Source organism: Primulina tabacum, chromosome 4 (genome assembly GCF_025594145.1).
Source record: "Primulina tabacum isolate GXHZ01 chromosome 4, ASM2559414v2, whole genome shotgun sequence".
Lineage (NCBI taxonomy): Eukaryota > Viridiplantae > Streptophyta > Magnoliopsida > Lamiales > Gesneriaceae > Primulina > Primulina tabacum.
The window spans coordinates 10,840,294-10,912,382 of NC_134553.1; the positions used below are offsets into that span (position 1 = coordinate 10,840,294).

At 34.1% G+C, this 72,089-nt stretch overlaps 3 protein-coding genes across 5 annotated transcripts in view; 1 reads left to right on the forward strand and 2 right to left on the reverse strand.

Moving 5' to 3' along the window:
• Window positions 1-1,579, reverse strand: part of LOC142543069 (dirigent protein 10-like) — a 2,104-nt gene extending 525 nt beyond the window's left edge. Inside the window, exons 1-2 of one of the 3 annotated variants that reach the window (XM_075650073.1) lie at window positions 515-1,578; window positions 87-484 (exon numbers count right to left, since the gene is read on the reverse strand). In XM_075650073.1, coding sequence (XP_075506188.1) covers window positions 87-484; window positions 515-749 — 633 coding nt within the window. In that variant the 5' untranslated portion in view covers window positions 750-1,578. Of the gene's footprint in view, window positions 1-86 lie in introns of all 3 variants that reach the window. The other 2 variants (XM_075650072.1, XM_075650071.1) reach the window with 2 other exon arrangements.
• A 22,942-nt stretch (window positions 1,580-24,521) lies between these two features.
• On the forward strand, window positions 24,522-26,421 carry LOC142543070 (aquaporin TIP1-2-like). The gene is made up of 3 exons (XM_075650074.1): window positions 24,522-24,742; window positions 24,961-25,211; window positions 25,874-26,421. The coding sequence occupies exons 1-3, from the start codon at window positions 24,610-24,612 to the stop codon at window positions 26,246-26,248; spliced, it is 759 nt and encodes a 252-aa protein (XP_075506189.1). The 5' UTR covers window positions 24,522-24,609; the 3' UTR covers window positions 26,249-26,421.
• Window positions 26,422-28,001: 1,580 nt separating this feature from the next.
• Window positions 28,002-33,062, reverse strand: LOC142543071 (ruvB-like protein 1). Its single transcript, XM_075650075.1, has 12 exons — window positions 32,790-33,062; window positions 32,163-32,351; window positions 31,908-32,039; window positions 31,650-31,799; window positions 31,224-31,379; window positions 29,217-29,351; window positions 28,994-29,059; window positions 28,805-28,911; window positions 28,617-28,716; window positions 28,414-28,505; window positions 28,254-28,323; window positions 28,002-28,174 (listed from the first exon to the last, which is right to left on the reverse strand). The coding sequence occupies exons 1-12, from the start codon at window positions 32,868-32,870 to the stop codon at window positions 28,085-28,087; spliced, it is 1,368 nt and encodes a 455-aa protein (XP_075506190.1). The 5' UTR covers window positions 32,871-33,062; the 3' UTR covers window positions 28,002-28,084.
• Window positions 33,063-72,089: the final 39,027 nt, after the last annotated feature.

Below are 72,089 nucleotides of genomic sequence, written 5' to 3' on the forward strand. Positions count from 1 at the left end.
AGTAATGAAGAGATATGTAAGAGGATATTGATTGTAACTGTTTGTTAAAATGCGTGTGACTGTGTGATTTTGGAATGTAATCTTACGTTGCTCAAGATGTTCGATGAAAATCCGCTAAGACCAGTCAGAAACGGGACGTTGTTGTTGCTGACTATCCCGGCATTGTTGTTATTGGTTGGGATGCCGTTGCTAACCGGGAGGACTGCACCGTTCGGTTTGGCGAAGGGAACCTGCCCACCGACGGCTGGATTTGCCACAATGCCGGTCACCGCTAAGGCTGAGGGATGAGTACCGCCCAAAATGTCATGCATATAGAATGTAAACGCATGATCGTCCGAGTTTATTGGTACAGCGGCTGGGCTGGCAGAAACTGCAGCACCACCGGGAATTGAGGTTCCAGTGGTGGCACCAACTGGTGTTGAAACTTCAGCGCCACCGGGAATCGAGGTTCCAGCTGGCACGGAACTTCCAGTGGTGGCGCCAACTGGCACAGAGGTCCCAGTGGTGGTGGCACCAACTGGTGTTGAAACTTCAGCGCCACCGGGAATTGAGGTGCCTGCTGGCACGGAACTTCCAGTGGTGGCGCCAACTGGTACAGAGGTCCCAGTGATGGTGGTGCTAGGAGACACACTGGAACCTACAACAGGAGCGGCCACGTCTCCTTCATCGAGGAGTCGAGCCGAGGTGGCACAAGATATTGATAGTGCCAAAATGAATAGGGAAATCATGGGCTTGAGATCAAATGCCATATGATTGCTATTGATGCTATCAGAATTTTGATGAATTTGTGTTGAAAATGTATTCTTGGGCTTGGGTTATATATTAGTCGAACTTAGTGGAGAAAATAGATAGCAAATGGCATTGGTGTTGAGTTGATGAAATGGATTAGGTGCACTGCTTTCGAGTATGGTTTGGTTGTGTGTTGGTGTGAAGGTAATTACACAACTAATGCAATTAATTTGAATAAAGTACTATTTCATTCTTATATATTATTAGCTTAGAAATATGATCTTTTAATCCAGCGCCATCATATATGAAGTCTCGCAAGTCACAAGAAGATCCGCAGATTCTTAGGATTCTAAATGGCGAGGGAAGATAATCCACAGATTCTTAATAATGTCATTTACAATAAATATTGATGAGCGGTGGAGACAGACAAGGATAGTAATAATTAAGAAATCATATGAATTATTATTATGTGATTAAATAGTGTCAACTCATGTGAATCTTAGATGGGAATCAATGTGTCTCCTCGAAATCTCTATCATGCAATGACAAGTGAACTTCACGTCTCGGCGACCATCGAGAGTAACTCATCCCCTTGGCCACAGGCACCTCATCCTAAAAATAGGGGCAGCTGAGGTCGATGCAGACGAGCCGTTGCTGACTCCGGGCATCCATAGCTGGGTTCAGGCTGCCACAAAGATTCGAATGTAGTGCTCGATTTCTGTTTTCTAAGGAAATACATCGGGGCTTCTCAATTCCGATATTCTATCACATTTTTGTTATATGCGATAGTCTGATCATCCATTATTCGGTGTAATAAAGAAATATAGTTGAAAAATGCAACTGCAACACAAGTTGAAAGGGTGTTTTAACCAGCGGTCTCTTCGTCAATTCTATGTGAAGAATTCAGTAGTATCTGAGACCTGATAACCTGGTACCGCTCCAATCTTTCTCGATGAAAATCTTCCCGGTCAAGCATCGAAATGGAGTACTCTTCCAAAGTATTAAAATTCAACACAGATGATCTACAAAGAGGGCAGCTTGAATGGGTTTGAAACCAAGTGTCTATACAAGAAACATGGAAGAAATGAGAGCAATTCGGCAGATGTTTCACCCATTCATCTTCTTCGAATTCACCTAAACAAACTGCACATTCGCCTTCTGTTAGAATTGTTTTGTCTTTGGTTTTATTGATCTGATTAATGGGAAGTGAATGCATGATGCAGGAGTCAAGCCCTCGGCTCTGAAACTGGGAAGAGAACTCTTCAAGCTGTTCGTTTATACGTCTCCTTTGGGTCGAACTTCGTGTCATACTTATCACCCGAAATGCGCGGCAGTTTCGGTGTAAAATCTTGTAATAACTGAACAAAACGAAGATGCTGCAGATCATGCCAATTAAACCTATAATTTGAGGATCCCAGCGTGCAGGATCAAGGTCAGGAGATGATGTTGGGGGTGAAACCATGATTTGTAATACGATATTTAGCAGAAAATCGACGTGGTTTGCGAGAACCCGTTCAAATATTCAAACCCGCGTATGGGAGGAGAACTCGTTTGACCCTTCTTGATTATGTCTGGTTTCTTGGTTCTGCAGATAGTTACCATGCTTGAGTCAAAAAAACGATAAATGTGGCGATGAATACGAAAAGGGGAATCTTGCATAAGCTTTAAAAAAGGCAAAAATTTGTCATCATAGTTCCTGTTCATTTTCAGGATCATGTCAATACCTTCCTGTATGATTACCTTGCAAATTACAAAAATGCTCTTTTTATTTGGTAAAAAATATCATGAAAACTTATTTTAATAAAATAGACATTTCTTATGGTTCGGTTTAATGCGTGGGAGGATTCGAAATTTATGGAAAAAATTTGTGATGTGGATTATTTTATTGACGGCTGAAAAGTTTAACTGATTACAGGTTTTGGATTAAGGTATTTGGGTCGGGTGCATATATCAACTTTGATATTCCATGGATGGGCCCACTACCCCTAGCTCATTCCTAGCCCAAATAGAAAGACATGCCCATCAAGGGTCCATGTATTCTCCTATAAATATCAGGTTTGAGTGTTCAGTTGATGGATTCAATATATTATTTTTCAGCAGCACCTTTAGCTGCTCCTCCTTATATCTTCAGTCTCTGACTTGAGCGTCGGAGGGGCTACACCAGGACACCCTCCTGACCCCTTTCTAACGGTCTTATTCGTGATTTCAGGATCGGGACAATTTTGAAATCTGTGTCTGGACTAGTGACACTTACTGGAATCAGACCTTAAATTTCTCGTGAGTATCAAACTTGAATACATAAATAGTTTGCCAAACGATTATGAATGTAGACTGATGAGACATGATCGAACCACTTTCAATATTTATTTTTCATGTTGCATGCAATCCTTGTTATTTAAATTATTTTAATAATGGAGTACGTTTATTAAATTTGAGAATGTGTGAATGCATGTCAATATATATATATATATATTATTTGTTATTTACGAGACAACTTTTTGAGTCTTTAGATTTATTAGTATTGATTAGTGTAGGTCATGAGGACCGAGCCGATGGAGCTGATCGAGGGAATTTGCTTCCAGTGCGAGCACTTACTCGAGTCTTTCTGTTTCCACACAAGTTTATGATATTTTCATCGAGTTCAAAATTTGATAAACTAGTTGCTAAATTTTGATATGATGGTTTGACCAAACTTCTCTTGGGTAATCGGTATTCTTGTATCCAAAATGCAGCGGAAGTTTCAAAAAATTTTAATTTGACATTCAAATATTATCTCGGATGCTCGTATGATTTAAACAAAACAAACATTCATAAGATGTTTGTAAATATACTTTTGGTGAATAAATCACTTGGCATCAACTATTCCGATATTAGCGGATATAGCTTGTGTTGTATTTCCCTACCAACGTTCTTCAAAATCTCCTTCCTTCAATTCCCCTATCAATTCCACGACTAGATCGATTGTTCCTCTTCTAAACTGCACTAGAAATTTTAGAAGAAGTTTTTAACGTTGAGATCAATAAAATTTGACGGCTCAAACCCAAATTAATTTGAGTTCGCCGAAAATATGAGAGAATGGATGCTAAGTATTTTCCAAAAAACTTGTATGCTTTGGTGGCTAGGGTTTTTCAAAAGAATGAAAGGTTATGTCTAACCCAAAAAACTTTGTATGCTTTGGTGGCTAGTTTAATTAATTAATATATATATATATATATAAATTTAGGGCACATCAACTAAATTAAATGTTAATGGTCTCAGTTAATTAATTTGAATAGTCAACTAGTTTAATTAATATATATATATATATATATATAAATTTAGGGCACATCAATTAAATTAAATGTTAATGGTCTCACTTAATTAATTTGAATAGTCAATTAGTTTAATTAATTAATGTTTCAAAGTTCATTAAGAACTTTAATTAGTTTGTATATTGGACTTGTACTTCTACAAGCCTATTAAACATACTCCCATTATATTTAATTTAATCTTTAATAAATTCAACATTTGAATTTAATATTTTAAAATTTCAATTTTCAAAAATTCAACTCCTTGAATTTATTATCTCTAAATTTTAATTATTATAAATTCAACTCTTTGAATTTATTATCTCATAATTTTATATAAATTCAACTATTTAAATTTATTATCTCAACATGAACAAAAAAGTTCAGTACTTATGTGACCCTCAAAATTTCAGGGATACAACTAACTGTTGGTTCACAACTCTTTGTGATTCAGGACATTTTCTTTTATTTGTGCTTATTCTAATTTGCCACATTCTATATACCAACAATTGATCATGAGAATGTCAGAAATCATATTTTCGATTAAACCCATCGAATCATGGTAAGAGCGTCTAATAGCATCGCCCCATGATTTCCTAGTTATCACTGATAGTGCCTGCAGGAACCAGTTGTTATGATTAACGTACAGTACAGTACCTTTAAATCATATATCCGGATCGAATCTGCCATCATTAGTTCATCGAGGGTTGCATATTAGATTCGATAGTTATGTGATACATTCAATTTATATTGTGTCATCGCATACGCAATTAGAGAACTCTTTCCCTAATAAATATCTCACACTCTGGCCAGAGATTTCATGCACTATTATTTCGTTAGATCACATAGGATATCCACATCAGTAGGTGAGCGATGAATTCTCGACTACAATATACTAGCTCCTACACACTTAGCAATTGCATCCAACCTCGCCATCTTGTGACCCTCCTGGATTCGGTAAACGAGTCAAAGTACAATCCTAGTATGTAGAGCCTCGGTGTTGTCTCGGGTCGTAAAGACTAATGGTGTACAATCACAACCACGGACATTTCCTCTCGATGAATGATAACCACTTGAAATATCCGAGAGAGGGTTGTTCGGTATAATCATCATATGATTACTCATCTACATGTTTGGACATCTCTATGCCCTTACCAAGAAATATGGTACACAACATCATAGATGCTAGTCTCAAACTCAAGCGGTCTTTATCCTTGTTTTAGGCATCTTAATTGACTAGGAGCTAATTTAGATTATACAATTTTTACAAATAAGTTTCAATATTAAAGTACGATACATTTGAAATAAAGTATAATCAAGAACTTTATCTATGTTGATCACATGGGTATACAGATAAAGTAAAATGAAACCATGAAAAGTTAAATTATATTAAAATAAAGATTGTTTATTATACTTGGGTCAATAAATCCTCTATCCAACAGTTGACTTACAAGACATCTACTATAACAACTTCTAATGTTATTTGTGTGATGGGACTTTGTAATGGTTGAATATTTTGATGGGAAGTTTAAAATATTTGGAGTTAAAAACAAAATTTTTCTTAAAATTCAGTCTTATTTTGAGTTGCAAGTTCCGAATTTTTCTAGTGTTTTTTTCCTAGACTTGGGTTGTTACAATTGATATCAAAGAAAGATCGTGGAGGATAAGTGTCTAGTATTGGATTGCAAAAAAAACTCGAATGATAAGGCTCCAAGTCTGTAAGTTTACTGTTTACTATTTTTATAAATGTTTATTTTTTCAATTATTGATGTGTAAACATTATGTTTTCAAGCTAGTAACATGTTGGGTTGGGTTGGGTCGGGTTTACGTGTAAAGGTTATGGTCGGAGGACCTCTCAGCAGGAAAGCTAGGTTTAAATCGTTATGATTTTTATTTGCAAAAATGTGCTTGGAATTACATTCTTACATGCCTTTGTGTGTCTACATGTAAAACCTGCAAATTTCAAATCGGTGTAATATTTATGCACTCGAAATTTTGTACTAGATTATCAAAGATTGTATTTAATATTATCAAGATTATATAAAGTGGTGTGAGATAATTCAATCTTTGTGTACAATTATCCAATGAGTTCAAAATTTAAGATGATAATATGCCTATATTTTATTTTTGATATATATAAATAGGCCATGATCTAAGAACTTAAATTAAGAGATACTGAATAAATACAATTATGTATATATGTCATTCGAAAATTTGGGTGTATAATTTCGAAATTTGAGAAATAAAATACATGATAAAGATAATGATAAGAGATAATGATTATATACGTGTATGTTTGGATAAAGACAATGAGATAGATAAGAGATGATAATCTATCATAAATTCAAAATTTAATTCATAATTTTAAACGAAAATATAATGCACGATTTGGATAGCAGCCACCCTTTATAAATAGGATAAGCTCTCATTCAAAATTTACACGTCATATTACACTCAAATTTTCGAATTTCGCTCTCCATATTTAAAAAATCATCTTCTAAGTTCTGCTGCAGTCATCAAAATTTTGTCCAAATTCGAAAAATATCTTCATCGCTCATATCCTTGGAATCCAATCTCCACCGTTCAAAGTATGTATTCATATGTTTTGAATAACACATCCAAAATTCAGCCAAATCCAACGATTGTTTTTTGTATATAGCCTTTGCAAAAAACTGCTCAAATTCTAGGGTAGAACAATATACCTAGGGTTTTTCGTCCATAAACAGGTCAAAACGATTCCAAACTGATCTACACCGTTCATAATTTATTTGACGTAATTTTGAACGTACTGTAAAAGTTTAAGCCTGATCCAACGGTTCAACAAGGTGCAAAGGATTTTGCAAAATGACTGATTTTTTGGTCGATGTGCTGCTAAGTTTTTGAGGTGCTGTTTGCATGATTTTTATATGGTTTCGAATTATTCACGTTTTCTTCCAGATCTAAGATAAGTGTTCTTTTTTTTCAAGTATAATTTTGTTTATGAATTATTTCATTTTTCGAAAATACGGTCGAGTGCAATTCTTCTTCTACCATCTTCTTGATACGATTATCGTATGTTATGTTTTGGTACTGTGAGGATTAAACTAGATATGGATGAGTATCCCAATATGAGATATGTTTATGGCCCTTACACGGTGAGATTATAACCGTTATATGGCCTCGTCCCCTTATAGAAGTAAAAATTAAGGACTGATATCAGTAAACCATGGAAATATAGAGGAGCCTCAATGCCTTGGCCAAAATTATGCTTATGGTTATGATGATGACATGTTATAATAATAATGTTATGCATGATATGATTCAGGTCTTGTACAATTTACAAGATACGTAAGGGCATCCAATAGCACTTAGATATGGTACTTCTGGACCAAGAATAACTTCATCATCTTCACATGGACGTAATGGGTCTTTTTTCTATGTTTAATGATCTAACAACCATTGGAGTACTTAAAGGATTTGATTTATTCATATTAAAACGTTTAAGGATCTTTTCTGTATAATTTTACAGGTGAACAAATATTCCACATTCTTTTTGTTCAATTTGCAAACACAGACAATACTTTGTTTATCCAAGGTCCTTCATTTCAAATTCTTCCTTCAAGTACGACACAACTTCTTGAATTTCCTTATTTGTTCCAATGATGTTTAAATCATCAACATATACGACAATAATTACGCATCTGGATGTTGTTTTCTTAATGAAAACACAAAGGCAAACTGAATTGTTTACATATCCCTTTTTCATTAAGTGTTCACTTGAGCGTCGGAGGGGCTACACCAGGACACCCTCCTGGCCCCTTTCTAACGGTCTTATTCGTGATTTCAGGATCGGGACAATTTTGAAATCTGTGTCTGGACTAGTGACACTTACTGGAATCAGACCTTAAATTTCTCGTGAGTATCAAACTTGAATACATAAATAGTTTGCCAAACGATTATGAATGTAGACTGATGAGACATGATCGAGCCACTTTCAATATTTATTTTTCATGTTGCATGCAATCCTTGTTATTTAAATTATTTTAATAATGGAGTACGTTTATTAAATTTGAGAATGTGTGAATGCATGTCAATATATATATATATATATATATATATATATTATTTGTTATTTACGAGACAACTTTTTGAGTCTTTAGATTTATTAGTATTGATTAGTGTAGGTCATGAGGACCGAGCCGATGGAGCTGATCGAGGGAATTTGCTTCCAGTGCGAGCACTTACTCGAGTCTTTCTGTTTCCACACAAGTTTATGATATTTTCATCGAGTTCAAAATTTGATAAACTAGTTGCTAAATTTTGATATGATGGTTTGACCAAACTTCTCTTGGGTAATCGGTATTCTTGTATCCAAAATGCAGCGGAAGTTTCAAAAAATTTTAATTTGACATTCAAATATTATCTCGGATGCTCGTATGATTTAAACAAAACAAACATTCATAAGATGTTTGTAAATATACTTTTGGTGAATAAATCACTTGGCATCAACTATTCCGATATTAACGGATATAGCTTGTGTTGTATTTCCCTACCAATGTTCTTCAAAATCTCCTTCCTTCAATTCCCCTATCAATTCCACGACTAGATCGATTGTTCCTCTTCTAAACTGCACTAGAAATTTTAGAAGAAGTTTTTAACGTTGAGATCAATAAAATTTGACGGCTCAAACCCAAATTAATTTGAGTTCGCCGAAAATATGAGAGAATGGATGCTAAGTATTTTCTAAAAAACTTGTATGCTTTGGTGGCTAGGGTTTTTCAAAAGAATGAAAGGTTATGTCTAACCCAAAAAACTTGTATGCTTTGGTGGCTAGTTTAATTAATTAATATATATATATATATAAATTTAGGGCACATCAACTAAATTAAATGTTAATGGTCTCAGATAATTAATTTGAATAGTCAACTAGTTTAATTAATATATATATATATATATATATATAAATTTAGGGCACATCAATTAAATTAAATGTTAATGGTCTCACTTAATTAATTTGAATAGTCAACTAGTTTAATTAATTAATGTTTCAAAGTTCATTAAGAACTTTAATTAGTTTGTATATTGGACTTGTACTTCTACAACCCTATTAAACATACTCCCATTATATTTAATTTAATCTTTAATAAATTCAACATTTGAATTTAATATTTTAAAATTTCAATTTTTCAAAAATTCAACTCCTTGAATTTATTATCTCTAAATTTTAATTATTATAAATTCAACTCTTTGAATTTATTATCTCATAATTTTATATAAATTCAACTATTTAAATTTATTATCTCAACATGAACAAAAAAGTTCAGTACTTATGTGACCCTCAAAATTTCAGGGATACAACTAACTGTTGGTTCACAACTCTTTGTGATTCAGGACATTTTCTTTTATTTGTGCTTATTCTAATTTGCCACATTCTATATACCAACAATTGATCATGAGAATGTCAGAAATCATATTTTCGATTAAACCCATCGAATCATGGTAAGAGCGTCTAATAGCATCGCCCCATGATTTCCTAGTTATCACTGATAGTGCCTGCAGGAACCAGTTGTTATGATTAACGTACAGTACAGTACCTTTAAATCATATATCCGGATCGAATCTGCCATCATTAGTTCATCGAGGGTTGCATATTAGATTCGATAGTTATGTGATACATTCAATTTATATTGTGTCATCGCATACGCAATTAGAGAACTCTTTCCCTAATAAATATCTCACACTCTGGCCAGAGATTTCATGCACTATTATTTCGTTAGATCACATAGGATATCCACACCAGTAGGTGAGCGATGAATTCTCGACTACAATATACTAGCTCCTACACACTTAGCAATTGCATCCAACCTCGCCATCTTGTGACCCTTCTGGATTCGGTAAACGAGTCAAAGTACAATCCTAGTATGTAGAGCCTCGGTGTTGTCTCGGGTCGTAAAGACTAATGGTGTACAATCACAACCACGGACATTTCCTCTCGATGAATGATAACCACTTGAAATATCCGAGAGAGGGTTGTTCGGTATAATCATCATATGATTACTCATCTACATGTTTGGACATCTCTATGCCCTTATCAAGAAATATGGTACACAACATCATAGATTCTAGTCTCAAACTCAAGCGGTCTTTATCCTTGTTTTAGGCATCTTAATTGACTAGGAGCTAATTTAGATTATACAATGTTTACAAATAAGTTTCAATATTAAAGTACGATTCATTTGAATTAAAGTATAATCAAGAACTTTATCTATGTTGATCATATGGGTATACAGATAAAGTAAAATGAAACCATGAAAAGTTAAATTATATTAAAATAAAGATTGTTTATTATACTTGGGTCAATAAATCCTCTATCCAACAGTTGACTTACAAGACATCTACTATAACAACTTCTAATGTTATTTGTGTGATGGGACTTTGTAATGGTTGAATATTTTGATGGGAAGTTTAAAATATTTGGAGTTAAAAACAAAATTTTTCTTAAAATTCAGTCTTATTTTGAGTTGCAAGTTCCGAATTTTTCTAGTGTTTTTTTCCTAGACTTGGGTTGTTACAATTGATATCAAAGAAAGATCGTGGAGGATAAGCTCTCATTCAAAATTTACACGTCATATTACACTCAAATTTTCGAATTTCGCTCTCCATATTTAAAAAATCATCTTCTAAGTTCTGCTGCAGTCATCAAAATTTTGTCCAAATTCGAAAAATATCTTCATCGCTCATATCCTTGGAATCCAATCTCCACCGTTCAAAGTATGTATTCATATGTTTTGAATAACACATCCAAAATTCAGCCAAATCCAACGATTGTTTTTTGCATATAGCCTTTGCAAAAAACTGCTCAAATTCTAGGGTAGAACAATATACCTAGGGTTTTTCGTCCATAAACAGGTCAAAACGATTCCAAACTGATATACACCGTTCATAATTTATTTGACGTAATTTTGAACGTACTGTAAAAGTTTAAGCCTGATCCAACGGTTCAACAAGGTGCAAAGGATTTTGCAAAATGACTGATTTTCTGGTTGATGTGCTGCTAAGTTTTTGAGGTGCCGTTTGCATGATTTTTATATGGTTTCGAATTATTCACGTTTTCTTCCAGATCTAAGATAAGTGTTCTTTTTTTTCAAGTATAATTTTGTTTATGAATTATTTCATTTTTCGAAAATACGGTCGAGTGCAATTCTTCTTCTACCATCTTCTTGATACGATTATCGTATGTTATGTTTTGGTACTGTGAGGATTCAACTAGATATGGATGAGTATCCCAATATGAGATATGTTTATGGCCCTTACACGGTGAGATTATAACCGTTATATGGCCTCGTCCCCTTATAGAAGTAAAAATTAAGGACTGATATCAGTAAACCATGGAAATATAGAGGAGCCTCAATGCCTTGGCCAAAATTATGCTTATGGTTATGATGATGACATGTTATAATAATAATGTTATGCATGATATGATTCAGGTCTTGTACAATTTACAAGATACGTAAGGGCACCAATAGCACTTAGATATGGTACTTCTGGACCAAGAATAACTTCATCATCTTCACATGGACGTAATGGGTCTTTTTTCTATGTTTAATGATCTAACAACCATTGGAGTACTTAAAGGATTTGATTTATTCATATTAAAACGTTTAAGGATCTTTTCTGTATAATTTTACTGGTGAACAAATATTCCACATTCTTTTTGTTCAATTTGCAAACACAGACAATACTTTGTTTATCCAAGGTCCTTCATTTCAAATTCTTCCTTCAAGTACGACACAACTTCTTGAATTTCCTTATTTGTTCCAATGATATTTAAATCATCAACATATACGACAATAATTACGCATCTGGATGTTGTTTTCTTAATGAAAACACAAAGGCAAACTGAATTGTTTACATATCCCTTTTTCATTAAGTGTTCACTTAGCCGATTATACCACATTCGACCAGATTGCTTTAACCCATATAATGATCTTTGCAATTTCACATAATAACATTCTCGGGCTTTTGAACTTTGTATTTCAGGCATCTTAAATCTTTTAGGGATTTCGTATATATATATATATATATATATATATATATATATATATATATATATATTACTATTGAGAGATCTGTATAATTAAGCTGTGAAAACATACATAAGACGCATTTCAAAATTTTCAGATACCGCCAAACTAATCAAATACCGAAACGTATTGCATCTATAACAGAAGAATATGTTTCTTCATAATAAATTCCAGGCCTTTGAGAAAAATCATGTGCCACAAGTCGACCTTAATTTATATCTTACTATTTCATTTTTCTCATTTCGGTTTCGAATAAAGACCCATTTATACCTAACAGGTTTTAAACCTTCAGGTGTAAGGACTATAGGCCAAAAACGTTACATTTATTTACCGAATCCAATTCAATCTGGATCGCATCTTTCCATTTTATCTAGTTCTATCGATTTTTACATTCACCGAAAGATTTTGGTTTTTGATCTTCATTGTCATTTATGATGTCAAATACCACATTATAAGAAAAGATCTAATCAATTTCTTTTATATCTTTTCGGTTCCATTTTTTCTAGTTTTAATATAATTGATAGAGATTTCACGATTCTCATCAGTTTGTGGTTCTGACGGAACATTTTTATCATCATGTATTTCTACCGGAATATCATTCTCTATTTTGTGATCATCGTGTTTCTCTATGCTTTTTTTTCGAGGATTTTTTTCCTTAGAACCGATTGGCCTTCCATGCTTCAAGCGTTTAATGACATCATGAGTGTCTTCAATTTGTTTCTTTGGAATTTCAATTCGAGCAGGGACATTTACAGCATATATATATGATTTAGTGACCCTTTTTGTATATGCAAATGCAGCTGGCATTCGATTTGCTATTCTTTATAATTGCACAATTTTCTGTACATCTTTTTCACATTGTTTAGTTCATGGATCCAGATGTAACAATGATGGTGTATACCATGTAATTTTCTTTTCGATATGTTTCTTTTTCTCCCCCTAACATTTGGAAGAATTTCTCATTAAAATGACAATCAGCAAAATGTGCTATAAACACGTTGCCTGTCTAAGGCTCAAGATATCTAATCATTGATGGGCTATCATACAACATAAATTTCGATTTTCTTTGAGGTCCCATTTTTGTTCGTTGAGGCGGTGCAATAGGCACGTGTACCATACATCCAAAAATTCTCAAATGAGAAATGTCTGGTTCTTTACCAAAGGCAAGCTGCAATGGATAATATTTATGATATGTACTTGTTCTGATGCGAATTAATGCAGCAGCATGTAAAATTTCATGTCCCCATATAGAAAAATGGAGTTTTGTTTTCATAATAATTGGTCTAGCAATCAGTTGTAGACATTTAATCAATGATTCAGCTAATCCATTTTGTGTATGTGCATGAGTAACATGATGCTCAACAGTGATTCCCATTGACATACTATAATCATTGAAAATTTGGGAAGTAAATTCACCAGCATTATCAAGTCTAATTTTCTTAATTGTATGATCGAGAAATTGATTCCACAATTTTATTATTTGAGCAAGTATCTTACAAATGCCATGTTCCGAGTTGATAATAAAAATACATGTGACCATCTGCTGGAGGCATCGATCAATACCATAAAACATCTAAATGGTCCACATGGCGGATGAATTGGCCCACGAATATCACATTGAATACGTTTAAAAAATATAGGTGATTCAGTTTGGATTTTAGCTGGTGATGGTCTTATAATAAGTTTTCTAAGAGAACATACTTTGCATTGAAACTTATTATTTTGAAAGATCTTCAGGTCTTTCAGCGGATGACCATGTGTATTTTTTATAATTTTTTGCATCGTTGTTGAACCAGGATGTCCTAATCGATCATGCCAATTAAACAGTATTGAAGAATTATCAACTACCATATTTGATTCAGTTGGACTTATATATGTATAATGCAATTCAGTAGGGAATATTGGCAGTTTTTAACTACATATTTCTTTCCTGATTTATATGTGGTAAGATACATATATTTCTCATTTCCTTCATTTATTGTTTGAGTATCATACCCATGGGAATATATGTCATTAAAACTCAACAAATTTTTTTTATTGTGGTGAATATAAAGCATCATTTATCAGAAATTTTGTACCATTAGGTAACAAAAAATGTGCTTTACCACAACTTTTTATCAAGTCTACAGGACCTGATATTGTATTAACCATTGTTTTTGTTTGTTTTAGTTCCAAGAAATATATTTATCTCGGAGAATAGTGTGCGTTGTACCACTATCAAGTATGCAAACTTCCATGGGATTAGTTCCTTGTTTAGCTTTATTCATAGCAGTTTTTATATTTGAACTTCAAAAAAATATGTAATGAAAAAAATTACTGACAATAAATATTTAATTTTTAGAAAAATATTAGGCATATTATAGTTATACAATAAAAAAATTAGCATATGAGAACATAAAAAATAAAATATTTTACATTTCAGTTCCACCAATATATTGATCATTTTCAGATAAATCATTCAGAAAATCTGCAGCATCAAAATGAGTTGAATCACTCAAACGACCACTGTGTTCAGTGAATTTGGTCTCTTTTTTCTTTCTCCTTTATCGATTCTTTATAGAGCTTACAAAGGTGTTCGAGGGCTCAACAAATACGAGACCAATGTCCTGGAGTACTGCATCTAAAACAAGAACTTTCAAATCGTTTTGAGTGATTTTCATTAACACTCATGTTCTCATGATGCCTTTTCAGTGGGTGGTTCGTGACGTCCTTTTGAGATGAGTTATAGAAATAACTATCTCGATTGTTTTCAAAACCACGGCCGCGACCCCGACCACGACCACGACCACGTCCACGTCCCCGTCCACGTCCACGACCACGATCACGACTACGACCACGACTTCGACCAAAACCTTGTCTCTAAATTTGATTTTGGTTTCCAGGTTTAAATCCATTTTTACTTACAGCATTTAATTCTGGAAATGTTGTTGATCCAGTGGGTCGGGACTGATGATTTCTCATTAGCAGCTCGTTGTTCTTTTCCGCCACAAGAAGACATGCGATAAATTCATAATATCTCGCAAATCCACGTACTCTATATTGTTGCTGTAGAGTTATATTTGATGCGTGAAAAGTGAAAAATATGTTCTCAAGCATTTTCGATTCCGTAACCTCATATCCACAAAATTTTAATTGCGATATTATTCGATACATCGCCAAATTGTAACCACTGACTTTCTTAAAATCTTGGAATCTTAATGTATTCAATTCATCACGGGCGGTCGGAGGTATAACTTTCCTTATATGTTCAAATCTTTCTTTTAATCATTTCCATAAAACCATGTGATCTTTTTCAATGAGATATTCATATTTTAATCCTTCATCAAAGTGTCGACACAAAAATATTATAGCTCTTGTTTTTTCTTGTGATGTTGAGATACCATTTTCTTTAATGGTCTTACTTAGACCCAATGACTCAAGATGCATTTCTACATCGAGAGTCCATGGCATATAATTTTTTCCCGTAATGTCGATCGCAACAAATTTGAGTTTAGCCAAGTTTGACATGGTGGTACTAGAAAAATAACAATGCATTTTATTAGTTAAGTTCTAAATCTATTAATATGACAATAAAAAGTAACGGATAAATTATTAGTACAAGCATTCTTAAAAATAAAGAAAAAGCACGATGCAGATATTTTCCAATAAATACAAGAGTAGTGAGTATAATAACCAAAATAATTATACAAAATAACCTTTAAAGAACCATCTTCTTCTTCTTCGAAAATCTTGATGAAGAAATTTTTGAGGGATGAAGGTAAGTTTGAAATGATTGAATGTGTTTGTAAAGTCATATTTATAGGGTAAAAACTAGCCGTTTATGACTGTTACAAAATCTTAAAAAATAAATATATGTATATGTAAATTTTATGATAATAATATGATGTATATAATGTTAATCATTTTTAAATAATTATGTATGTCATATCAAAATATTAGAATGAGGTGTCAGGGACTCATTTTATATAATATTGTGACATTATACAAATATATATATAATTATTATATAACATAATAAAAATATATAAACAGTGAAATGATCACATCACGTTATCATAATGAGGTGTCATAGACTCCTTTTATATAATAACATGATATTATTCAAATATATATATACAATAAATAAACAGTAACACAATAAAGTTATATAAGCAGTGTAATAATATAATCAAATCACGTTATTATAATGAGGTGTCATATACTCCTTTTATATAATAACATGATATTATGTATTAAATATATACACAGTAAAAATAAATAAATAGTAAAATAAATATTCGTACATTTTTCTTGTGTTTTGGAGCTTGGAAACTATGGAGAATCGAACCTTCGAGTATCGTGCTAATAACATGTTAAAAATAAAAATTTACGGTAAAAAGTAAAAATTTCAAACTCACAAAATATATCAAACTACACACTTTATAAAATTTTCTCTATACTTAAATGTGATTTTCTTCACAACTTGAAAGACCTATTTATAGAATTTCTTTGGAAATAATCCAAAAATAAATACATCATTATATACATCATCATACACTAATTTTCAACTCTTATTTTCAACATTCAAATATTTGAACTCATATTTTTCAACATCACTTATAATATATAAATAATTATATTTTGATTTTTCCATTTAAAAAAAAAAACAGTATTCGACTCGATCACTGATATGAACCTGAATGGGCGTGGCGTTGATGCGATCATGGTAGGCCAAGCTCCGAGGAAAGCATGAGATCCATTAGAGTTGGCGGAGGCACCAATCACGAGAGGACGACTAAAGAAATTCAAAGAGGCACTAAAAGAAGTAATGAGCAATAAAGAAGGGCTTACGAGTAAGGTGCAAAGTTCCGAAGGGTTCGTGATGCAGGGGAGTACGTTTGGGGACCAAAGGAACATTATTCAAGCAATAATTGAGGAAGATCCCTGAATGCCATTATCTTTCAAAGAAGTAAAACTTCAGAGTGTACACGGACCCCACCCCGGACCTGTACCCGGGGTCCGTGTCAATTATCCTCGAAAATGAGAATTAAAGTGCCTACACGGACCCCACTCCGGACCCATACACGGGATCCGTGTCCTTTGATATATTTGGCAGAAAAAACTCGATTTTTACTTTATTTTATGCATTAGATAATTTAGAAAGTTATCTTTTCATATTTTTTGATTTTATATGTATATTTGGGAGAATTTTGAACATTTTTTAGATAGATTGATTGACTAGAATTTTTGTTCTTGAGTTTTCTCTCAGATAACTAAAACCTTTTTGCTATGTTATCAAAAATCAAACTTATCAAAGTTAATGCTTTGTGGTGTTTGTCGATAGTTCTTGTGCGGATTGTCATAGGCTTGTTCTTTGAAGGTTTGTTCGAGTTTTCGATTGTTTCTTTGTGATTATTTGTTGCTAAACTTTTTAGAGATGAAAATCACGCACACACTTGATTCAAAAGATCGGGACACAATACGAATCCTTTTAACATTATTGAATTGAGGGCGCGGTTCGAAATAATCGTGTTTGCTATTCATTCGTACGAGGATTCATATCATTTGGTATCAGAGCTTTGATTCATTGAATTCAAGTAAGTTTATCTTGTTCTTAAATTTTCAGATCTGTGTTATCCTTTCGTTTGTTTGTCAGATCTGTGTCATTCTATCGTTCTTCGTTTTTTTCGTGAATATGTGATTCTCGAAATTTTGTGATTCTTTTTTTTTTGGGGATTTTTGAGTAGCACGCAAAAAAAAATTACAAAAAATCCGAAAATTCACCATTATTTTTTTTTTGGCATTTTGTTCTATTTCCTTTGGAGATTCATATTCAATTGTATCTCACAGTAAAAAAAAATTCAATATATTCAAATTGCTTGTCTACGCAGTCTAAGTGAGTCGATCGCAATTGTTCAAAAGTTGAACTTGATTGTTTGATATATCCAAATCCGAAGCTTGAGCACACTTTTGAGAGAACTATCAAATTCAAGTGACAATACTTGAGTGCGAGCGTTATTTCTTTGGAGTGACTGGTGAGTATTTGTTGTGAGCAAAAAAAATAAGAGAGGAGAGACGATCGACTTTTTCTTTGGAGTGACCGTGAGCATTTGGGTGAGGAATATATTTTATTTCCACTAACATTTTCTTGCAGGTACAAGTCCGAAAGTAAAATGGAGAGGGAGATATGAGATAGTTCGAACCAGGGGTTATCTAAGACTCAAATGGAGGCGTTGTTTGGACACTTCACTAGGATGATGAGGGTTGAGTTGGAGCCGTTACATGATAGGATGAGTAGGCTTGAAGTTAGTACTAGCGGAGATAAATCTAAGCCTAAAGATTTGGGTAGAGGAGAAGAAGAGGAAGAATATGATTTGGGAGGAGAAGAGGAGAGCCAAAATGAGAATTGGGGTAGGACCGGAAGAGGTAGAGGAGTTGGTAGAGGAAAAATATAAGCCGAACGGGGTAGGTACAATGATGGGAATATGGAAGATGGTAACATGGATAGCATTAAGATGAAGATTCCATCGTTCCATGGGAAATCTGACCCGGAGGCATATTTAGAATGGGAGAAGCGAGTTGAGTTTGTTTTCGATTGTCACCAATACTCCGAACTCAAAAGGATTAGGTTGGCAGTGGTTGAGTTTGTAGATTATGCACTTATTTGGTGGGATCAATTAGTGACCACTAAGAGAAGATGCAATGAGAGACCTATAGAAACTTGGGATGAGATGAAGAGAGTCATGAGAAAGAGGTTTGTGCACAACCATTACAATAGGGAGATGTTTAAAAAGTTGCAAAACTTGAAGCAGGGTACGAGGAGTGTTGAGGACTATTATAAGGAGTTAGAAGTAGTCATGATCAGGACCAATATAGAGGAGGATATTGAGGCAATGATGGCACGTTTTCTTTGTGGCTTGAACAGGAAAATTCAAGATCAAGTGGAGCTTAGACACTACTTGGATCTAGACGAGATGATGCAAATGACCATAAAGGTGGAGCAACAAATAAAGAGGAGAGGAGTTGGCCGCGCCACCCAAGTGGGGAGTGTATCAACGTCTTGGCAATCCAACATTACACGTGAAGGCGGCACGGTGGTGGTCAAGCCCAAAGCGGAAGTTAAGCAAGAGACACCTAAACAAGGAGTGCAAGGTAAATCTGAAATTCTTATTAATCGTTCTAGAGATATCAAGTGTTTTAGGTGTCAAAGAGTTAGCCATATCGCTAGCCAATGTCCTAACAAGAGGGTAATAATAATGAATAATTATGGAGATTATGAATCTCAAAGTGATTGTGATGATGATGGTGATGATGATAACATGCCTGAGTTGGAAGATCCAGTTGAGGGATATGAAGCGGTTGTAGGTAAAGCGTTGGTGACTAGGCGTATCATGAGTTCCCAAGTCAAGGAGGAGGAGATCAATCAAAGGGGGAGCTTGTTCCATACTAGGTGCTTTGTAAACAAAAAGTTTTGCAATGTTATCATAGATGGGGGGAGTTGTACCAATGTAGCTAGTTGTGAGATGGTGGAGAAGTTGAATCTGCCTACTTTAAAAAATCCTCAACCATATAGACTACAATGGTCAAATGACTGTGCAGAAGTGAAAGTAAACAAGCAAGTTTTGGTGTCCCTTTCTATTGGTAAGTATGTTGATGAGGTATTGTGTGATGTGGTGCCAATGCATGCTTGTCATATCTTGTTTGGGTAGACCTTGGCAATATGATAGGAAAGTGACACATGATGGTTTCAAGAATAGGTACTCATTTTTCTTAAACAAAGAACCGATTGTATTACTTCTCTTGTCCCCAAAACAAATATTGGAGGACCAATTAAAGAAAAGAAAAAGTGATGAGGCCGAAAAAAAGAGTGTTAAAAAAAGTGAGATGGCCTTAGAAAAAGAAAAAGAAATGATCGAAAGAAAAGTGAACAAAAGAGTGAGATGACCATAGAAAGAAAAAAAGCAGAAAATGAAGAGATGAAAGAAAAGAAAAAGAGGCCAAAGAAAAGAAAAATAAAAATAATTTGATAGCATGAAAGAGTGAATTTGAGAGTTTTTTACTTTTGCATAAACCCTTTCATGTACCTTTGTACAAAGTGGTTTGTTCTCATTGTGATGATATAGCCGGTTCAATCCCGAGCATTGTTATTTCTTATTTGCAGGATCTTGGAGTTATCATGACAAGGAGACAAGTGAGTCTTGTTGAAGGGACTCGAGAATACAAGTGCAATCGCGATGAGGTAAGGTTAGTTGTCAACACTACAACTATGAGGTATGACTTTCTTCATTACCTTAAAGTTGTGTTGTTTTATTTTCAAGAATTTGTAGAACGGGTTGCAATTTTGGTTTTTAAGGGATCGGGTGTCAGTTTGTCTTTATTCCTTGATTGTTATGGATTTGAGACTATTGATGAAATGCATGTACCTATTATGAACTTTGATTTCTCACGAGTTACTAAGTTAGTGGGATTTGTTTGCTACAAGAGTTCACTTGCATTAGACTTAAATTCTTGTGATGAATTAAATGATTGCATGGATAGTACATGTAGTGTGTCCTATTGGCATGAGTTATATTTGTTTGGTGATCTTGTTGAAAGGTTCATTGTTGGACATGATAATTACTTTGTTCATGTTGAGTATATGTTTAAAGAGAAAAAAATTGACATTTTATATTCATTGCTTGAGTTACGTGCTAGTGAGGCATATTGTTGCGACTTTATCCTTGATATAATACATGATTATTTGTGTTAGTTGCATATGAAGCGACATGTTGAGTGTGATTGTGATATATGCATTGCATACGGAAGAATGACATGTCGAGTGTACTTATATGTCGTGCATCAATTATATCTTATTCCTAGAGAGCTATGGTCGTACATGTGTATGAATTTTATCTTGGTGTTAACTAGGTCTCAGAAGGGGAGGAATTTGATATTCATCATACTTAATGATATTTTATCATATGGTATCATTAGCTATTTGGTATGTGGTGAGGATAATGAGTTTATAGAAAGGCAACGGTGATGTCGGGACTTCTAGTGCTGATGGAGCGAGCAAATGATAGCATCTACAAACTTGAGTTGAAAGGTAAGCATGTTGATAATTTAATTCTTTTTATTACTGACGTGCTTCATTTTTGCGTAGGTAGACAAGATTTCAGGACAAATCCTTTTGAAGAAGGGGAGTATGATATGAACCTGAATGGGCGTGGCGTTGATGCGATCATGTTAGGCCAAGCTCCGAGGAAAGCATGGGATCCATTAGAGTTGCCGGAGGGACCAATCACAAGAGGACGACTAAAGAAATTCAAAGAGGCACTACAAGGAGTAATGAGCAATAAAGAAGGGCTTACGAGTAAGGTGCAAAGTTCTGAAGGGTTCGTGATGCAGGGGAGTACAGTTTGGGGACCAAAGGAACATTATTCAAGCAATAATTGAGGAAGATCCCCGAATACCATTATCTTTCAAAGAAGGAAAACGTCAGAGTGTACACGAACCCCACCCCGGACCTGTACCCGGGGTCCGTGTCAATTATCCTCGAAAATGAGAATTAAAGTGCCTACACGGACCCCACTCCGGACCCATACACGGGTCCGTGTCCTTTGATATATTTGGCGGAAAAAACTCGACTTTTACCTTATTTTATGCATTAGATAATTTAGGAATTTATATTTTAATATCTTTTGATTTGATATGTATATTTGGGAGAATTTTGAAAATTTTTTAGATAGATTGATTGACTAGAATTTTTGTTCTTGAGTTTTCTCTCAAACAACTAAAAGCTTTTTGTTTTGTTATCAAAAATCAAACTTATCAAAGTTTATGCTTTGTGGCGTTTGTCGATCGTTCTTGTGCGGATTGTCATAGGCTTGCTCTTTGAAGGTTCGTTCGGGTTTTCGATTGTTTTCTTTGTGATTATTTGTTGCTAAATTTTTTATAATTTAGAGGTGAAATTCACGCACACACTTGATTTAAAAGATCGGGACACAACACGAATCCTTTTAACGTTATTAAATTGAGGGCGCGGTTCGAAATAATGGTGTTTGTTATTCGTTCGTACGAGGATTTATATCAATCACTCACTGTTATTTTTGTTTGCCACGAAAAATACGACGAGATGCTTTAGCTATATGCTACGAAATTGAGGAGAGCATAGAGAGTTTGTGTGTATTTAAAATTCCAACACTGAGGAGATAATTTATCATGGTGAGATTAATGCCCCAGTAGTTAGCCCATTATTAGCCTCCATATATAACCAACGAATCAATTGGAACAACAGTTTGTTAAGCAACTTTAAAAATTAGAAAGAACAAGACAAGGAAGAAGGATGTGATTGAGGTTGTCAAAAGGCTAATAAAAATATTGATCACAAGTATTAAATCCATTTTAAACACGACTTTTCTAAACTTTTTGCATACTGAAATTTCAATAGTTAATTTGATGTCAAAATCAAAATATAATTTATTGAGTGATTGTGGTGCGTTCTACGCATAAACGTTACCAATAGTACGTTGAGCTTTTACAATTTATTGTTTCAGAAGGAAAAATGATAGTTTATTGAGTGGGCAGCCGGACAAATTTATTGATGTCCTTGTCTGATTGTGAATGGGCGGCGCCAAATGATAGAGAATGCTCGGAATATTTGAAATAAGTTGTGTCAAGCTTGATTTTAACTTGATCGGGCTAGAATTTAAGCTCGGACGTAGTGATGGAAATGAAGCGGTGCTAGAGGGATTTGTCATCAACATCTCTGTTTCTGAATTTCATCTCACCTTCATACTCGTTCTGATATCTGTTTTTAGGGTTCGAGGCGGGAATCACCATCTCTGTTTCAAAAATATTAATAAGATAAGACGGGAGTGGATACGAGATTCCCCAAACAAAACTTATTATTATCTATTACTATTAGCGATAATATTATTAATATATTATTATTATTACTAATATTGTAAAAAAAATTTAATATTATATTATTAATACTGATATTATTATTAATATTATTTTCGAGCAGGTTCGGGGATGAGGATAATATCTTCATACCCATCCCAAACTATTTCTAGGATTTTAAAAAATTTTCGAACCCGAACCTAAAAAATCGAGGATCCCACTCTCGGTTTTGATTTTTTCCTTGTGGGAAAAATTGTTATCCGCATGCATCTAGTAAAAAATTAAGGGAACTTGTCCAATTTTGGTCCATACAAATTTTCAGAGTTTGTTATTAGTACATTAATTTTTAATTTTTGACTATTTTGATACAAATGGTAACGTAATATCTGGCAAGTCAATAATTTTTTATGTCGTGTTGGCATTTTCTATGAAACGTCCACATTTTTCACTATCATATCAGCAATTTGACCAAAAATAGATGAATTAGTGTACTAAAACTAAAATTTGAAAACGTGAAGGGTTCACAACTCTTGATTATTATTATTATTAATATTATTATTTCGACGCATATTAGTTGTCGGATTAGGTGTGATTAATCATATAATAACATGTTATAATTAACTAAAAATGGTCGGTAATAACGAACGTTTTTTTTGAATAATCAGTTTGGTCGGCTATCAAAATCCCCACTCCACAAATATTATTGGCCAGACGGACAGAAATGCCACGTGTCGCCTTGCTAGGCAATTGGAGGCGCCTCTCTTTGATAGTTATTGCAAGTCAAATAATTCAACAAAAGCTTTAGTACATAGTGTGAGGTCATTTTTTATTTTTAGAAAAAAAAATTAAAACATCTAATTTAATTGTTTGAAATCTGTTAACTTTTTCTGATATATCGAATTTTTGTGCGCTTCACTCATTTTTCGAGGAAAGTTATCAAAAATCGTATTTGTAAGTTATTAGTATGTGTACAATTTTTATATTTTAGTTGGTCAAATTTTGGTGTTAGTATAATTAATTTCTTCTTTTTACTTATAATCAAATTATCGCCAATTTTTTAATATGGAAAAGAAAATATGTCTCTGGAGTATCCAACACTATAAATTAGATCAAAATTCTCCTAATTAGATTATCAAAACCCGCAAATTTACCAGACGGTTTTCGGAAATTTTCCTATTTTACTCTATATTTTGATTTGGGTTTTCGTACTTTTTTCTAAAAAAAAAAAAAAGAACTTATAAATTTGCGTCAATTTTGTGTAAAAATATATAGGGTACATTATTTTAAAAGGCTTACCAACTCCCTAATTGGATGCAATTATATCATGAACTCTTTTAGCTAAATTTTTTTAGCTAAAAGAACTCATTCTAAATTTAATTTTACGCGTATATATAATATTCTGAATAGATAATTTATAATATTTATATTATATAATCCATTATATTAGTTTAATATTTAAAAATTAAAAAAAATATTTTATACGACAGGTATCAAGATGTCGGTGAGTTTTAGTGAAGAACATTGTTTGACCAAATTGTTGGAGCACTAATATCTACCACTATATAAGAAGGTATGTGAGCCAATATGCATGGAGAAGCAAAACAAATACGAAAAACTTATTGAGTAATTAAACTTCAACACATAAAAATATATACATAAAAGTCTCAATGCCGATTACAAGAATATCGATCGGAACACCGGCGGAGGCCAGCAAACCGGATGCCATCAAGGCCGCCGTGGCTGAGTTTATTTCGATGCTCATTTTCGTTTTCGCCGGTGAAGGCTCCGGCATGGCATTTGGTAACATCTTTTATCACATTAACTGATTTAATTCATATATTTTATTTGTAATTTTCTTTTAAATTATTATTGTTTTAATCTCAATAAATCATTTACTATTCTAATAAAACTCATTTGTATTACTGGACATATCATATCATATTTTTTCACATGAAAAATCGATTGTGTCACAATTTTATCTCATCGACTAAATTTTTGTCTCAATCTTGTCTCCACAGCAAAGCTAACTAATGGCGGAGGAAGTACGCCTGCTGGCCTGATCGCGGCGGCCATAGCCCACGCGTTCGCGCTCTTTGTGGCGGTTTCCGTGGGTGCCAACGTCTCCGGCGGTCATGTAAATCCAGCTGTCACCTTTGGTGCCTTTGTGGGGGGTCATATTACACTTTTCAGGAGCATTTTATATTGGATTGCACAGTTGCTTGGAGCTGTTGTCGCATGCTTGCTTCTAAAGCTCTCTACTGGTGGACTGGTAATTAAAGTTATAAACTAATTAAATCAATTTAATAGTAATTAAAACCATTCTACAGCTTGTTTCAAGGAAATAAAATAAAATTGATTTTTTTTAAAAAAAAAAACATTAATATTCTTATCATTAAAAGATATTAAATTTCAAAAATTTAGAAAAAGACCAAAATGACAAAACAAATTTTTTTAAAACTTTTTTAGGAGACTCGGGATTAAAAAAAAATTGTATATTTGTGGGAAGAAACTTAAATTTTAGAAAGTAAAAATAAAAATTTATCATCGTTGACCTAAAGAATTTACCACCATTCCCAATATGTTGACCCGCGACAAAAATGATTATCCAAACTAACTGTATGATATTTTATTTTATAAAGTCATAAATTGCCAATATATTTTTCTAATAAATTGGTATTACATGTACTATTAATACATTTAATTTTTTTTGCACTTGATATATGTAATTACACTAAATTTTTGTATTTAAATTAACTTATTTATAATATTTATTTTCCTCATTAAATATTATATTTGAGTTTTTCTTTAATAAAGATCAAAATAGTTACTCTGCTGTGAATAATATACTATAGATAGGCTAATGCACATTTATTCAACAAAACAGAGTTGAGATATATTGGTAATCTATATTCGAATATTACAATGGCACAGGAAACATCGGCGTTCGCCCTATCATCGGGAGTGTCGGTGTGGAATGCTCTCTTATTCGAAATCGTGATGACTTTCGGCCTAGTCTACACAGTTTATGCCACTGCAGTGGATCCGAAGAAAGGTGAGATAGGGATCATAGCCCCTATTGCCATTGGCTTCATAGTTGGTGCTAACATCCTAGCCGGCGGTGCCTTTGATGGGGCATCAATGAATCCGGCAGTGTCGTTTGGCCCGGCAGTGGTTAGCTGGACATGGGAGAACCACTGGGTCTACTGGCTCGGCCCATTCGTCGGTGCTGGTGTTGCCGCCCTCATATACGAGGTCCTTTTCATTAATCAGGGTGGTCATGAACGACTTCCAACTGTGGATTATTGAAGGGTTTGCCTTGAAAGGTTTAAATTTGGTCATTTTGTTCAGAATCTTGGGTCAAGTTCTATTGTGGTGGTGTTTAATTGTCTTTGTGATAAGAGATGTTGAATTGTGTCTTTGTTGTGGATCAATTGTGTAATTCTCTCTCAATTTAATGTATGAAAATGTTTAAATATCAACTTTGTGGCTTGGATGGATGAATTTGGGCTGATTTGATATTGACAAATATAATATTTTGTTGAACCTGTGAAGATCAAAAATTATAACTCTCAAATGGGATTTTTCTTTTTTTGAAAAAACAAAAAGGAATAAAGAAAATTAAACACATTGGTGTGTGTCCGTGTGTGTGTGTGTGTGTGTGTGTGTATAAGCAAATTATCATTGTGTCATAGATGAGATTGAAGATCTCTGTGGTTTTTACCGAATGAATATTTTTTTCAAATAATCAGTTTCTCTGTTATATTATATTTGTGAATACTCACTTAAAAATACCAATGGAGTTTGTAAGAGATACATATTTTAAACTTTTATCCAAATTAAATAAATTAAATATAAGCTTTATTTTTATTTTAAATTGGATATGGTTATTTCGTCATTACAATGCTTGTTTCAGTTTGAAAATACATGTAAAATAATAGAGTAGTTTGTTTTTGCAACTTGAAATTCTCAAAATTCTATATACAGAGTTCAAATACAAGGGTTGTTATCATATTAACCGGACACCTTTTAGCAGACTTTCTTGACCATTTGAATCGACCTTGCGAGAGCTTTCAATATCTTTGAAAGTAGATAGGCTACTTTAAAAGAAATAAAAAGTTCACAACACTTGTATTATTTGTTATCGTAATTGTATAATTCGAGTTTTTTTTTTTTTTTCCAAATCTTTATGTGGAATATCAAAAATTCATACTATTTTCTGTAAGAATTAAATAAGCATCTTAGACATTAAATTTGTATAAAAATTGTACGTATACTCCTAAATCAGCTAGAAATCTGGCCAGTTGGCGTATCTTAAAAATATATTATAGACAAATGATCAAAATACCAGTGGGCAATACAGTGAGAAAGAAAACTTAATTTGCTACAAGTCACAATTCCAATATAACGTCTGAACTAGTCTAGCTGAGCTGAAATATAACTTGTAGCGAATTGAGTTATCTTTCTAACGATTTTGCCTGCTGGTCATTTTGATCAAAGTGCCTATGAGATATCATCAAAATATTTCAGGATTCCCTGCACCTGGTGCAGGAAGTGTTCATGCATCTTTTTATAAAATTTTAATGTCTAAAATGCCAATTTTTTTATTTTCACAAAGAATAAGTATGAATTTTTTATATTTAACGCAGGGGTTCGGAGCAAAAGACTCTATATAAAACTGATAATGTACAAGGTTTTAGTGCCAAAGTTTAGAGCAACTCGGAAAAAGACATTAATCCGGTTATTCGTTGTTTTATCGACTAGTCTTGAAAGAAAACGACATTCCCTTTTGGTTCGTCCGAAGTAAATCCGGATATGATCCACTTGTGATCCAGATGGAATCCGAAAGCGATTTTTTTTTTCCTTCGTAAAGTTGGATGTCTCCGTCAATCTGCTTAATTATAATTTTACTAATTATTAATTATAATTGCAACTAAAAACAAATTATCAAAAATATAAACATAATTTTACTAAAATAAGTTTTACAGTAAATTGTTTTTGCCAAAGTTTTATAGTAATTTTTATTAAATAAAAGGGATACTTCTGCTTATACCAAAGATGATTTCATTACCGAGTTTCCAAAGTTGAGCAAGAAATCGAGATCAACACAAGAAAATTATAAAATTAAAGATACAAACCAATTCTCTACGATATGTATCTATCCTGTTGCTCTTGAAGAAGCTTCGCAGACGATTTGGCGTCCAGATAAAGACTACTCACCTCTTCAAGATCCGCCTAAAAATAACAAACAGAAATGAGCAAATGTTCTCTTGAAAACCGACCGCGTCGTGAAGAGAAGAGTGAAGAAGATTACCTTGCAAATAGTATCGCGTCCATTCATTTTAGCAATTATGCTGGCCGGAGTTAGCAGTTGAACGGCGTGTCTGAGGGGAAAAAACATTGAATCAGATTCTTGAGACCAGGAAAAAAATTCAATACCAAATAATAAAGGAAAATTAAAAAGTGATGCAAACCTCAGGGATGCTTGTTGTCCAATTTCTCCAAGAAAAGCCAGACTTTCCTCATCTATTTTCAGCTCCTCCACCTGCGCTCGGATGGCTAATATCTGAACCATAAATCAAGAATTCGTCGAGATTCATCGTGTTTGTAAGATGCTCTGAGGTTTTGATGATATTTACAAGGGTTGTGCAATGTAAGATGAAGGCGAGAATCTTACCTGTATCATTTCAGCAGGACCGTAGGTTTCTGTTCTTATAATAACCAAGCGGTCTAATAAGTCTATTGGAATGCCATGAGGACTATTCATGTCAGTGCCTCTGCAAAGAAGCGCAGTTTTTAGATTAGTCTTAAAGATCAGCTGTTGATAAATGAGCATGGTCCCCGATACAGCAGATATTTCTTTACCTGACAATACAAATTCCTCGATTTGTAGCAAAAATCACTATTGGTGATAATGAACTTTCTAAAGCACGATTCAAATATGAAAAACATTCCATATCCAGCATATGCACCTGAGTCATTCTCAGATTGTCACTGAATGTTTAAGAGTACATTTTAAGGTAGCATGTACATAAATGTGCAAGAGAAAATAACCTCATCGATAAATAAAACACCAGGAACAAGTTCTGCCACACCTTCGTCTATGTACCTGTTAACAACCTGAAATTCATACCTTATTAATACTCAATATACTGAATAATCTTAGTCTTAGCATGAAGAGAGAATTGAACAGTTTGAAAAAGTTGAATTTGTTCAATAGTACATGTTTCTTGACAAAAAACAAACAACGATATAAACCTGGAACATGATAACACACCTTATTTATTTCTTGCCTTAGTTTGTCAGTGATTTCAGTTTTCCTGGGCTTCATCATTTGACCCATTAGGGACAATATATCTTGTCCTCCTTGAGGTCGTGCATTTGCAGCATCTAGATCATGCAACGTAACATCCTGACAAGGAATAAAATCAATGTAAAAAAGGATGCATAATAACTTGTTTAAATCTTCACATCCCTCCACCAGTTCAAAGTGTGCAACTTGGACAAAATAAAACAAAAAAGTAGGAAAGCTTGTCAAGAGAGCTATCACAATCCATCTAAAAGAACACATTGCCAGATAATAATTTCCAGTGTTCTTTTCGTTATTATCTGAAGGCCTTTATGACTAACTTGTAGCATTACAAATTCTTCTCAAAACAGATGGAACGATTGAAGAGCGTGCAAACAAAACTCCAGAGGATATAAAAAAGGATCAACTGCACAACAAAACCTCGGCTGAGTAAAGAAATAACATATAATATTGGAGGATTGGGCACTTTGAAAGTAAGCATCAAGCTTATAGGAACTTATATCCGCAACCACCCACATACACATACCAAAATCATCTAAATCCAAAAAAAAACCCTCCGATAGTTTTTCTTCGCATGTCATAATCATCTAATTCCAAAAAAAAAACCCTCCCATAGTTTTCCTTCGCGTGTCACGTTTCTTACCCAATGTTGTAAATGGCGGAAGGCGGTGGCAGGGCGGTTAGTACCGCCTCAACTACCTAGGCACCGTACCCGCCGCCACCTCCCGCTTCAGACGCCTAGACTGTTGAATTTTTTTTAGCAATTTTTCATAGGTGATTATATATAATTATGCAATCGTAATTACAAATAATTATCATTTTTTATATGATATATGTAATTAAATAATGTTTATGCATTAAAAAAGCTCAATACAATATAATACTCGACAAAGTGCAAATAAATATATAAATGCAAACTAACAAGCTAATTAAAGTGGTGGCTGATGGCGACAGCGGCTGGAGGCGGTTGTTGATGATGGAGGACACATAAAACCAAAAATTAAATATACCGCCTTCGTCGACTACTCGCCGCCTCGCCGCCGGATAGCCTCAGACTGCCTATAGAGACCTCCTTAGACAAAGGCGGGGCGGTCGAGGGCCGCCTACCACCTAGGCACCGCCTAAGCATCCACCTCGACCACCACTTAGAACATTGTTCTTACCTAATATAAACGGCCTCACACTTTTACACATTTTCTAGAGCTAAACAACATAAACCTCGAAAACACAGGCAACGATGCCCCATAAGGTTGTTTTCCTCCTTGAACAAACACCTCAGCCAGTCACCTGCTTTTCCCTAAGTCTCATCTAGCCTCTGGCCTAAACAATTGTGCCTCTGCTCAATAGCAGAATGTTAATTCCTTCAATAGCAGAATGTTAATTCCTAAATTACAATTGCTTTCCCCTTCAAATCATCATCAGACAATACTTCAAAAGAAATCCAACCTCTAAAGTCTAAACCAAGCCCCAGACTTGAGAAAGTAATAAACAAAAGTGCAAGCGGTCAATAACATCAAACATACACTAAATGCCCCCAGATGCAGTGCCATATATTGAAATTGATATAGAAGATATTGTACGATTGACAGTGCAAAATTACCTATGATTGTTTCAAGAAAAAAGGGAAATAAAAAGCAAACCGAACGCTCTTTTCAATCAGTTGCTGTAAAATCATTTAATTGTGCATTTGATATTATAAAGTAACTAAGTAGCAACATCACATTACACATATTAGACATTTTCTTCTCCAGTTGTCTACAGAGATGAAAGCCTCTGTATAGTGTCCAAACATGGCGCTTCTGCATAAGAAATTATGCCCTATTACATTCTTATGTGCATCGCAAGCTCAATGCCATGGTCATAATTGATCTCCCAGGATTTTAATGCAAACCAAAACTTTAGTGTCGTTATCAGAAGCAACAATGGCCATTTCTTATCAATCAATAAATGATATTGCACAGCATGGATACGCACCTGGACTATCTCCTTTTTCTTGTGAACCTCTCCTTTAGGAAGTGGAACATATTCTTCTGCCTCAAGATCAAATTCAGTGGCAAATAAATCACTCCTGCCAACCCTTTTAACTGCTCCACTATTTGCTTCGATGTATATAACGTCACCAACCGCCACCTGCAACTTCAGCATTATCACTAGAGCTAGAAGATGTGAAGTGTGAACAATGAAAAACGAGAATTTTTGTAAGTTAATGAATCATGGCAGAAGTGTTGTTTAAGATGAGAAAACATTTTCATCTAAAATCAGTTTTACATGACCACGTGGGACAATGGTGTTGCACAAGTAAATGACATACAAAACTTTATCTAGTAGTTAGAGAGGAAAGGAATAGACAAATATTTATAAAAGATTTAACCATAAGAGTCAGGTTCCTTAGGAACTCGCCTTTTCCTTAATCAAGGCATCATATATCGTAGGATCCAGCTTCAATTGTTTGGTTCCTTTTACAGTTTTCAACCCAATAATAACATGGCTAATACTTTTACCATATCCACCTGTCATACTTTCAGTTTCTTCTGGGGATAGTTCTGTCACCTGTCATCCGTGCACCACATAAAACATCAACACTGGAATGAAGAAAATACAGTATTTGTTTCCACAAATTTCATAAGAACCAATTAAAAGAATAATCAGATAACTTGCCTCTCCTTCGTAGACCTCTTTGTTTTCTTTAATCCGGAGGCCAATAGCTCTTCGAAAATTCTCCATTAGAACCTCTGTCTTCTTTACTTCGGATGAATACACTTCTGATCCCACCATTGGGCAAAATGGAACCTTCATATTAAAAGGAAAAACATAACCACAAGAACGAACTTGATGAACGTTAACATGAACATACTACTAAAATAATGCAGGTCAAATAACAAAAATTACAGACCAAATTCGGGAAACAAATACCTTGCTACCAAGTTCCTGTGAAATCCCCAAAGCAAGAGCTGTCTTTCCAGTACCAGGAGGACCAGCAAACAATAACGCACGCCCTGCCATTTTCTTTTGCCGTATCATATCAACGACAAGGCCTGCAGCTTCCCTTGCAGATTCTTGACCGACGAAACCGGCAGCCAAAGGTAGAGCTTTACCATTAGGCTACATCCAAGAAGAGCAAGGAACAAAAGCAACTAATAATAAGTATAAAGAAAAAAGATCGACTTCACCATATCATGTTAAATGTTTTGTAACTCCATTAGTATTCACCATACAAACCAGCGCTATAATGAATAAAGAAAATATCAATCTTCCCAAAGAAACTCAATAAGCCAAACCTTTAGGCTTCAGGAAAAAAATTTCTTCATTATTACTTGTCTCTCTATTCATTTAACTTCACACCCGAATATGAAAACATCAAAACCCAGTTTCTTTCGATCTTACCTTCAACTGCTAAAGGTATAAAGAAATTTTTTTTAAAATAAAAAAGTAAAATCACAACCACTTATACAATCTTCAAAAACAGCAAAATGGCAAAAATCTACGCAGCATAAGTTAAAAAAGGCACAAGTTCAACAGGGAAAAACAAACAAACAAGACCTCAAGTCCAAGGCCTTTAATGTGAGTATGAGTGGCTATTCTCTGCGTCTTTGTGGTGGATTGTACTTCTTCGATCTTCATTTATCCCCCTATTCAACTAATATCCTACACCCGTCTAGTGAATTTCTCAAGATTCTCTTCTTGATTAACCCTTTTTCTCCACTGGGTTCCCGTTCTCGATCTGCTGAAGCTTGGCGCTCTACTGGAGGCGAACTGGGGTTTAAGGAGCATTGAACGGAAAGTGAAAAATGGTAGGATGGGTTATCGGGCTATATTCGACATTTGGGCCTGTGGATGGATCCATATTAATAAAAAAAAATTCATATTATTTGTCTACATATTTTTGTATATGACGTCGAGGCGGTGCAATCGGTCTATTCAGTTACCGACCGAACCAAATAGACCTATAACCATTTTTTTTTCAAATAACCGAACCGATCGAAATATTCATAGAAACTGAATTAACCGAACCGATTTTCAAATCGGTTTTTTCGGTTATCGACCGAAATAACCGATATTTAAAAAAAATACGAATTTTAACACACAAAAAAGAAGAAATGGAGAGCTCATTAATAACAAGAAACATTGAACAAAAAAGTATCAATAATAAATAAAATATTGAAGATAAAATCATTGGATGAATGTGCTTCCTTCTGATGTATGAAAAGTTGGGCTTCTTTCTAATGTATTTTTAATGCTCATATACAATTTAAATTAATATATATACTAAATCGGTTAATTAGGTTTAACCGAATTTTTCAAACTAAAACCGAAATCGAACCGAGTTAACCGAATTAACCGATTTTTTTAAATTTAAAAACTGAATTTCCGAATTAACTGAACCGAATTTCTAAATTAATTCGGTTCAGTCGGTTAATTCGATTTAACCGAAATTTTGCACACCCCTATATGACGTGGGTTTACGGCCTTTCTAGGATTAATTTTATGAGTAAAAATTAATTGATATACGAAGTATTGATAAATAGATAAATTAGTATATAAATTATTGTAAATAAAAAATATAGTATATGATTCAATTAAAAGTTAATTTTACCATTAATCTAAATTGTTTTTAAGTTTCCTAAAAAAAATTGCTAAATTCAATTATGTATAGAGAGAGCTTGAAAATATATTTATCCCAATAACTTTATTCTTTTACGTTTACATTGATTAACGCATGAAAATTTTTAATGCGCTATTTATATTGATTGGTAGGTAAAAATAAACTATAAATATAAATCAATTTATAATTTTGTGTACACATTTTTATTTTCAAAAATATTTATTTATTGATCTCCACCCAAGTTTTTAATTTAGAGATCAGTCATCCTATCAGAAGTTACTATTAAGAGTTCTCTACTTTTGGCAAAAACTTGTGTGAGACAGTCTCACGGATCGTATTTTGTGAGACGGATATCTTATTTGGGTCATATATGAAAAAATATTACTTTTTATGCTAAAAGTATTACTTTTTATTGTGAATATCGGTACGATTAACCCGTCTCACAGATAAAAATTCGTAAGACCGTCTCACAAGAGACTTACTACTACTATTAATAATTTTATACTTCTAGCTCTTCAATGCACATAAATGGCTTGATATTTAAATTTTCTTTTTTAATCAATTTCTCATTTTGCCGCTTCCCTCAATGTAACCGTTTGTGTGCCTGTACCAGATTCTCCAGCGTCGCTTTTTCACTTCCGACGTCTCTTCTTCACTTTTGGCGTTTATATTTAACCATTTTCCTTTCATCTTCAACATTAACTTATGTGCGTCAATTTTTCCTCTCCCGGCGTTGATTCTACTCCACCAGTAACAATAGAAAGATTGTAGCTTAGGTTCGACGTGTTTGCTAGAATTTGGAGTTAGTTTGCTTTATAGTCAAGGTCGGCGAACCATTTGTAAAATTCCAACCGAGGGTTTATTCTTCTCAAGCTGCGAGGAAAACTTCCGATGAATCATTTCTCCTTTCGAACGAGGGATTTCACTTGAAAAATCAGGTACATAAGTTTTAAAATAAATTTTGGATAATTTATTTATATATAATTTTGACATTAGGGTTTATCTCGTAGATAACTCTTTTGTAGTTGTTGATTTTGTCCATTTTTGGGGTTAATTACTGTGATTCATTGATGAAATACACAATTTTGATTCTTTGTGAGTCTAATGTGGATTTCTAGTATTATGTTGAGGAATCATGGTTTCTGGACACTAGTATTATGTTGAGTCATAAAAATCTTTAAGTAATCATAAATCATAAACTTGTTTATTTGCATAAAACTAGCGACGGTCCTCAGGTTGTGTGCATCTTCAGTCCAACTAGATCAACCATCAAGACCTCCATTACCATCAATCTCATGCTCACCTACATCGATCACAACTAGTGAGTATATTGACTCAGCAAACCTTAAATCATTATAACAAGTAATACATATACATTCACAAGCAACAGTGAAAATAATTTTACGTAAAATAGTTTTTCATGAACATAAACTTTAACATATTGCCTTTCATCATATACTTTTTCTTTTTCATCATATCATAACATATTTCCTTTCATCATATACATATACGTTTCCCTTTTAATTGAATTCAGATTCTCAATTGTGACTTTCATATTAGCTGTAGGCCAATGGATCCATCTACGTATTACCACGGTACCGGACGGCGGGAACATCAGCGACACTCTCACCCGTCAAATGAGCCTTAGCCTTAAACCTCACGTCTACACCCTAGGCTTCGTTCCACCCTCCCCTTGAACAATCTAGAGCGATGACGCAACCCTTTTAGGACCCATGATCACGTCCCTATAGCCTCATATGGCTAAACCTTTCTATACTCCAAAACCGAAACCCTAGTTACATGAAACCCAAATTTCGTTCAGCATGCTTCTCCATCTTGTCCAGCATTTACACATGCCTCTAGGGATCCTTAAACATGTTGAAAAAAATCCCTTCAAGTATCCCTACTGTAAAGGCCCGTATTTCGTATTCATAATTTTACGAAATTATAAAAATTTTTCTAAATAAATAATTATCTTGTCCCATTTAATTAAAGTAAATATGTAAATAATTTTAACTTTAAAATAACTGCGGAAGCCAATATTGTTTTCAACCAACAATTTAAAAATAATTCAACGTAAACATCAACTTAAAAATAATCCAACGTATTAAAACTGAGTTTGAATAATAAATGGTGCATAAATTAAATCATGAGGTCCTCGGGTTTACTACTGCTGTCCCAAGATCGCACACTGGTCTCCGTCCGCGGTCCCGACCTCATCAATACCTACAACAATCAAGTCTAGTGAGTCTAAAGACTCAACATGTATATATCGTGAATAACAAGTAAATATATCATAAAATCGCATGCAACGTAAAAATAAAGTATCGTAAAGCGTACGGTGAAAATAGCATCATGAATAATTATAACTACGTGCATATCTGAAAATCATACGTAAAAGCTTTGCTCAATAGAGCTCTGTCATGTCATATCATAATTTTCTGGTAGAGATAATGTCTCTAAGCAAATGGCTCATAACATAACGTAAGCGCCTGATCAGACTAAACCACAGTATACTAGGCGGTAGAGATCAATCACAGCCCTTGGACTGGATGTCTGTACCCATACATAATCATAAACCGGTCGTAAGTCACCGGGCGGAGAGGTCCTCGGTTGCGCCTACCGACTTCCAAACCCATAAGCATAAGGTGGCCACAAGACATATAGCATATATCTCAAAAATAAACATTTTATATTCTTATGCACGTAATATAATTATAACCTTATTTTTATCGGATGAGTTGGATCGCTCCCAGGCTTGCTGCGACTTAATTCTAATATGTGACACATTCAAATAATATTATCTTGACTTAAATTTGACAACTGAATCAAAACTTAACAATAGAACCAAAAAATGAGACTATTAGGACCAACAACTTAATTTTCAATCATGGTATTGTACCAACCCGAACCAACATTAAACCGACGTTTAACCATGATTAAAAATACCCCAAACATACTGAAAATATGCACAAGGACTGTAAAACACAAAAATAGGTGAATGAAATCCAAAAACATAAAACACTCCTTCGAGAGTCATTTTGGCACCTTTCACCGTAAATTCTCGTACGACCTCTAAACTTGACCAAATCATGAACGACCAAAAACATGACCTTCCTAACTAATTGAGGTACTGTACAGTCCAAGGCCATGGGCTAAAAACCAACCAAGAACTCAAACAACCCCAAAAACCGGATCCCATAGCTGCTGTCAAAAGTGCAGCAGTGGCAGCTTGTGTGTATTTGTAGTAAACTCTGAAAATAATTGACTATGGGCATGAACCACCGCCCAAGGACTCTTACCAACATCCCAAGGCATGGCTTGGACCATGGCTAAGGGCTAAAAGCCAAACATAAACCGAGCCAACACCTAGGACAATGCATCATACTAGCCGAGAAATGCAACCTGCTGTGTCTTGAGATGTATTAACTTGTTTTACTGTCTTGGGTCGTTCCAATGGCAATTTGATCAACCATGGCTCGACCTAGACATGATGGAGTGTTGTATAAACCATGGCTATGGGCTAGAAGCCAACCATAATCCAAACAAAACACCCAAAACCGAAAGTGTGCTCATGCAGAATTTTGAAGAAACAGAATGCAATTGTATTGTTTTGATGAATTTCTTATGGATCCGTGAACCAAACTTGGAAAGGACTCCTTGGCCACATCCTAGACATGCTAAGGAAGGATTCTAACCATGGCTATGGTCCTTAAAACAGCCATGATCCGAATACTCCCTTAAACCATTCAAAAGACCAAAACTATAACTCATTTTGCTGCTATAAACAAACTTGTTGTCATTTCTTTATGTGTGCGTGAATGGGCTTGAACCATGGAACCAAATACAACCTAACACATTCTAATTTATGCCTAGAAGTAGCCTTGGAATCCTGGAACCGAACAACATCCTGAAATCAATAAAACTCAGCAAACCCGTGAGCCACAAAGATGAAGCCAAAAAAATCCGTACCGAAACTTGTGTGTAGTTGCTGTCAAAATTTCGTTTTTACCTCATGAACCCTGAACATATAATGCTTAAAAATATTTATAGGACTTGATTGAAGAGCAAAGAAACAATATATACATGCCTGTAAATTGTTTTGACACGAAAACAAACCAATACGACGAATACGAGCGACGAAGTCGGAGTTGAGAATTCCTTCTTGTTCTTGTGCTGTTATTCTCGATTTTTAGCTGCTGTTCTCTTCTGTAAATTTCGAAATTATGGATGAAGGGCTGCTAGGTAATGAGTATGAAGGTTACAAGGGGTGATAAAGGAGTCTTGAAGTGCATTTAGTTGGAGGTTACAAGTCAAGAAGTTGAATGGATATGAATTGTTTTTCCTCCTCTAGTGTTGTTGTTCCTACCCTCTCCTCCTTGCTGCTAATTCACGATTTTTCTCAGATGTTTCCTACTAATTTTTTTTTGAGCATATGAATGTAGGACATGTAGGTAAGGAAGATGAATGTTAATAATGGTGTTAAAGGGTCCATAATATACATTAAAATGAGAGTTACAAGTGAAGGAGTTGAAGGGTTTTGAATTGTTTCTTAATCCCCTTATTGCCGTTGGTTTGTTCCTTATTTCCTACTGCATTTACACGGTTTTGTTGTCTAATAGGTTGAGTAGAAATGAGGTATGTTATTGCATTTAAATTTACTACCCATTAGATAATTAAAATGAGAATTGAATACCCCATGAATTGTAATTAGGAATTGTTGGAATGGAGAGTTATCCACCTTTGAATATTTTAAATGTTGGACCCAAAATTTTTACTTATTTGCATGGTGTTTTATTGTTTACATCTTGTATGTTAATTGCTTAAGGTTTTAAATACCCATTCTACATTTAAATGAATTTACACCTTAATTTATAATGACTTCTTGCATGGCATTGCATGGATTTAACTTTAAGCATTTAAATACTATGTTTAATTTCTTGAATACTTCATACTTAGATTAATTCATTCTCTCTTGTTTACATATTTTAATTTAAGCTTTAATTACATATTGAACCTAAAAGAATTTATTTACCAACTTAGCTCTAATTAATTAAATAAATTCTAAAACATTCTATTTCTTTAAATTAAATTATTCCTTGACTTAAATTAAATTTAGGAATGTCTTTCTTATTATTAATCTTATCTTTAATCTTCAAACTCCGGTCCGTCCTCGCGTATTTAACTGAAAAGATAAAACTAAACTTTTGCATTTAAAATAAATAGTTATGACTTGTCAAATATCAAAATGAATTAGACCCTTCATATATATATATATATATATATATAAATCATTTTTAAATTTAAATAGTAATAATTATGCATGGCTTATACGTAGTCTGATTTTCGGGTCGTTACAATCTTCCCCCTTTAAATTGAATTTTGTCCCCGAAATTCGCTAATCCTCGATAATCCAAAAGTTTAGATTCTTAATTTTACTATCCCAACAACCACGCTACCGCTGCGCTACTCTGATAAAAATTAAGTCATAGGCTGTCCTTACGTTTCTTCAATCCTAATTAGATTGCATACCAAAAATCTCATTTGCGAATCGCAACTTAAAACGACTTATGGTAACTTAGCTTTACTTTACTATGACCTCGAATTCTGACTTTTCTCATCGTTCCCAATATTAGAATTGGTGGTTCAAACTTATCATGTCTTACCTTCCTTATACTATACCCGTAATGTTCAACGACCTATTACATTAGCATTTACGCAGTTCAACTTAAAGACTCTTAGCACCAAAGGTTACTGATCAACTTCTATCCTCGGTGATACACTTAAAAGTTAAATCTTATCTCAGCTTCATAACAAAATTAGTCTAAGATCCTTGAATCGATTCTTTATCTTACAGCCCAAACTTATATAACTTAACTATTTACGAGTATACCCCAAATATAAAATTGTTGCAAATCTTAAACCTCAAATAACGTTAATCCATAAAACCCAATTATACAACATCGACCTTCTACCAATATTTTAAAGCCCTTCAAGTCTCAATTTTATGCTTAACCCATTTTCTTTCCAAATACAATATAGTTGAGGCCTAAGACTCTGGACTTTCCTCATTGAAACAAATGTCTCATTCTTAAGTATCATCAATGCTTAATTAAGTCTAGTGTATAAAACTTAATAAGTTAACTCATGTTAGCGATAAACTTACTCTAATAATTCAACTTCGCTCATATCACCCATAGAGTTCTAAAATTCCCATATCAAGATTTCGGATTTCTTACTCAATTAAAATCTTAATGTTAGTTCATTGGTATTCTATGTTGAACGCCTCTAATTCTTTTTTTTTTATTTCACCCAAAACTTATGTATGAACACCTATCTTATAAATCTTGAAATTCAAGCTTATGCAACCCAAATAATATTAGATAGTATAACTCCAGCCCACATATCCGCTTAGTCCCAAATTTCTTAATGACTTTCAAAATTCCTCAAGATAAGGTGTCTAATTCAATTCTTACATGCGTATATCGAGTAACCTAACCATCCATCATACTCAACTTTCTAGAAAAATCAAATTCCCCCAAAGGTATAATTCTAACTGTTAAGATCCTGGTTAAAACTTACGACACATCAAACTTAAATTCCCAAAAAAAATTTCTAACTCAATATTTATCCTTATAACTTAACTAACCGATCAAATTTTACCTTAAATCGGCATCACTTTAAATCCTTAATTTGCCACAACATGATTTCACTAACGCTTAAATTTTCATGCCTAAGATTGATTCATCCTACAATGTCCTTGGTTACCATTCATTATAACATTATAATCCAAATATCTAAATATTTTATATTTCCTTCGAGCCTAAATAACCGAAAATTCCTACCATTTAAACCGTTCAATTCTCACTTACTACTAGATAAGTTCTCAAATTTCTTAAAATTGTAAAAATAATTCTTACTTTCCTCGAATATCGTCCAATTTTTTTTTTTTTCTAAATCTCAAAATTTCCACAATTACCCATGAGTACTCAGTATTTCCAATTTCATTTTATAGATTTCCCGTATCATAAGGTTCAATAGTCTTAAGTTTATTAAACCCAAAATTAATTCCCATAACACGTCTTACATTTCTATAAATACTTAAAATCCCAAGTGTTCCTCAAAAGTTCGCATTTAATCCTTAAAATTTTGAAAATTGCAACCTGACCCTTACAGTTCTCCCAATTTACATTTTGGCCCCACAACTCTTCGAAATCTGCATCATTGTCCCCATAAAATTTTCCATCTTTACCTCATTAAACTTTTAGATTCTTGAACTCAAAATTTAATCCCCAAAATTTAGTAAATTCGAAAATAGTCCCTTAGAAATTTTTTTTCCACTTAGGTCCTCAAATTATTAGTTATTACAATTAGGTCCCTAAAATTCTCAATTCATGCAATTCCATCCTTAAATCTAACTAGGTAGAGCATGTATCCTAAATAAATTCTCATAATTAATCTTACATTTCCATAGATACTTAAAATCCTCAAATTGTACATTTATAATCCTAAAGATTGTCGTAGTATTCGAATCGCTATTGCTTATATGAAATCCTCAAAAATTTACTCGACTAGCAACCAAGAACCATCAATAATTTCTTAGAATTTCTACAAGTCCCAAAAGCATTCATAATTTTCAAGATTAACTTATGACCCATAAGGAGGACATCAACACTATTGACCTAAAAATTAATATAGTCAAATCATTTTCAACATCTCCTAAAGCCCAATATTCGAATTCTTAGACATGTCCAATTCCAAACGTACCCAACATGCATAATTCCATAATTTATATTTTTAATTTAAATAAACACTGAACAATTAAAATCTACACGCAAAAATATTTCATGAAAACATGCTGTTAAAATAATTCATGCTTTAAATAAAATGCGTAAATGTAAAACTTACAGACCGAAGACGTGACTTCATGAGCTTCTCGAGAGCAGTAGTAGTACAACCCTTTACAAGATCATAGGCTCTGATACCAACTGTCAAGGCCCGTATTTCGTATTCATAATTTTACGAAATTATAAAAATTTTTCTAAATAAATAATTATCTTGTCCCATTTAATTAAAGTAAATATGTAAATAATTTTAACTTTAAAATAACAGCGGAAGCCAATATTGTTTTCAACCAACAATTTAAAAATAATTCAACGTAAACATCAACTTAAAAATAATCCAACGTATTAAAACTGAGTTTGAATAATAAATGGTGCATAAATTAAATCATGAGGTCCTCGGGTTTACTACTGCTGTCCCAAGATCGCACACTGGTCTCCGTCCGCGGTCCCGACCTCATCAATACCTACAACAATCAAGTCTAGTGAGTCTAAAGACTCAACATGTATATATCGTGAATAACAAGTAAATATATCATAAAATCGCATGCAACGTAAAAATAAAGTATCGAAAAGCGTACGGTGAAAATAGCATCATGAATAATTATAACTACGTGCATATCTGAAAATCATACGTAAAAGCTTTGCTCAATAGAGCTCTGTCATGTCATATCATAATTTTCTGGTAGAGATAATGTTTCTAAGCAAGTGGCCCATAACATAACGTAAGCGCCTGATCAGACTAAACCACAGTATACTGGGCGGTAGAGATCAATCACAGCCCTTGGACTAGATGTCTGTACCCATACATAATCATAAACCGGTCGTAAGTCACCGGGCGGAGGGGTCCTCGGTTGCGACTACCGACTTCCAAACCCATAAGCATAAGGTGGCCACAAGACATATAGCATATATCTCAAAAATAAACATTTTATATTCTTATGCACGTAATATAATTATAACCTTATTTTTATCGGATGAGTTGGATCGCTCCCAGGCTTGCTGCGACTTAATTCTAATATGTGACACATTCAAATAATATTATCTTGACTTAAATTTGACAACTGAATCAAAACTTAACAATAGAACCAAAAAATGAGACTATTAGGACCAACAACTTAATTTTCAATCATGGTATTGTACCAACCCGAACCAACATTAAACCGACGTTTAACCATGATTAAAAATACCCCAAACATACTGAAAATATGCACAAGGACTGTAAAACACAAAAATAGGTGAATGAAATCCAAAAACATAAAACACTCCTTCGAGAGTCATTTTGGCACCTTTCACCGTAAATTCTCGTACGACCTCTAAACTTGACCAAATCACGAACGGCCAAAAACATGACCTTCCTAACTCATTGAGGTACTGTCCAGTCCAAGGCCATGGGCTAAAATCCAACCAAGAACTCAAACAACCCCAAAAACCGGATCCCATAGCTGCTGTCAAAAGTGCAGCAGTGGCAGCTTGTGTGTATTTGTAGTAAACTCTGAAAATAATTGACTATGGGCTTGAACCACCGCCCAAGGACTCTTACCAACATCCCAAGGCATGGCTTGGACCATGGCTAAGGGCTAAAAGCCAAACATAAACCGAGCCAACACCTAGGACAATGCATCATACTAGCCGAGAAATGCAACCTGCTGTGTCTTGAGATGTATTAACTTGTTTTACTGTCTTGGGTCGTTCCAATGGCAATTTGATCAACCATGGCTCGACCTAGACATGATGGAGTGTTGTATAAACCATGGTTATGGGCTAGAAGCCAACCATAATCCAAACAAAACACCCAAAACCGAAAGTGTGCTCATGAAGAATTTTGAAGAAACAGAATGCAATTGTATTGTTTTGATGAATTTCTGATGGATCCGTGAACCAAACTTGGAAAGGACTCCTTGGACACATCCTAGACATGCTAAGGAAGGATTCTAACCATGGATATGGTCCTTAAAACAGCCATGATCCGATACTCCCTTAAACCATTCAAAAGACCAAAACTATAACTCATTTTGCTGCTATAAACAAACTTGCTGTCATTTCTTTATGTGTGCGTGAATGGGCTTGAACCATTGAACCAAATACAACCTAACACATTCTAATTTATGCCTAGAAGCAGCCTTGGAAGCCTGGAACCGAGCAACATCCTGAAATCAATAAAACTCAGCAAACCCGTGAGCCACGAAGATGAAGCCAAAAAAATCCGTACCGAAACTTGTGTGTAGTTGCTGTCAAAATTTCATTTTTACCTCATGAACCCTGAACATATAATGCTTAAAAATATTTATAAGACTTGATTGAAGAGCAAAGAAACAATATATACATGCCTGGAAATTGTTTTGACACAAAAACAAACCAATACGACGAATACGAGCGACGGAGTCCGAGTTGAGAATTCCTTCTTGTTCTTGTGCTGTTATTCTCGATTTTTAGCTGCTGTTCTCTTCTGTAAATTTCGAAATTATGGATGAAGGGCTGCTAGGTAATGAGTATGAAGGTTACAAGGGGTGATAAAGGAGTCTTGAAGTGCATTTAGTTGGAGGTTACAAGTCAAGAAGTTGAATGGATATGAATTGTTTTTCCTCCTCTAGTGTTGTTGTTCCTACCCTCTCCTCCTTGCTGCTAATTCACGATTTTTCTCAGATGTTTCCTACTGATTTTTTTTGAGCATATGAATGTAGGACATGTAGGTAAGGAAGAGGAATGTTAATAATGGTGTTAAAGGGTCCACAATATACATTAAAATGAGAGTTACAAGTGAAGGAGTTGAAGGGTTTTGAATTGTTTCTTAATCCCCTTATTGCCGTTGGTTTGTTCCTTATTTCCTACTGCATTTACACGGTTTTGTTGTCTAATAGGTTGAGTAGAAATGAGGTATGTTATTGCATTTAAATTTACTACCCATTAGATAATTAAAATGAGAATTGAATACCCCATGAATTGTAATTAGGAATTGTTGGAATGGAGAGTTATCCACCTTTGAATATTTTAAATGTTGGACCCAAAATTTTTACTTATTTGCATGGTGTTTTATTGTTTACATCTTGTATGTTAATTGCTTAAGGTTTTAAATACCCATTCTACATTTAAATGAATTTACACCTTAATTTATAATGACTTCTTGCATGGCATTGCATGGATTTAACTTTAAGCATTTAAATACTATGTTTAATTTCTTGAATACTTCATACTTAAATTAATTCATTCTCTCTTGTTTACATATTTTAATTTAAGCTTTAATTACATATTGAACCTAAAAGAATTTATTTACCAACTTAGCTCTAATTAATTAAATAAATTCTAAAACATTCTATTTCTTTAAATTAAATTATTCCTTGACTTAAATTAAATTTAGGAATGTCTTCCTTATTATTAATCTTATCTTTAATCTTCAAACTCCGGTCCGTCCTCGCGTATTTAACTGTAAAGATAAAACTAAACTTTTGCATTTAAAATAAATAGTTATGACTTGTCAAATATCAAAATGAATTAGACCCTTCATATATATATATATATAAATCATTTTTAAATTTAAATAGTAATAATTATGCATGGCTTATACGTAGTCTGATTTTCGGGTCGTTACACCTACCATGCCAGACCCTTTGTGCATCATTAGGAAGAGTTTGAAAAAAGAAAACTCTATTTTTATGCATGTATAGCCATAAAAACGAAAATATATAAAGTGTATCATGTTTTTCATACAATCATATATCAAACATTTAATATGGTTTGATAGATGAGAAAAAGGAAGATTAAGGCGTGTCTTTGCATATTTTACGCACGAAAACAATTTGGCGATGCGAGAAACGTTGGCGGAGAGGCAACCCTTGCTGAATTTTTCTTCAAAATTCGTGAGTTCCCCTTCGAAGTTTCGTGTGGTGTGTGCACTTGCTGAAGAAGGAGTCCTAGTATTATTTAGAGGGGGAGGGGCGAGAGTTGTGGGGTTTTGGGAAGGTTTTTGGCATTATATTTGATATAAAACTCTTGGTGCAAGCTTAGGCCTATTAACATGGCATATTCGGCCCATTAGGCCCTTTAGTTAATCTTTAAAATATTTTTTTATGAAATTTTGTGAAAATATTAGCCGAGTTCTCAAAAAGTTTATATTTTCGTCGAAAATCGAATACCGTTTAAAAATACGACTCGACGTGTAACAACACCTCTTTTTTGAAAATTCCATTTTAAATACACCTCACATTAAACAATTAAAAATAATTATTTAATAAAATATTTTCTCTCCTATGGTCCCAGTCTCCGTTCCTTGATCGTGTATTGAATAACCTTTAAAACACAGTTTTATGCATTCATGTAGAAAGGTACATTTTAAACATGAAATCATGCATATCATAATTAATTCATGCCATTAAAACCATTTAATTAGTCATTTTTCATTTTCTCTAGATTTCATGCAGTTGAGTTACGTTATCGTTTTTGGACCTAGTGATTGGAGCCAACCTTTAGCTTGATCCCTGAGCGAAAACGAAAACAAACACAATCTAATAATATCATCCAGAACATTATTAATATTTACCGTGTCTGTATTCTCCAGGAACATCCTCAGATGCATGTGCGGATCTGCAATTGCTGCTCTCCCAAACTGGTTCTGTTGAACCATGTTAATCAATGCTGGCTTTAGCTCAAAATTGTTAGCATTTATCGTTCCGCGAGCTATGCTAGAGTAGTGGGCGTTGATCACCGGTTTGAAATGGTCTCTGATAGGCACCATAGGAGTGAGTGGGTTTTCGTTCTCTCTGTATTCAGCCATTGATTTAACCTCTTCTCTTCGTTCTTTTCTCAAAGCTTTGCGGTCTTTTCAATTTTTGGGTCAAAAAGCAACGAGTCGAGGCTCTGAGTTTTTCGCATAAACTACATAGAAATAACCAAATTAGTGAATAAATGAATAAGTTAAAAAATATAAATTAAAGTTTAGACTAATTGGTAGCGATATTAATATCAGGATTAATTATAGCGCTATCCGGCTACGGCGCCAAAAACTTGTTGCAATATTTGCTACCCCAAGTGTACGGTGTCAAATTTTAGTACTCGGCAAAGCAAGGATGTCAATCTCACAGGTAGTGCAATTTAATTATAAAAATTAAGTATCACAATTAAAATAACCAGACTTTATTTAGAAAATTTCACTAGACTGTTTGTTATTAATTACGAACTAAAATTTAATGAAAACACGCAAAAGTTTTAAAATCAGTGAGAATAAGAATCTAGACGTAATATTTCACTTGGTCTTCACTATATTCAATTATCATTGAAATCAATATTTAAAATTTTGACGTGTTTGCTACCCAAGAATTCTCAACTATTTCTACTCCCTTTCCCAAGTGGTGCATAAAAAGCAATTATCTAAAGTCAATTTTCAATATCCCTATAAAAAATCAAACAATCAATAATTTCAATTGCAAAATAATTCTTTTAATGGATTCGTTGGAGTTATCAGCCTTCCAAACCCTATAAACAACAACGATATATTTTCCTATGGTCCTATTCAAAATCTCATCTCCGGTGTGAAATATGACAATTCAACTACTGATGAAGTAATTGAACGCAATAAAATCCGGAAAATATAAATAAACAAGAATAATTTCGCATATATAAGTCAACAATTCATAAATAAAGGTTCGACCAAGCTACGTCGTCCTCTAGATTGAAGAAATTAGTTCATAAAGAAAAAATGATAAAAAAATTCATGTTTTCTGACATTACTAAAAGACTAAAATTAAGTAAGAAGAAGAGAATAAGAATCAAATCAGAATTGCGATTCCGTCCGCGGTAGATGCACTCTTCGTCTTTGTTCTTCGTTCTTCCCCTCTTTTTCTCGTTCTCCGTATTTTTTATGCGTGATTGCGGCTTTCCCCCCCTTTCTTTTTGGTAGCTAGGGTTTAATTTATTATCGTTGCGTGAATCGTTGCAAAAGCCCAAGAGAAGCCCGTCAAATTTTGCGTTTTTAGCCTGCGCGCGCAGGGGCGCGAGTTCTCGCGTAGCCTCACGAACTCTTCTGTTTTTGCAGCGCTGCGTGCGCAGGGGCGCGGGTTCTCGCGCAGCCGCGCGTGTGTTATTGTTAACGAGAATTTTTTTTTTCGCTTCCTTTGCTTTCTTGTTCGGCCCTTTATTCTTCCATTTCAAAATTTTGTTTATTTCTCGTTGGCCACAAGTTATGCCACAATGCTTGATTCCTACAGTGACATATACAACAGCAAAAAACACGTAAATCTGATCAATAACCTGCACACTTTTATACCAATACCTTGGGTAATTTAAGTGAAAAACATGCACTTATCAGTTATAACAAGTAATACATATACATTTATAAGCTACAGTAAAAAATACTTTTAATAAAATAGTGTTTCATGAACATGCATGTAACGTCCAAAAGTCAATCCACGTAAACCACATGCATGCAAAAGAATTAAATTGCTTAATTGTTTATTTAATTGATTTTAAATGCTTACATGATGCATATTATATGGTTAAGGGTCTAATTGCATGATTTTATGAAAACTGTAGATTTTACCCGAATATTCGATAATAGACTGGGAAAAGGAGACCGGGGACGACCAAGATAAAATAAATATTTTTCAATAAATATTTCCAAGGTTTATTAATATGATTAAATTTTTTTAAAAATGGTAGATTTCAAATTATTTTACGAGACGATCACGATTTTATCTGGGAAGCCGATTTTGGGCAAACGAGAGACTTTTAAAAGATCAAAAGTATTATTTTTGAAAACTAATTTTTACAAACTTTTATTTTTCAATTAAATAGGTGTTATTGGGCCTAATATATCTAATATTAGTATGTCCAATTGATCCTAAACTCAAAGGCCCAAAACATAATCCCATTAACATGTAAATTAAAATCTATAAAATAAAAATCCTAGGTTTTTGAGGCTCCATTAAGCCGTCCACTTCACACACTTCATACATCAAAAAATTTAAAACCTTGAGGAGGAGAAAACAAGGATTTTTCATCGCCCGTTCGTCCTTCGTCGCACTCCACGCCAACTATCGTATATTCGAACTTTCTAAAGCGCAAAGACATGTTTCTAAATTCCTTTGATGCATCATTCAAAGCATATTATTATTGTTTTAATTATCTCTGCTTGAAAAATATTTAAGCATGAACTGTTTAACGATAGAACAAATATTTTCAAAGTTTTGATTATTTTACGCTTGTTTGAAAAACGTTATGAATTCCAAGGACACGCTGCCAATATGATGTATTTAAGGGCTAGGAAAAGAGTCTTTAAGGGACAACACGAAGGATGGAATTGAGCTGGCTAAGGATGGAAGAGACCTAGGGTTTATTGGGCTCGCATGACTTCAAGGACACGGCTAAGAGGGGTGATGCACCATGGCTCGGCCAGGGCTGATCGGAGGCTCGGTGTTGGACGTGACTAAGGGCTAGGAAGAGTCCTCGCTTGGCTAGGACTCAAGAGAAGCCAGTAGGGAAGAGTCCTTCTCCGCAAGGGTTCTTCCCATGAACGCATAGGTACGACCTCAGAGGGAACGGTTTGTGGCTTGGTTGGGGTGGTCTAAGCTGGTCTAGTAGGGTCTAAAGAGGATGGCCTGGGGTCAGGGCTTGGGCGGCTTTGTCCTGGATGGCTCGATGATAGTAGGAGAGAACTCGCGCGGCTAGGGAGTTGATCGCGCATGGGCTCTTGCGTGGGCTGGGGCTGGGTGTGTTGGTCCAGGAGGGTTTGACGAGGGTCCAGGAAGGTCAGGGCCTGGTCTGGTCCAAGGTTGCTCGGCCATGGTTCGAGGAAATTGGGCCATGGCTCAATGGGAGTGAGCTAGGGTTCGGTCATGTGGTTAGAGAAGAATAATGGTTCGAACCATGATCTACGGGGGATGATTCATGATTCACGAGGGTAGTTTAGGTATAAAAAGTTTATGTTTGAAGTTTGGGAACAAAATATTAAAGTTGAATTAATTCGAGAATTAAACGCTTCACGAATTAATAATTAAGGAATTAAATCGAAATCCTAGAGTTTACGTTAAATAAAGATATTAGAAGTCAAATTTAAGCTTAAATAATTATTTGGGATAATCTCGAGTCAATAAAAGTGAGAAAAGGTCAAAATCGAGAAATTTTAAGTTCAAGGGCAAAACGATCATTTTACACTTGGGCAGTACAAAAAAGTTTGGCAGTGTCCCGAAGAATCATAACGAATGTTAAATGTTATTTTAAAAATGTTTATGATGAAAATATAAGATTTTATGATTTACGGTAAACCTGTGCAATTTTTACTGTTAAAAGTGCTATTTTACAAATGTGGAAAGGACACGATAGTTTATGATTAAAAAGAAAAGAAATATTTTTAAAGGATGTGAATTGACTGTGATATAAATGATATGTTATATGATTTTTGAAAATATCGCGAGGGAGAAGGTCCGAGGGAGCCCGTTTACGGGAGAAGACCCTAGAGGGAGCCCAACGATCGTATGTCCATTTTTCGTCGGTGCCTAATGACCGTCCCCATGAGCAATGGTGAGCTAAGACTGATCATTTGACCAGAGGATAAAAGGTAGTCACTTTCAAGGATCAAATTTCACCCAAAATGATAAATGATTGAAAGCTTTATGACTTGACGATTTATGATTTTATTTATGCTTTCAAGTTTATTTTAAATAAAAGTATTATTTTAATGCATGTGCATGTATATGTATTATTTGCTACTCATGTTTAGAACAAGCTGAGACATTACAATTACCAGGTTTGAATGCTGCATGTGATGATGATATTGAGGGAGACGCCGACGCTTGAGTGGATCGAGTCCGACGGTACATTCTTGAGGAACATTATTTTCTGTATTAGCTTGATAGTCAAAGTTTTAAAGGATTTTGTGAATGAGTTAATTACAGATTTTTATACTTTATTTTAAAGTTAGTTTGATCATGTTAAATATTGAAGTTGAATGTTGTTAATTGACGATTTATGGATTTTTATGCACTTGAGATTTTAAATGTTAAATTGCTTTGATTTATGAAAATGTTAAGTTATTTTAAATGGTGAATCTCGCAAGTATGTATGAAAAAAATTAATAGTATTTTAAAGTTAAAAAGTAATAGACGTTTCAATGCATAACTTAAAATCTGTTTCCTTTCATCATAACATTTCCTTTCATCATATAAGTATATGTTTCCCTTTTATTTAATTCAGATAATTAATTGTGACTTTCGTTTCAGCTGTTGGTCAATTGATCAATATTATGTATAACCATGGTACTAGGCGGCGGAAACATCAGCGACAGTCTCACTCATCAACTGAGTCTTTGCCTTACATATCATCATATCCTTTAGTATTTCGTATTAGTCACAATCAAGTCACCTGCTTCAAATCCTTTTATAATATCCATCACTTATAAAAATTCATGCATATATATTATTTTTCTTTAAAACTAATCATGCAACACGTCTTTTAAAATTTATCTTTTCCATCATAAAATCCCATAATATTTCAAAATAAACATTTTAACATTCGTGACTGCATTCAGGACACTGCCATGACATCTAACATTTTTCAGGTGTAAAATGATCGTTTTGTCCCTGAAACCCTAACTTTCCCAATTTACCCTTGGACCCTAAAACGACGACCCAAATTCATCCAAACTTACCATAACACCTTAAAATACACCCATAAACATTTCTTACACATAAACTTAAGAACCGTCATAAACGTTTTGTCCCTATGCAACCCAAATCAATCCATTTAAAACCGTCGGAAAAGTCTAACAACCTACTGAATTTTTCGGCATCTTTTTCGAAAACCCTAACTTGAACAAACCATGAGTTCCTCCAAGCATAGACCCCAACCAACATGTTCAGACCTTAACCAACCATCCTAGGACCTAGAAAAAACCCTATAATAGTTGTTGGACCAAGCCCTACAGGCCGTGCATGAGCAACCACCAAACGCGGCCTCCACAAGCTTTGCACGACCAAATCTAGCGCTCCAGCCCTACTCCTCGCTCCATCCATTCCTTAACCCCTCTAGGACCATGGCTAGACCCCTTTAGGACCCCTAGATGTGCCCTAACAACGGCCAGCAGCGCACCCTTCAAGGACCAAAAAAAGAAACCCTAGTTCTCCTCAACCCAAAAATTGTGCAGCCCTAGCCTCGCCTCAACTAGCCTTGAACTGTCACCCTAAGGACTCTTAGACACGCTGAAATTTGTCCTTTTTGATGTCCCTAACACGGCAGCCCCTTTGTGCATCATTAACATGAATTTAAAAGTATGAAAACTCAAGTTTTATCATGTACAAGTCATAAAAACGAAAATATATAAGAGGAGATCATGTTTTTCATGCAATCGTGTATAAAAACATATAATATCGTATGAACGATGAGTGAATGAAGATTAAGGCGTGCCTTCACGTACGAAAAACAATTTGAGATGCGAAGAACGTTGGCGGAGAGGGACGAGGGAGAATCCTTGCTGCGTTTTTCCTCAAAGTTCACGTGAATTTGCCTGAAAAATCGCCTGTGTTTGCACTCGGCTGCCATAGGAGTCCTAGTATTAGGCATGTGATTTGATTGAAAATTAGAGTTGTAGAACTCAATCTTTGGATATAAATAGCTGGGTAGGAGTTCAGGCCCAATAATCCTAGTAAAATAGGCTCATTAGAATGTTGGAAAATTATTTCGTTTAGGAAAGTTTTCGAAATTATTACCCGAGTTCCCAAAAAGTTCTTATTTTTGTCAAAAATCGATTATCAGTTTAAAATACAACTCTGCGTGTAAAAACATCTCAAAAAGCATCATTTTCGAAAATATCATATAAAATATATCATATATTAAATAATTAAAAATAATCATTTAATAAAAATAGTTTTCTTTTACGGTCTCCGGTCTTCGTTCCTCGATCGTGTCTCAAATAGCCTTAAAAACATAGTTTTATGCATTCTAGTAGCAAATCATATTTTAACATATAAACATGCCTACCACATTTAATCAATGAAATTAAAATAATTTAACTAAGTATTTTCTATTTTTCATAGATTTGCATGCAGTTGGATTACGTTATCGCATTTTGGACCTTACAATTCTGCTTCAGCTGTTGATGTTGCTTTGAAAGTCTACTTCTTGCTGAATCATAATATCAGTCTTTCTCCTACAACTGAAAAGTTCCACTTGTTCTCTTCTTGTCTATTTTATAGCCATCATAATCATCATCTGAATATCCAACTAAATTGAAACTATAATCATTTGATGCCACAGCCCAACATTTTGAGTTTTTAAAAGTTATTTGATATATTTAGATTAATTTATGGAGATTTCATCATCAAGTTGTTTGACATGTAATTCAAGTAAAATGTCAACTCACACATCATACTCATTTCAAACTTATCATGCATCAGGATAGAAAATTTTTCACACAATTTGGGGTTCTTTGATCAGAAAATAATATCATCAACATAAATTTAAACCAACAGAGTGATCACTTTCATAAATTTTAATAATGTTTTATGAACAGGACAAACAAGAAAATCATGATCAATCAGAAATGTATACAGAGTGTCATACCAAGAACTAGGAGATTGTTTCAGACAATATAAAGCTTTGTGTAATTTAAACAGATAATCAGGCAAAAATTGGTTCGCTAATCTAGAACGTTGTTCTAAATTTACTTCTTACCTCTTGATCTAGATCAGCTTTATCTCTTGTATTGTCATATCTTTGGTCATTAGCTTGATCTTCAAGTCCATATTGATAACTTCATCAGTTTGAGCAATAGGAATATCTGACTCACATGGTAGATCATCTATACTTCTTATATGAATCTCATCGTCACTTTCAGACTCAAGATTAATAGAAAATAATATGTTACTTAGAATATTTAGTTGTACATTTTGTGTAATAATAGAAGATTAATCAAGACAACATTCAATTACTCTTCAACATATAAGTTTTTGTTATTAAAAGCATGACAAGCTTTGCTAGATGAATATCCTAAGAATATGCCAGCATCTGTTTAATATCAAAGGAAATTAAATGATTTTTACCTTTATTATGAATATAATACTTAAAACCAAATAAACGAAAGTATGAGATTTTAGTTTGGCTATTATTACAGATCTCATAAAGTGTATTTTCGTGAATCTTGTTGATCATTGGCATGTTTTGAGTGTATCATGCAATGTTTAAAGCTTCTGCCCAGAAACATTGAGAGACACATGATTTACCTAACATGGTTTGAGCTTTTTCTTTAAGTGTTATGTTCTTTCTCTCAACAATTCCATTTTTCTTAGGTGATCTTGTAGCAGAGAACTCGTGCTTAATTCCTGTCTAGATATATTGCAAGCAATCACTATTGGTGAACTCAATTTCTCGACCACTTCTTATCTGATTGATCATAATGTTTTTCCCATTTTATAGGTGCTTCAAAATCTTTATAAGTTGAACACTGGTATGATCTTTGGAATTTAGAAATATGACCCACGTATATCTTTAAAATTATCAATAATCACCAATGTGTACTTCATTTCCCCTAAGCTGGTCACAAGTATAGGACAAAACAAGTCAATATGAAGTAGTTCCAAACATCGAGCTGAGGTAGTACATCTTTTATTTTTTAAGGTTGATTTGACTTGCTTTCCCATCCGACATTCAGGACAAATATTGTCTTTTGAAAAATCGATCTTGGGTAGTGAAGTGACCAAATTGTGATTATTCAAGCTGCAAATAGTGTTGAAATTCAAATGATTTGACCTTTTGTGCCACAACCAATTTTTTCTGGAGTTAACGACAATAAATCATGTCGGATCATATGGTTGTTCACCAGACTAATCCACTTTATAAGTATTAACAATCCTATGTCCTATCAGTAAAGTTTTATCATTTTAAGTTTTTAACAGTGCACATGTGTTTCTAAAATTCTTATGAAATTCTATAGTGTATTCATTGTCACATAATTGATTTAAGCTAGTTATATTATAACATAGATTCTCAACAAAAAGATGTCCTTATGATAATGTTAATATGGATAATCTTACCCTTACCCACAATTTTATCTTTTGAATCATCTCTTAAATCGATCTTGGGACCTTGGTAATCAATGATTTTAGATAGCAACTTGAAATTTCCAGTCATGTCTCTTGAACATCTATGTTTGAGTACCAGGTGAATTTCTTCAACACCTCAGTCTGACTTACCTGAAATCATAGATCAAAGATAACTTTTGGTACCCATATCTCATTTGTGTCCAAAAAGGATTAGTTCGAACAAATTTTCCATTGTGCCTCTCCAATAGGGTGTGTGATTGTACTGAAATCTTACAAGTATCATGTGGTGTGTTCTTAACAAAGCTCTTTTTGGGCCTTGCCTTCATATTAGAAGTCATATATTGTAACGCTCGAAAATCAGTCCACGCAGACCGCATGTATGAAAATTATTAAATTGATAAAATATTTAAAATTAAATTATTTTGGATGCATGAATGATATATTTTGAATGAATAAATGATTAATTATATAATTTTGTTTGATTTCATGATTTAAAGATTTTTAGACGAATATCGCTGGTTGGCCGGACCGGAGGACCGGAGACGACTAAGGTGTTAAATATTTAAAATCTTAATTTTTATTTTTACTTAAGAAAATATTTATTTTAAATATTTTCAGAATTATTGATTTTTTAATGTCAAGGTTAAATTAATTAGTGGGAGCAAGGGATTTTATGTATTTTATAAAGGATTTTTTTAAATAGATATTTTTAAATCCTTTGATTTGATGTCTAATAATTTTATTAATCTTGATGGGCCTAATTAATTATTTAAAAAGCTAGGCTTAATTAAGCCCTTTAATTAAGTGATTAAAGAAGCCTTTTATGAATTCTTTGAAAAAAAATAATAATAATAATAAAAGAAAGACTCCTACACACCCACACCTACACGTACACACACATTCACGTAACTCTTGAAGCATAGGGCCGAAACACATATCTCTTGGGCAAGGAAAGTTTTGATTTTTTATTCATTCCTTCTTCGAATTTAGTCATCGTTCTTCCTTTCAACAACGATCACCCGACTTCCTCTCATCCCAATGTGGATTTTTGGTGGGATTTTGACAAGAAAAAGGGTAGAAAATAAATAGAAATCGTCTTCCGTTCGTCACCGACATTCCACCGCTACGGTATTCGTATTTTGAGTGTTTTAACGCAAAGACACGCCTTAATATTTCTTTACTCATCTTTCACACCATATTATGAATTTTTAATCATGTGAGCATGAAAAATATGAATCCCTCCATGTATTTTCGTTTTTATGGCTTGTGCATTCCAAAACTTTGATTTTTATACATTAAAACTTATGGTTATGATGCACAAAGGGGCTGCATGGTAGGGCCATGGGAAGAGACGTTTTTCCACATGTTTAAGGGTCCTTAGGTGCATGTTTAAGGGTTGGACAAGATAGAGTAGAAATATGAACGAAAAAATTGAGTTTCATGGGCTAGGGTTTTTCGACTAGGGTTCCTAGAAGTAAACGGCTCTTAGCTGCTGTTGGGATGTGTTTAATGGTCCTAAGAGAGTCTAATCATGGTCCTATATGGGATGTGCAAGGGCTGGAAGGGAAGGGTGAAGGGTGTTAGCCTTTTTAATGTCATGGATGGCATAGAGAGGTGCGGGTAGGGCTGTTCTTGCATGGGTTGTAGAGGCTGCTCCAGTAGGTGGTTAAGGGCTTTGTCATGGTCCTAGGAAGGATACACAAGGGCTGGCTAGGTCAGCCAAGGGCTAGGGTCGGGGCAAGATAGGGTTCGAACAGATTAGGGCTTCGAAAATTAAGTTTAAAAAATTCAGCAGCTTCATAGATGGCTTGAATTGGGTTGAATATGGTTTAGTTAGGTGTTATTAAGCTTCAGTTCAAGTTTGGGAAAATTTCGGTTTAATTTCAAGTCAATACGAGTCAAAACCGGGATGTATGTCTAAGCTTTAAAAACGATTTGGGGAAATTAGTTGAGGGGCATAAGTTTACGTCTAAGGAATATTTATGAGAGTGTTTTAAGGTTATATATGTTAAGTTTGGAATGATTTGGGACGTAGTTTCGAGGTTTAAGGATAAATACGAAAATTATGCTTCTAGGGATAAAACGATCATTTTACACCTGAAAAATATTAAGAGTCCTGGCAATGCCCTGAATGCTGTAAAATATGTTAAAATTTTTATTTAAAATGTTTATGAAATTTTTTGATGAAACGATAACACTAAAAGACGTGTTGATGCTTGGTTTAAAAGAAAAATTATTTATATATATATGCGTGAATTTTTATAAGTGATAAAAATATGAAACGTTGGAGGAGGTGAAGTAATTGTAACTAATACGCTGATACGATGATATGATTGGTGATATCGTGAGGGAAAAGGCCCCAGAGGAGGCCCGTTTACGAGAGAAGGCCCCAGAGGGATCCGTCGATCGTATTTCCATCGACATGATACGATGATATGTAAGCCCAAGGCTCAGTTGATGGGTGAGAGTGTCTCTGATATCCCCACCGCCCAGTACTGTGGTTAGACGTAGATGGATTTATCGACCTTCAGCTGATACGAAAGTCACAAATAACTATCTGAAATCAATAAAAGGAAAACGTATACGTATATGATGAAATGAAATATGATATGATATGATGAAAGGAAAATTGTTTAAGCTATGCATGTTCATCAAAATTTATTTTAGGTAAAAGTATTTTCACTATTGCATGCGGATATATATGTATTATTTGTTATCATGAAAGGTTTGCTAAGTCAATAGACTCACTAGGTATGATCGATCAGGTGAGCATGATGTTGATGTTAATGAGAGACTTGATGGTTGATATTGATGGACTGAAGGTGTACAAAATCCGAGGACCAGCGCTAGTTTTCCGCAATTAAATTTAGTTTATGATTTACGTACTTTTAAGATTTTATGACTTATGATGATCTTGAGAGGTTTTGAGAGGATGTTAGAGTTAAGTTATTTTTGTAAAATGTTAAAGTTAGGTTTGGTTGACGATTTACAATTTACGATTTTCTGTTTCAAATTACTTTCTTTTGATGTTTCAAATAATAGTTGATTGATTTATTTAAATGGCACAAAGGTACTTTAAAAATATATTTGTATATATGTTTATGGGTTCGGCCGAATAGACGGATAAGAAAAAAAAATTCTAGTATGTTTTAAAGAAAACGAGTAGTGGTCGTTTCAGTTGGTATCAGAGCAACGTTCCTGCAAAAGGTTGTGCCACCGCCAGTTCCAGAAAGATCAGTCGTCAAGCCTCAAGTCTGTAAGTTTAAATGATTTTAATGTTATCACAAGCATTTTACATGGTTTATATGTTTAAGCTAAATGTTTAAACAATTTTTGAAATTAAATGACATTTATGTTTAAGTTTTTATGATAAATGATTTTTAAGATTAAACCTACATCGTTGCATGATTTTTTGTAGGTAAAAAATTAGATGCTTTAGAATTTTTATGCATATTACGATATGAAATGAGAAATTATATGATTTTCATATATGCTGACTTGTGGTGGAATTGAACATGTATAAGAATTTGGTTAATGGGCCTTAGAGAAGGTTGAAAATGATTGAACTATATTGATCTTAAGGTTTTAGTACTGATGTTCTACTTATGGGGCATAAGTTAATAGTAAAGATTATGAATTCTTTTGGGACATGTAGATTTTTTAAGAAAATACTGATGATTCGTGGTTACTAGTTGAAATACATTTTGGGAATTACACATAAAGAATAATTATTCGAAGACTGCGATGATCTTTAGAAGTAGGAAAATTTATAATTTGGGATTTTAGGCTTTGATGGAAAGGTAAGATTGGTTATGAGAATCGATTTTGGGTTTCATAAGGTTAAAATTATTGAACTTTATGTTACGAGAAACCTAGAGAATGAATTTAGGAATGCCCAGAACTTATGTGTTAATAGTAGAATTTTTGAAATTTAGGACCAACTGGATGATATTCGAGGAAATTAGGAAATTATTTTTGTAACATCTGAAAAATCAGTCCACGTAAACCACATGCATGCAAAAATATTTTAATTGCTTAATTGTTTTATTTAATTGCTTTTAAATTCTAGCATGATGTTTACTGTATGATTAAATGTAAAATTGCATGATTAAATGATTATATGACATGATTTCATGAAATTAAGGATTTTTACCCGAATATTCGATAATAGGCAGGGAAAAGGAGACCGGGGACGACCAAGACAAGAATATGTAATTTTATTTAAATAATGATAAGGCCTCTTAATATGATTTAAAAATGATTTAATTTTCCAAAAAAATGTTAGAGTTCGAATTATTTTACGAGTCGAGCTCGATTTTTCCCGGGAAGCCGGTTTTGGGCAAACAAGGAGTTTTAAAAGATCAAAAATATTATTTTATGAAAAATAATTTTATAAAATTTTATTTTTTAATTAATTAAGTGTTATTAGGCCCAATTTAATTAATTTAAGTAGGCTCAATTACCCTTAATCATGCAAGCCCAAAACCAAAGCCCATTAATATGTTAATTAAATTATAAATAATGTTTTAGGTTTTGAAAACTTGAGATTTCAGCCTCCAAATCAGCCGAGAAACACCTTGGCACACACAATTCAAATTTTCAAAATTTAGGAAGAAAGAAAAGCTTGTGTTCTTCGTCGTCCGGTCGTCCAACGTCGCACCCTCGCCAACGATCGAATAATCGAGCGTTATAAACGCAAAGGCACGTTTTCTAAACTCTTTCAAACATCATACAAATCATAATATTTGTGTTTTAATTGTTTATGCTTGAATAAAATAGGAATTCGATCATTTTTACGGTAAACGTTTATTTTCAAAAATACGTCGATCTTGCATTTGTTTGAAAACGTTTTTGAATCCGACGGACCCGCTGCCAAAACATGATAAAATATGAATGATTTATAGCCAAAACATGATAAATAAATTAGAAAACAAGGCTGAAACCGTAGGATTTTTTTTAAACAAAAGAAACCGTGAGTTTGGAGCTTTGTGTTCATGTATGGTTCAAGTGGTTCGTTCCTTTTGCATGGGGCTTGGGGGCTGGCCAGGGCTGGTTGGGGGCTTGGCCAGGGTCAGGTTCGAAGGCTAGGTAGGGTCCTAGGGCGGCTAGGGTCGAGGGTGGTGGCTAAGGAAGAGTCCTAGTTAACTAGGACTCTCCCATGCGCACGCAACTAGGCAGCCGAGGGAAGGAGGTGGTGCAGCTCGGTTAGGGGCTGGGCTAGATGGTTCATCAGGGTCCTAGGGTCATGGGCATGGGTCGGGCCAGGGGCTGGACTTGTTGGGTGCGCTATGGCTCGAGCCAAAAGCGAGAGACACGAGAGGGAAGCACCTGCGCGTAAGCTGCTGTTCGCGTGAGGGTGGCTCGCGTCCGTGTTCTAGGGGCTGGGCTGGTCTGGGCTGGGTGTGGGCGTTGTCCAGTGAGGGTTAGGAAGGTCTGGGTTCAGGGGTGTGGCTTGGTCCAGCGAGGGCCGAGCCAAAAACGTGGAAGCGCATGCAGGAGGTTAATTACGCGCGAGGCTGCTGTATTCGTGCAGGGTTTCGTGCGTGGCTCAGGGGCTCGGGCTTGGGGTGGATCGGGTCTGGGACTAGTCTAGGGTCAGTAAGGGTCGTGTGTGGTCAGTGGTTAGACGGCTAGAGGAGTCCTAGGGTCACTAGGAGTCTTGGGCAAGCAAGGGATCACGCACAGATTTTTGTGGCTTGGTTCCAGGAGAGTTTGGAGTGAGCTATGGTCTTATTCTAGGGGCCGGGCTTGGTCAGGAAGGTGCCTAGGTGGGTTGGCTAGGGTTTGGCTCAAGGTGGCTCGGGCGCGGCTCGAGTAAATCGGGAGATGGCTCGGGTGATTCGTATATGTGTCAAATTTCGAATTAATTGAACTAAAATAGGAATCCATGGGTCCACGGGTGTGGCTCATGACTTGGAAGGGTAGAATAAATCCTAAAAATGTTATGTTTAAAATTTGGGATCAAAATAACAAGTTTTGGAATTTTTCGGGATTTAATCGCCGCACGAAACGCTAATTAAAGAATTAATTGAAACGCCTAGTTTTAAGTAGAATAAAATTATGAAAAATTAGGTTTAAGCTTAAATAATTATTAAAAGTCTAAGTTTTTAATTTGAGAATTTTATATTAAGGTTTAAGTTAATTCGGGATTAAAACGCGTTAATATATCTTATTTAAAGATTAATTTAAAAGTCATCGATTTAAGCCAAATAAAAATATGAGAAAATTTATGTAAGATTAAATAATTATTTAGAATAATCCCATGTCATTAAAAGTGAGAAAAAGATAAATTCGAGAATTTTTTTACGTCCAGGGACAAAACGATAATTTTACAATTAAGAAAATACGTAAACGCTTGGCAGCGTCCCAAAGGATCATAACGAATGTTAAATGATATTATATGATTTAAAATGATGATTTTGATGATAATATGTATTTTTATGATTTATGTTAAAGCTGTGCAATTTATACTGTCTAAAATGTTATTTTTGGAAAGCTGTCTTATTTTATGATTTTAAAAGAAAATGAAAAATATTTTGAGGAATGTGAATTGACTGTGACAAAAGATATGATTTATGATATATGATTTTGTGGGGATAATGTGAGGGAAAAAGGCCCCAGAGGGAACCCATTTACGGGAAAAGGCCCCAGAGGGAACCCATGTTTGGGAAAAGGCCCCCGAGGGAACCCGTCTATGGGAAAAGGCCCCGAGGGAACCCCAACGATCGTATTTCCGCGGTGGAGCCTAGTGCACACCCCCATGGACCATGTGGAGCTAAGACTGCAGTCGACCAAAGGATAAAAGCTAGTCACTTTCAAGGATCAAACTTCACCCAAAATGATATATGATTGAAAGCTTTACGATTTTAATGATTTTATGATACATGATTCATGATGATGATTAAAGCTTATTTTAAATGATTTTTAAAAGATTTATTTATGATTAAAGCTTATTTTAAATGATTTTTAATGGTTTATTTATGTTCAAAAGATTATTTTAAATAAAAATATGATTTTTAAATGCATGTGAATGTATATGTATTATTTGCTATCCATGTTTAGAACGTGTTGAGTCTTTAGACTCACTAGGTTTGTATGATGCAGGATTTGATGATTTTTGGAGGCGGTGACGATTGAGTCGATCGAGTGCAGCAGTACACACCCGAGGGCCTTTATCTTTCCGCACTAGCTAAATAGATTTATGATTTAAAGATTTTGCCAAGGATTTTTATTAGAGATATTTTTATACTTTATTGCTAGCCGATCTTTTCGAAGGTCGATTTAGGAATTTTGGTTAGCCGATGATTTAGGATTTTATTTTATGCACTTGAGATTTAAATTGATAAATTATTAGGATTAATGATTATGTTAAATTATTTTATTTAGTAATTTAGAATTTATGATTTAAGATTAGAAAAAAAAATCGAGGTCGTTTCAATTTTGCAATTGTTAAGAAATTTGGGAACTAATTTCACAATAAGTGAGAATTGAATGGTTTAAATGATAGAAATTTTTGATGATTTAGGCTCTGAAAGGATATTTAGAACCTTAAAATATCTTGGTTATAATGCTGTAAGGAATGGTAATCAAGGGTCTTGTAGAATGAATAAATATTGTGTTTGAAAATCTAAGCGTTAGTGGAATAATATTGTGGCAAATTAGGAATTTAGACTGAGGACAATCTATGGTAAAGTTGATCAATTAGTTAAGTTTAGTGATGAAAAGTTTATGTTTAAAATTTAGGAAGAAAATATTAAGTTTTGAATTTATTCAGGTTAAAACGCTTGATGGTTTAGTTATTAAGTAATTAAATCGAAAGACTCCGGTTTACGTTTAAGAAAAATATTAGAAGTCAAATTTAAGCTTACAAGATTATTTGGGATAAGCTTGAGTCAGTAAAGGTAAGTGAAAGTCAAAATCGAGAATTATTTTTAAAGTCATTAAGAAATTTGGAATTAAGTGGATGTGTGGGTTGAAATTAGGTTGTCTAAAGACCATATGGGTTTTGTAAGTTTGAATAACGAGTTATGAGATAGGTGCTTATATCAAATTTTGGGGCGAAATTTAATATTTGTAACAATTTTATATTTGGGATGTACTTGTAGATAGTTAAGCTATGTTAGTTTGGTGTCTAAAGATAAAGATTCGATTCAAGGATCTTAGACTAATATTATGATGTGGTTGAGATAAGGATTAACTATTAAGGGTATTATCAGGATAAAATTCGAATAGTAAATTTTGGATGCTAAAATCTCTTAACTTGAACCGCATAAATGCTAATATTTGGATTTAAAGCCTTAGCATACCTTGAGTTCAATAAATTTAAGAAATGATGCTTATGAGATTTTAATGTTGAAATATAATAAGTTGATGAACATATTGGGTATAGTATAAGGAAAGTAAGATACGATAAGTTTGGGCCTCCATTCCTAATACTGAGAATTGTAAGAAAAGTCGAAATTTGAGATTATAGTAAAATAGAACTAAGTCACCATAGGTCGTGTTAAGTCGTGATTCGCAAACAAGGATCTAGAAGGCAAAGTTAGTTAGGATTGATGAGACATAAGGACAACCTAAAACTTATTTTTTATCAGAATGGCGCAGCGAAAGCGTGGATTATTGGGATAATAGAATTAAGAGTCTAAACTTTTTGATTATCTAGGATAAGCGAATTTATTTCGGGGACGAAATTCAATTTAAGAGGGCAGATTGTAATGCCCGAAAATCAGTCCACGTAAACCGCATGTATGTAAATTATTAAATTGCTAAAATATTTTAATTAAATTATTTTGGATGAATGAATGATATATTTTAAATGAATAAATGATTAATTGTGTAATTTTGTATGATTTCATGATTTAAAGATTCAGATGAATATCGGTGGTTGGTCGGAACGGAGACTGACTAATGTATTAAAATTTAAAAGCTAAATTTTTATTTTTACTTAAGAAGATATTTATTTTAATATTTTAAGAATTATTTCATTTTTAAGGTCAAGTTTAAATTAATTAGTGGGAGTAAGAGATTTTATGTATTTTATAAAAGATTTTTTGTAAAGAGATATTTTAAATCCTTTAATTGGATGACTAATGATTTTATTAATCTTAATGGGTCTAATTAATTATTTAAAAAAGTTAGGCTTAATTAAGCCCATTAATTAAGTGATTAAAGAAACCTTTTATTAATTTTTTTTAGAAAATAATAATAATTAAAGAAAGACTCCTAGACACACACACTCACATCTATACGCACACACACATTCACATAACTCTTGAAGTGGAGGGCTGAAACACATATCTCTTGGGCAAAGAAAGTTTTGATTTTTTGTTCATTCGTTCTTACGAATTTAGTCATCGTTCTTCCTTTCAACAACGATCGATTTTTTGTTCATTCGTTCTTCGATTTAGTCATCGTTCTTCCTTTCAACAACGATCACCCGACTCTCTCGCACCCCAAGGTGGATTTTTGGTGGGATTTTGACAAGAAAATGGGTAGAAAAGAAATAGAAATCGTCCTCCATTCGTCACCAACGTTCCACCGCTACAGTATTCGTATTTCGAGCGTTTTAAAACGCAAAAGTACGCTTTAATCTTTCTTTACTCATCTTTCACACCATATTATGTATGTTTAATCATGTGTGCATGAAAAATATGAATCCCTCATGTTTTTTCATTTTTATGGCTTGTGCATACCAGAACTTTGATTTTAATGCATTAAAAATTATGGTTGGTTATGATGCACAAAGGGGCTGCCATGGTAAGGTTATGTGAATGGACGTTTTTCCACATGTTTAAGGGTCCTTAGGTACATGTTTAAGGGTCCTTAGGTACATGTTTAAGGGTTGGACAAGATAGGGTAGCAATATGAACGAAAAAATTGAGTTTCGAGGGCTTGGGTTTTTCGGCAATGGTTCCTAGAAGTACGCGGCTCTTAGCTGCTGTTGGGATGTGTTCAATGGTCCTAAGATAGTCTAGTCATGGTTCTGTACGGGCTGTGCAAGGGATGGAAGGGAAGGGTGAAGGGTGCTAGCCTTTTTGGTGTCATTGGATGGCATAGAGAGGGGCGCGGGTAGGGCTGTGCTTGCATGGGTTGTAGAGGCTGATACATTGTGTGGTTAAGGGCTTCGTCATGGTCCTAGGAAGGGTACACAAGGGCTGGTTGGGTCGGCCAAGGGCTAGGGTCGAGGCAAGATAGGGTTCGAACAAACTAGGGCTTCAAAAATTAAGTGTAGAAAATTCAGCAGCTTCCTAGGCTTGTTCAAGGGTCTTAAATGGCTTGAATTGGGTTGAATATGGTTTAGTTAGGTTTTATTAAACTTTGGTTCAAGTTTGGGAAAGTTCTCTTAAGTTTCGAGTCAATACAAGTCAAAACCGAGATGCACTTCTAAGCTTTAAAAATGATTTGGGAAAATTAGTCGATGTGCATAAGTTTACGTCTAAGGAATATTTATGGGAGTATTTTAACGTTATATGTTAAGTTTGGAATGATTTGGGACCTCGTTTCGAGGTCTAAGGATAAATACGAAAAATTATGCTTATAGGGATAAAATGATCATTTTACACCTGAAAAATGTTAGGCGTCATGGCAGTGTCCCTGAATACTGTAAAATATGTTAAAATTTTTATTTCAAATATTTATGAAATTTTATGATGAAAAGATAACGCTAAAAGACGTGTTGCATTTTTGGTTAAAAAGAAAAATTATTTATATGTATATGTATGAATTTTTATAAGTGATGAAAATATGAAACGTTAGAGAAGGTGAAGTAATTGTGACTAATACGATGATATGGCTGGATATATCGTGAGGGAAAAGGCCCTAGAGGGAGCCCATTTACGGGAGAAGGCCCCAGATAGAGCCTGAAGACCGTATTTCGTCGACATGATATGATGATATGTAAGGCCAAAGCTCAGTTGACGGGTGAGAGTCACTGATATCCCCACCACCTAGTACCGTGGTTACACATAGATGGATCCATTGACCTTCAGCTTATACAAAATCACAATTAACGATCCGAATTCAGTAAAAAGAAAACATATACGTATATGATGAAATGAAATATGATATGATGTGATGAAAGGAAAATTGTTTAAGTTATGCATGTTCATAAAAAGTTATTTTAAGTAAAAGTATTTTTACTGTTGCATGCGGATGTACAAGTATTATTTGTTATCATAGTTAAGGTTTGCCGAGTTAATAGACTCACTAGATGTGATCGATGCAGGTGAGCATTATGTTGATGTTAATGATGGACTTGATGGTTGATCTTGCTGGAGTGAAGGTGCACACAACCCGAGGACCAGCGCTAGTTTTTCGCAATTAAATTAAGTTTATGATTTACATACTTTTAAGATTTTATGACTTATAATGATCTTGAGAGGTTTTGAGATGATGTTAGAGTTAAGTTATTTTGTAAAATGTTAAAGTTAGTTTTGGTTGACGATTTACGATTTTATGTTTCGAATTACTTTTTTTTTATGTTTCAAATAATAGTTGGTTGATTTATTTTAAATAGAAAAAAGGTATTTTAAAAATATAATTGTATATATGTGTATTGGTTCAGCCGAATAGATGGATAAGAAAAAAAATTTCTAGTATGTTTTAAAGAAAACGAGTAGTGGATGTTTCATATATCTTTTATGAACTGGTTTGCAGTTGTAGTAATTGTTATGTTTGGTCCCTCATAGAATTTTATGTGATATGACTCTTATCAGACCAGCTCGATCTAGAATGATGACCATATCCATTATTGATTAGTCTATTTTTGAGACAACCTGATTTAGAATTCTCAGGTTCTACATATCCAAGACCATGATGCATTCTTTTTTTTTTTTTTTATGATAAACAGGCTGACTAGTCTGAAATTCAGGCTTTATATGTTCATATATTGTGCTGAATCTGACATAATCTATGAATATAGACTTGATTTTTTCCGGACGCAATTGATTACTTGTTTTGGAAGAACTGCGGTCATTGTAGTTAAAGTCTGAGGCAGTTTTGTCACCAGCTTGCTTTTGACCTTCATGCAATTTTCCAAGTGAAACAGAAGACTTAGTCCAATTGTTGGCGATTTTCAATCATGGTAACTTGAAATTCAGATTGCATGTTCTCATTTCAGTCATTAGAGTCTCACTTTGGTCTTTAGACTGTTTACCTCATTAATTGAATGTTATCTGATCTGCTGAAATCATTTGTTAGACACTTGTTTTTTTATTTGAATTCCTCAAATGTCTATGAAAGTCTTTTGTACTCCATGATCATTTCGTTTAGTGCAATTATTAACTTATCTTGTGTAAATCCATCTGAGATAAATTCAAATACCTCATCATTATATTATATTCCAGGTCATAATTAGTCATTAAGCACTTGACTAATTCTTCATCACTTTCACTGGATGCTTCATCTGAGCTGGTGGACTTTGAGTCTAGCTCAACCTGCTTGTTTTTTACTCTCTTCATCTATCGGCACCTTCTATTATCTTCTCTTTCTAAAATATTTCTTCTCGTATTTAGTTTTTCTCTTTTCAGATGACTTCTTCTCATCCTTCTTTTGTCTGGCATAGTCATGAATGAAGTGGACAGGTTCTGCCACAATTAAAACACACTTGATCAGAAGAGTTAGATGCTTTCTTATAATTTTTATTTTTATTAAAATTCTGAAATTTATTATGATTATTCCTCGTGAATTTCACAAACTTATTCACAAATGGTTACATGACATCGTTGCTTAGTTGTTCAATAGATATTGATGGAGATTATTCTGTCACCACAAGAGCTTTTGTTGGATGTAAGGTTGATGGTTCTTCTTTATTCTAGTTTCTATCTCGAACTCATAGGCCTTCAGACCAACAAATAGATCGTGAAACTCGAGCTTATTCATATATTTTGATTCTCACATGGAAATGGTTTTCACGTCTCATTCTCTTGGTTAGGCCCTCATCACTTTCAGTGTAACCTCACTGTTGATGTATTCCTTTTAAGTGAAATTGTTTTAATTTCAATGACATTGAATCATTCATCAAACTCACTTAGGGTTTCTATAGCTTTCTGTTGGATAAATGAAATAATAAAAGAGAAGAGTGGTAAAGGAAGTGTGGGAGTTGTCCCACATTGGAAAATTACCCTAGGTGAGTCTCCCTCATAAGCTCCTAGTTTGAGCTATGGGTTTGAGCCCCAAGGGGTACCAGAAGTTTTTAGACGGGGGAAGACGCTAGTAGGCTAGGTCTCGGTGAATTAAACACACGCGCGCGCGCGTCCGCCCGTCGCGGTGAGGTGAGGTGCTTTGACCAATATTAATCTTTTTGGACCAAATTTATTTGAAAATTTAAGTTTTATTGGTAGTACTCGCGCCAAGATGATGCATACGGGCAGGCATAGGCGCGCGTATGCGCCGCTTCCCGCGCGGATGCGCGCTTGCTTCTGGTTCGGTGGCCAATAAACAGAGCAATGCGCGCGGCCGCGCAGCTTCCCGCGCGGGTGCGCGCATTGATGTGCCTGTCGCGCGCAGCTTCTCGCGCGGGTGCGCGCGCTGCGATGTTTCTGAAAACATGCGCGTCCCTTGGGCTGATTTTGCACCAAACAATGTGTTCCTTGACTAAAGTTGTGACTCTTCTACGCATCCGGTGGTCATTTATAAATAATCCTTTCCTACATCATTGTTGGGGTTCGAAAATTATCATCTCATATTGTTGCATTTTTCTCTCTTCTATACTTGAAAGTTATTGCATTCTTATTTGTTCGTTGCAATCAAGAGTTTGTTGTGCTGCTACTCTTGATAGAAGTCGTTGTATCTTAGAGACGATTGCCGTTAACTTAAAGCACTTATATACGGGCAATATCGTCTTGCAGATAAAGGATTTATCCTTGCCTCGACTTAAAGAATTGTTGTTGTTTCCAGAATTTCGAGAAGGACACCACCAGATAACAACAAGTTCATCTTGATGTTATCTAATTTCTGAATAACAATCATCAACTTATTTTCTTTGGTTTGATCTTTTATTTCACAAGTTGAGTGAGCTTCTTTCAAATTTCTTTAGCCATAGAACAAGTTTTAATTTTACTGAATATATTTTTATCTAAAGATTTTTAAGGATATATTTGGCCAAAATATTCATATTGGCCTTCTTCTTATCTTAGGCAGTTGATGTGTTTATATTTGAACGCATTGTCTTGAGATAATTTAGAGTGATTAGGTGTATTTTAATTGTTTAAATTGATTTTATTGTTCCTAATCGTATCTTTTTATGCCGCATAGGCAAAAGAGATGAAATAGAGCTGAAACGGCAAAAGAATAAATGAATTCGAACAAGTTCGGCATGCCGCCACAAAATACCAAAAGTAACACTGTAAGAAAAAATAAAGAATGAGGTGCATGCCTCTTTGAAGAATCATGTGACTCTTCAAAGTTGGAGTAAATCGTCATACTTGAAGGAAAAGAAATCAAAAAAGAAAGTCAAGAAGCTGTGAACAGCCTTGAGTTGGAATTGTGCAACCTGCATGCAATGACGATCGATCGATTGTAGAAGGAAAAAACAAGGAATCGTGTGCCAAGTCTTTAAAAGATTCAAGAATCAAGTTGAATAAAAAATATACTTCCTATCAATTCTAGTGAAATTTCAAAAAATAAGGAAACAAAAGGAACAAATATTCTTGTTCCTTTCAAACGTGAAATTTGAAGACTTGAAGGGCAAAAAAAAATTTTATATAAAGAGGAGGCTGCACATAGAACAAGGATACAATTTTCTTCTCCTTGCAGCAAGATTTTCTTTTATCTTTTGCTTTCATATTTCATTAGACAAAAGTTTCTCAAGTTTAATTTCATGGCCTTTTGTGACTAAACTTGTAACTCTTGGTTGAGGAAGCCGAAACCTTGGAATTTTATTTATTTGTGAGATTTAATATTTATGTTTAATTTTTATTGATTTATATTTGAGTACCAATTGTTTTTCTATAATTCGTAATTATTGAATATCCATTTGATTGCTAGATTGATCAACTAGTTTTTATTCGTATAATCTGTTGCTGAATTAGATATCAAATCCTTAATTGTTTGATCTCTCTAATTTGTGAAGCAACTAAGATTAATAATTTTCTGCTTTGAATTTCTTAATTTTTAGGAAATTTTTTTTATTAAATTAAATGTAACCGCTTGTGTTTTTATTGCTTAGTTTCATCATTCTTGCTAGTTTTTAACGCTATCATTGAATTAAATCTTTATCGTTTGTATGAGATTGTTTAATTGATAAGGGTTTAGTGAGGACTTTAGTTTCCTGTTTAACTAACCATAAGGTAACATAGATATTAAATTTTCATTGGTGAATATTTGAATATAAATTGATAATTATTGCATCGATGATTAAGTTAATAAATTCCAATGGTAAAGTCGACCGAAACCAAGATTAGTTTTCTCTGAATTCATTTAATCAATTTAATTTGACTGCATTATAATTAGTTTTTGATAAAATTTATTTTTTAGTTTCTTAATAGTAATTAATTTTTAAAATCCTCTGTTACCTTGTTATATTTTATTAACACAATTAAATTCATACCTTCTCGTGGGAACGATTCTTACTCACACGACTATATATTTATTTTTTTATTTGAGTTGAGTTAATTTGAGTGTGACACGGCTAATCGCTGCCAAATTTTGGCTTCGTTTCCAGGAAGACGTTTAATTTATGGTAAAAACTTGTATGAGACGGTCTCACAGGTCGTATTTTGTGATATAGGTCTCTTATTTGGGTCATTAATGAAAAAATATTACTTTTTATGCTAAGAGTACTACTTTTATTGTGAATATCGGTAGGGTTGACCCGTCTCACAGATAAATATTCGTGAGACCGCTCACAAGAGACCTATTCTTAATTTATTTGTGCTAAGTTTTTATCATCATTATTTTTTCATTATTATTTTTAGCTTTCTCTCTAGTTTTTCTTTATTTGTTCATGCTCGCGGTTGATTCATCAAAAGAAGAACAACTTGAGTATTTTTGCGTGTTTTCATGATTGCTCGCAAGTGCACGACGTCAAGTTATAGTTAAATGTATTTTGAGTACTAAATGTCGATCCCACGAGAAGTGTGTATATAAACGTATACCAGTTCTTGTGATTAAAATATTCTTGACTTTATTTAGAATAATTAATTAAAAGATTTTTTGCAAGAATAAATAAATTGAAAATGGATTTAAATGTAGCACCAAATTTTAGCAAATAACAATGAAATAAAAGATCTAAAGGTCCGATTTCACGCAACCGTCCACCATGTGTAATTTCTTGTATCTATGTTATAAAAATCCTTCTTATTCATTTGCCAAAAATCCTATAATTATCTACTCCCTCTCCCGAGTGATAAGTAGATGTTAGTTATCTAAAAATAGATTGCGACATCCCCATCAACAATCTACAATTAAATAACACATCAAGCACTAGATTTCTATGGGCTTCGATAGCATTATAGGCCCTTCCAAACTCTATAAATACCATTGACGTATTTTTTCATTTTCTTATTTATAATTTCCTCTTCTGAGTGATAAATTGTAAACATATAAATCATTCAAATTATGGTCAATAAATTGAAAGCATTAATATTAGAACAATATAAAGAACAATATGAAGAACTTAAATAGCTTAGTTCAAAAATTCCAACACATGGTTTCTAGTTTTGTTCCATCATTCCTCTAGAAATAAAAATTAGTTCATAATAACAAAAGCAAAACAACATAACATGGTTCTGAAACAAGACATATCAAATGAAAAAAAAACAAAAGAAAGAAGAACTTAGAACAATAGTTTGAAGTACTGATTCCGTCCCCAGAGTTGTGCAAAAGATTTTTCAAAAACTTGATGAACTTGGGTCTTCAATCTTCTAGCAGCAGCCTCCACTCTTCCCTTGGCTCCCCAAAACCTTAGATGGTAAGTAAATGATGAATTTTATAGTCCTAGACAAGCCCCAATTTGCAGCACACCAAAATCTTGGACTTTCATGCGCAACACACCAAAATACAGATTTTTCGGATTCTGTCTTGCAAGGACCGTAGGTGCGGTTAGGAAGTCATCGCGGGTGTCGTGCAGCTACTGGTGTGTGAGCGCGGGTGCATTATGTTTTCTAGCGCGGGTGTGGTGCTTCACCGCGGGTTTGGTGTAAATATAAGCGCGGATGCGCCTTACCTTCTGTAACTTTCCAATTCAAAATTTTAATACTCCTAAACTCTCATCCTAAGCTTCCAAACTACAACAACAACAAATCGTATAAAACCTGCTCAATAATCACAAAATTCCAAGTTAAATACAAGTAATAAAAGTGCAATAAATTGCACTTGTCAAGTATTATCATGAAACAGAGAGAACTCTCCATGGATGGAAGAACGGAGTTCG

Excerpts from the sequence above, each read along its gene's own strand:
- LOC142543070 (XM_075650074.1), top strand. The coding sequence starts at position 24,610 with ATGCCGATTACAAGAATATCGATCGGAACACCGGCGGAGGCCAGCAAA. Across the intron at positions 24,743-24,960 it reads AGGCTCCGGCATGGCATTTG|CAAAGCTAACTAATGGCGGA; the intron begins GTAACATCTTTT and ends TTGTCTCCACAG. Across the intron at positions 25,212-25,873 it reads AGCTCTCTACTGGTGGACTG|GAAACATCGGCGTTCGCCCT; the intron begins GTAATTAAAGTT and ends ACAATGGCACAG.
- LOC142543071 (XM_075650075.1), bottom strand. The coding sequence starts at position 32,870 with ATGAAGATCGAAGAAGTACAATCCACCACAAAGACGCAGAGAATAGCC. Across the intron at positions 29,352-31,223 it reads AGAAAAAGGAGATAGTCCAG|GATGTTACGTTGCATGATCT; the intron begins GTGCGTATCCAT and ends ATTCCTTGTCAG. Across the intron at positions 28,175-28,253 it reads GACGCGATACTATTTGCAAG|GCGGATCTTGAAGAGGTGAG; the intron begins GTAATCTTCTTC and ends TGTTATTTTTAG.